The sequence below is a fragment of the Puma concolor genome, chromosome F2 (genome assembly GCF_028749965.1).
Source record: "Puma concolor isolate L17-30 chromosome F2, mPumCon1.1.hap2, whole genome shotgun sequence".
Classification (NCBI taxonomy): Eukaryota; Metazoa; Chordata; class Mammalia; order Carnivora; family Felidae; genus Puma; species Puma concolor.
In genome coordinates, this window is record NC_141684.1 from 28,251,689 (window position 1) to 28,323,777 (window position 72,089).

Here is a 72,089-nt window from a genome sequence, read left to right on the forward strand (position 1 = left end):
GCAGCCTCTCATACAACTGTACATTGGTTGTCTGTTGGATGGTCTCATATAGGTATCTTTGGTGACAGTGGCATCTGACCACGAATTACTTAGGGTTGTAAAGAAGAGAGGAAAGCACATAAAGACTCTTCACCTCAGAACTGGCACCCATCTCTCCTGGTGTGTTCTAGCAAAAGCAGTAAGTCAAGACACTAATGCTATTTAAAAGGTTGAAGATATAGATTTAAACTCTTTATGGAAAGAGATGAAAAGTGCCCCCTTACCTTTATTGAGGTATAAATGATATACAAAAGCTGAGCAGATTTAATGTATACAGTCTAATGAATTTGGACATATGCATGCATCCAATTTATCATCATCACAATCAAGACTATAAACATATTCATCACCTCCAGAGTTTTGTCTGCCTTTGCTTGTTATTGTTATAAGAACACTTAACATAACATCTGCACTTAACCAATTTTTAACTTGCACAACACCCTCTTAACCATAGGTATGTAACATGTATATATTGTACAGCAGTAATCTCGAATTTATTGATCTTGTATAACTAATTTTATACCCACTGAATATTAACTCACCACTTCCTCCCTCCCCACCTTCTGGCAACCACCATTCTATTTTCTGCTTCTATCACTTTTACTACTGTAGAAACCTCCTATAAGTGGAATTATGAGGTATTTGTCCTTCTGTGATTAACATTTCACTTAGCATAGGATCTTCCAGATCCATCCAAGTTATTGCAAATGGTAGAAGTTATTTTTAAGGCTGAATAATATTCCATTTTATGTATATACCACATTTTCTTTATCCATTTGCCTTTGACAGACATTTAAGTTGTTTCTATACCTCGGCTATTATAAATCATGTTGCAATAAGCATGAGATCTCTTTGAAACTCTGATCTCAATTCTTTTAGGTATATACCTAGACGTGGTGTTGCTGGATCATATGGTGATTCTGTTTTTAATCAAGCATAGATACAGAAAAAAGAAAAAAACTGGTTATAACTTTGTACTGTAACGATTTTTTTCTTTCCCAGTGTATTCAATGATGGCACATAAAATGGGAAATTATTATAGTGAGATTTGGCCTTAAAATTGTCTTGTATTAATATAATTGTAATTACCTATATTTTTAAGCCTGATTTTAAAGTCACATATGTTAATCTAGATGGGAGAAATTGTTACTGGTACCAGGGCAGTTTCAGTATTTTATAAGCAGTTTTAATACTTTTGTGCTTATATTTCTGTGTGTGTGTGTGCATGTGTGTGCATGTGTGTGTGTGTTGGCAGGGGTAGAGGGGAAAATGAAATGTAGGGGAGAAAAGGAATATCACACCCTTGGCACTAAGTATATACTTAAAAACTTATATTTAATTGGTATTATAGGGGGAAGCTTGCACCAAGGCATCCTAGTGGCCTCACATATGTTTCCATAGGCCACATAAGCAGTGGTTTGACCTGCAGCCTCTCAGGCCCTTAGTGGAACACCTTGTCATCCTCCTGGAACATCATTCGGGATAGAATGCTTGTGAGAAGCTCAGAGGACAATTTCTACTCACCTCCTTATATTCCCTGGGAGGCTGTCATGACTCCCTTTCTGACCATCTCCCAGGTTCTAATGAGCTCTAAGACTTTCTGCTCAGACCCTTAGGGTGTATCTGCAGACTACAAATACTTGCTAGAATTGGCTCCTTAGAAGCAGGGTTTCTAACCTTGCACTGCATTACCACTGAGGCCTTTGTGTAGTATCAGTTTCACCCTTTAGGATGTGGGGGGTGTGGAACAGAGAGCACTGTGAGTTGTCTCCTTTTGCTACTCTTCCTTTTGTTGAGTATGTAAATAAACTGAGTCTAAAAGTGGCCTGCTGTGTTTTACTGGCTAAATCTGCTTTTCAGAAGGTGGCCAGGCCTGCTGCTGTGTGCTTGACAGGGATGGCTACAGCCCTACTCACTTTGGCTTGCCTCCTCCTACTTTTGCTGTTCTTTCTCCATCACAAAACCTGAAAACTGCAGGTAGTGTTTCTCCCTGACAACATTAGATAGCACACTATATTGAACTTCCAAGAAAGTAATTGGCTCGGTTTCCAGGGCCCTGCATGTTGACAGGGATGAATCCCACAGGGATCCTTTGAAACCACAGGAGCAACACTGTCCTATTCAGCTTTTCAGAAAGATTCTTCCTGTCAAGGATGAATCAATATCATAATAAGAAACTTAAACCTCGATGTTATCCCTCTGTATGTGGTATGATCTCTGGACTCTTCCCACTGGCAAGGAGAAATCTTTCTTTTCTTTTGTGATAATAGGAGTCATCTGAGTGGAAGACTGCTGAGTGTTAGCTAGAAAACTTAGTTACCATTCTTGAAGTCTTGGGTGTAAACAGTGCCTAGTTTGAAATCTAAGAGCCTCTAAGGTGTGGACACAGATCATTCCCCATCTGCCTCTCACTATGAATGTAACAAATAGCCTCTGTTAGTTGTGCAGTGATAAACTTTTGTTTTCCAAGCATTTTGAGACTGAGTGTTGCTTTAAAAATGTTCCAATTTTATGGGGCGCCTGGGTGGCGCAGTCGGTTAAGCGTCTGACTTCAGCCAGGTCACGATCTCGCAATCCGTGAGTTCGAGCCCTGCGTCGGGCTCTGGGCTGATGGCTCAGAGCCTGGAGCCTGTTTCCGATTCTGTGTCTCCCTCTCTCTCTGCCCCTCCCCCGTTCATGCTCTGTCTCTCTCTGTCCCAAAAATAAATAAACGTTGAAAAAAAAAAATTAAAAAAAAAAATAAAATAAAAAAATAAATAAAAATGTTCCAATTTTAAAATGAGATTTTGATGGGAATAAATGCATTTCCATGAAATGCTGTTGATTTACACAGCTTCCATGGAATTTTTTTCATGATTCTTAATGGCAAAGTCTAAATTAAGGATATGTATTCTTAGTAACCCTTTCAAAATACATCCATTCTCTAAACACCAATTGGTTTGGGTTTTTTGGGTTTTTTTCATTTTTCTTTTTTGTATCTTTTGTATTTAAAAAATTGTCACGGGTTTACAGTGTGCTTTGACCAAAGCTGGATTATATTGACAAAAAATTGTTATTGAGAAGTTTCACATACATTTTTGAAGTTCTTAATATTCTACCTTACTACATCTAGCATATGGAGTTTTGAAAATATACAGACTTTTCACTGTATCAAAAACCAAGTAATTGGTAGAACATTAATATTATTTTTTGAACATTAATCTTCTTTACTAATGTAAGAACTGAGTGTGTAACATAGATTGACTTATTTTTCAAATTACTTGCAAGAATCAATTATGTGTACTTTCTTTTTTTTTTTTTTTAATTTTTTTTTTCAATGTTTATTTATTTTTGGGACAGAGAGAGACAGAGCATGAACGGGGGAGGGGCAGAGAGAGAGAGGGAGACACAGAATCGGAAACAGGCTCCAGGCTCTGAGCCATCAGCCCAGAGCCTGACGCGGGGCTGGAACTCACAGACCGCGAGATCGTGACCTGGCTGAAGTCGGACGCTTAACCGACTGCGCCACCCAGGCGCCCCAATGTGCACTTTCTAAGAATTGTGAAGAATATCATGTTTCTTGTGTATTTATAGTTAACATATTGTGCCTAAAGATCACAATCTGATGTATTAAAATATTTTAAATGACAAATTAAGATATGATTAACCACAGTGAGCAGAAAGATGCAGTTGAATATTCATATACAGAAATTGTCTTCAAATCTGTCAGCTTTGTTTTCCTTTCAGAGAAACCAGTGATTTTTGACAGGTGTGAATTGTAGCAGGATACAGTTTCCCCCAGATCATTTAAATTGATTTTTAAACAAAAGTGATCCATCTTTATTTTTAAACGAATGCATTTTTGTATTCTAGGGTAACACTGAGATTTTCATCCCAGAAAATGGCTTTGTGAGAAGAAAATGTGTAATTTGGAAATTTAAATGCATATAGTCAAATTCTAATGAATAAATGCAATGCTATGCATATCAAGACATTTCTCAAGAATTTATGAGCACTTACCCATTATACCTAAAGTATGTAGGCATTTCTAGAATTTTGTGATTGTAGATGGTTTTTAATCTTAAAAGAAAGTATGAACCCTTCTAAATATAAACAGTTTTTATAAATGTTTACATATATGCTCTTTTATTATTTTAAGTGTATTTTCCTCCTTCTATATTTCCATTTTAAATGCCAAATCTCGGGGCGCCTGGGTGGCGCAGTCGGTTAAGCGTCCGACTTCAGCCAGGTCACGATCTCGCGGTCCGTGAGTTCGAGCCCCGCGTCAGGCTCTGGGCTGATGGCTCAGAGCCTGGAGCCTGTTTCCGATTCTGTGTCTCCCTCTCTCTGTGCCCCTCCCCCGTTCATGCTCTGTCTCTCTCTGTCCCAAAAATAAATAAACGTTGAAAAAAAAAAATTAAAAAAAAAAAATAAATGCCAAATCTCTCCATCGAATTTATACTAAAGAAATATGAAGGGGTTCAAATTCCCAGTTGCCTATTGAATTGTCTCAAGGCTAATTAAGTACTTCAAAAAATATGCAAAGAAAATAAAAAGACTACAGTTTGGATATTTTTAAGATTTATGTTTAACTTTATATTTTTTACATTGTTAAGAGTGAGTACTCAGCAAACTCTTAGGACATAATGTGATATGCTACTGTCACGTCATTTTTCATTTCCATATGTGGTTATTGCAGTAACACAATTTTATAGTGTTAGTTTTTTGACAATAGGCATATCTAAAATCTAGTATTTATCCCTCTTTCAAAAAAAACTATGAGCATTTTTCTGAGGGGATTCTACATGATTCAATAAGCCTAGCAAGTAACACAAGAAGTAAATATTATTTATTAAAGGTACAAAACTAATGGAAAAACATGCTCGAAAGATAGAAATTGAGTATGTCTTTACAAGCTATTGAAATATGGCATGACAAAGAATCTTATGAATGATTTTGGAAGTCACACATGTCCTCAACTATTCTATCAAGGATAAGGGAATGCCCTCATGACTAAACTATTTAACTTCTTAGCATACTTCTTAAAAGTTAACAGATAAATACTAGAACTGGGAGGAAAAAATTACTTAAATCAGAAGTATAATTGATATCTGGAGCAAATTATTAATCTGGGGTATCAATCATGAGTTAGAGTCTGTTCTTTCCACAAATCTGAGAAAAAAGTAACCAAGATACAAGTAAACTCATTAGGTCTCAAACTGAGCACTGCACAGACCTGGGGCATTACACCTTATGCTATGACTTATTGTATTTATTTATTTAAAAATTTTCAAGTTTCTTTCTTTATTTCGAGAGAGAGACCACAAGTGGGGAAAGGTCAGAAAGAGAGAGAGAGAGAGAGAGAGAGAGAGAGAGAGAGAGAGAGAATCTCAAGCAGGCTCTGCACCACCAGCACAGAGCCCCATGTGGGGTTTGCACTCACAAACCACGAGATCATGACCAGAGCTAAAGTCCCACACTTACCTGACCAAGCCACCCAGGCACCCCATGCTATGACTTTTCAAATAATTTTTTATTAAAACACATTAGGAATTTCAGAAAATAGAGTAAAGTGAAAGACGATGAGGAATCTAAGACCTCTCATTTCCATTTTGCCTCATGCTCAGTCACAGGCCAACAAATCTGAAGCCAACTTTCCTTTCAGCATTAAGATTCTAACAGCGTCTTAGATTCCATTTTGTTAGTTGTGTTTAAAGTCTCACTTGAAACCCAAGTCAGATAATAAGTGGAATCCAATGTCATATTCTGTAACTATCATAACCTAGACAAAATTCGAACATCCAGAAAGACCTTTTTAAAAATAATTCAATCTAAGAACATGCACAACAGAAACTTATGGAATGGCAAAATATTTAACTATTTAGAGATATAATTATTTGAAACTCAGACAATATTCTGTACATTAAAATGTATAGAAGCATGAACTGATTAAATACTTAGACATGAAAGAGTAAAGTCTGGAACAGATGGCATGACATAGTTGAGTACTTTAATAAGTACAGACAGCCCTCTGGAATAGAAAGAATTTCCTCAGCTTAAATTTAACTAAAGAAATAGTAATAGCTAATATGTAAATATTACTTTATATGTGATAATAACTACAGCTTTTACATAATATATTAATGCATTTTATCCTCAAATGAACCTTACAAATCAAGTATTACTATCATCTGTATGAAGATGGAGAAATTGAAGCATAGGAAGATTAAATAAATTACTTAAGTGACACAGTTAATGGCAGAACCAGGATTTGGATGAAAGTCTGCATCATAATACAAGTGATGGAAAGAATGGGCCGTATTAAATCAATATTATTTACACACACACACACACACACACACACACACACACACACGTAAGCTGTGCAAATGTAAAATCAAATTATTAGCATATGCGTTGTGTAATGATTCAGACATTCCATTGGCAACAGTATAATTGACTTGTTACTTGGATAATCTTTCCTATTGAAAAAATTGATTCAGGACATCATATTTCAAATAAAAATTAAATTAAAAGTTAAAAGTAATACACTAAAACCTAAGTAAATCACAGCAACTAGGATGATAAATGGAGCCTGAAATGAGCTTTCAATGTTACAACATTTGCTAAAGTAAATGAATGTTAGCAAAAATTGTATGGCCTTATAGACTTAGGGTACAGAGGACAAGGTCTGGCACATTTCTCAAATGAGACTAAGAGATGGACTACAAAGCACTACACACTTGGTGAAAATATGAACCACAAAGAGAAAGAAAATGAAATTTTACTTGGCTGAAAATACACAGGCAGTTGACAAAAATAAGTGACATATCATTTAAGAGCCCACTTTTTAAGACCCAAAAGATTATGGTGGTTAAAGTGCTACAGAAAATAAGTTCAGTCAAAGATGGCAAACCATATAAGGAAACAAGCTATCATAAATTAAAGATAGCAGAAACAACTGAAAATATAATAAATCCCCAAATTTTTTAAATATTAGAATTATAAAACATAAAGTAAAAATAAGTGTACTCCAAAAAAATGTAGATTTGAAAAGATGGGTAAAGATAAGCAGATTATTAAAAACTATCAAAGGATGCTTCTAGGAGATAGAATGTAACACATTAAAATAAATACTTCATTTAAGTTTTAACAGTATATTGGTCACCACTAGAGAGAGAATTAGTGAAGTGGAAAATAAAACTAAAGAAATGATAAAATATACTGTGGAGATACAAAGAAACAGGAGAGAAGTTAAGAGGAAAGGGGGAGAAACAGTTTGCATGTGAAATGGTGGCTGACTTGGTCATAAGAGAGTAGAAGTCAGAAGACAGAAAACTGATACATCTATTCCATTAAGAGAAAGTGGCTGCTGAGTTAGAATCTTAGACCTAGTAAATGTGGTGATCAAAAAAGAGGTCATGATAAAGACATTTTCAAACCAAGTAACAGAAACAATTTACCACCAGCAGATTGTCACTAAAGGAAATTTTAACAAATGTATTTCAGGCAGTAAAAGAATGAAGATCAGAAGTGGTTAAAATTTGGATATATCTATACAAACTAGGTAGTATGAAAAAATAAGGTATTTTAGGGTTTAAAAAGTGTGTAAAATACATAAAATGATGACAAGAGTATAATGTATGGAATTAAATTGCTCTAAGGTGTTAATATTGTTCATGAATAGTTGGGGTAATATATTATATTTTGCTAAGTTTGTGACTAGAGCTTTAAGGTTGGTATATGGGAGGGCCAGAAAGAGAAGCAGACCTGAGAGAGGATTTGTGGCATTGTGAAAAATGCTGTGTTTTGGGGTTTTACTTTTAAACTAGTAAGAAGCCACTTAGTAAGCTTCAGTGTGGAAAATAAGTTAGGGAGAATGACAGAAAATGCAGAAAGAATGGAAGTCAATCCCTGATCTAGGAGAAATGATAAAGGGAAAAAAATAAATAATGACTAGGTAAAAATGACAAGACTCACTGATTGGTTGCATAGCAAAGTGAGAACAAGAATGACTTAAGTTTTATCATGTTAAATGTAAATACATAACTTTCTATTTCAGCTCCAGTATGGTTAGAGCTGTGAAGTCATCATTTTCATGCTACAAGAAAACAGCTAAACAAACTGAAAATCAATGACTTTTCTTGGACCTTTCAGGGAATTGAGGTCACTGGGCAAACCACCATGCAGAAATTTAGAAAGAGCAGCAAATATAGCAAATCACAGTCATGATATACATACCAGGAGGGGAGGCCATGAGAACTATAAACTTTTCATAACTCTTAAACAATACTTACAGAGGAACAAGGATAAGATGTACATTGGCTTCGCTTCAGAAACCATGTACGCAGGAAGCAAATTAAGTAAAATATTTAAAATGTTGAAGACAAAAAAAGTAGCAGACTAAAATTCTATATCTATTAGAATTGTCCTTCAAAATTGAAGTAAAAATAAAATAATTTTTCAGACAAACAAAAAATGAGTATATTTATTACCAGAACTATACCATAAGAACTGTTAAAAACCAAAAAATTAATGGAGAAGAAAAATGATATAGTTTGGAAACAGACCTACATAAAGAAAGGAAAGATTATCAAAGAAGGAATAAATGAAGATATTTTATTTACTCACTTATATTATCCTAATCAAAAAGTGCTCAAAATAACAGAAAATGTATTTGATGATTATACTATATTGATTAATGAAACAAAAGACAGCAATGTTATAGAGGAATAGATGGAGGAATTGGAAATTATACTCTCTTATAAGATACCTACACTACCCATGAAGTTTCCAGTGAGATTTAAAAATAATTTTAGGGGCGCCTGGATGGCTTAGTCGGTTGGGTGTCTGACTTCGGCTCAGGTTGTGATCTCACGGTCTGTGAGTTCAAGCCCCACATTGGGCTCTGTGCTCATAGCTTGGAGCCTGGAGCCTGCTTCAGATTCTGTGTCTCCCCCTCTCTATGCCCCTCCCCTGCTTGTACTCTCTCTCTCTCAAAAATAAATAAACATTAAAAAATATTTTTAATGAATATGAAAATGCAACTTATCAAAAATCTGTGTGATGCAGCAAAAGCAGTACTTAGTGGAACACTTATTGCAGTTAATTAATTTATTATAAAATCTTTTTTTAATGTTTATTGTTTAGAGAGAGAGACAGAGTGCAAGTGGAGGAGGGTCAGAGAGAAAGGGAGACAGAATCTGAAGCAGGCTCCAGGCTCTGAGCTGTCAGCACAGAGCCCAACATGGGGCTGGAACCCACCAGCCGTGAGGTCATGACCTGAGCCGAAGTCGGATGCCCAATGGACTAGCCACCCAGGTGCCGCATGAATATACCATAATGAAGAAAAGATCTAAAATAAATAATCCAAACTTCCAACTTAGGAACCTAGTAAAACAATAACAACGTGAGCCTAAAGTGAGCAGGAAAGAAAGAAAGAAAGAAAGAAAGAAAGAAAGAAAGAAAGAAAGAAAGAAAGAAAGAAAGAAAGAAAGAGAAAGAAAAAGAGAAAGGATCACCGATTCTTTAAAAATGTAAATAAAATTGGGGCGCGTGGGTGGCTCAGTCAGTTGAGTGTCTGGCTTTGGCTCAGGTCATGATATCACAGTTTGTGGCTTCGAGCCCCGCATCGGGCTCTGTGCTGACAGCTTAGAGCCTGGAGCCTGCTTCGGATTCTGTGTTTTCCTCTCTCTCTGCTCCTCCTCCGCTCATGCTCTGTCTCTCTCTCTCTCTCTCTCCTTCAAAAATAAATAAGAACATTAAAAAATATTTTTTAAATATGAATAAAATTGACAATACTTTAGCCAGATTAACCAAGAAAAGAGACAGAGAAGACACAATTACCAATATTATCCTTGAAAGAGTTGTCATCACCTCTGATCTCATGTACATCAAAATGAAAAAAAAGGGTAATCATAAACAACTCTGTGCCCATAAATGTGATAACTAAGATGAAAGGGCTGAATTCCTTTAAAGACTACCAAAATTCACAAAAATAGAAATAGATCTTCCAAATAAGTCCATCATATATTTAAGAAATTGAATCAATAATTAATAGTCTTCTTAAAATGAAAGGACTAAGATGAAATGGTTTCACTCGTAAATTCTACCAAACATTCAGGGAAGAAATAATAATACTTTACACTCTGTTACATGAAATAGAAGTAGAAATAAATCTCCCTAATTCACTCTATACTACCAAAAGTATCCTAATACTAAAACCAGGTAAGACATTACAAGAAAACTGGAGACTAATATCTTTTATGAATTTAGATGCAAATATCTTCTACAATATATTAACAAATTAAATCAGGCTAGGCATAAAAATAGCTATACACGGGGTGCTTTGTGGCTTAGTTAGTTAAGCGTCAGACTCCAGCTCAGGTTATGATCTCAAGGTTCCTGAGTTCGAGCCCCACATCGGGTTCTGCGCTGACAACTCAGAGCCTGGAACCTTCGGATTCTGTGTCTCCCTCTCTCTCTACCTGCCCCTCCCCAGCTCTACACTCACTCTCTCTCTCAAAAATAAATAAAAACATTAAAGAAATTGAAAAATAGTTACACACTATGACCAGGTGGTATTTACTCTAGGTATGCAATAACATTTTGACATTTGAAAATCAAAATGATCTACTAAACCAATTGCTTAAAGAAGGCAAAATTAAAAAAAAAAAAATCATAACAATAGATTGAAAAAAAGCATTGCGAAAAAAATCCACCCCCATTCACAGTTAAAACTCAGCTAGGAATAAGGAGAACTTCTTTAATTTGGTGAAGAATATCTATAAAAATCCTATAGCTAGCATCATACTTAATGGTTAGAAATTGGATGCTTTTTCCCTAAGATCAGAAACAACAAACACCAGGGTGTTCCCTGTCAATACTCTTACTCAACACTGGATTGGAAGCTCTAACTAGTGCAGTAAGATAAAAGGTATACATTGCACAAAGGAAGAAAAAAGTCTACCTGGAAAAATCTGAAGGACTCAACAAAAACAAAAAACAAAAGCAAAAGACACCCCCAAAACAAAATCAAAACTCCTGTAATAAATATGTAATTATAGCACCAGGTTGCAGGATACAAGATTAATAAATGAAAGTTCATTTTTTTTCCTATATACCAGCCGTGAACAATTGGAATTTGAAATTAAAAATACAGCACCATGTAGATAGAATACTGCCAAACATCTAGAACACTTATAAATGTATAAATATATAATAAATGTACATATGGATATTATAAAATTCATACAAGATTTATACATAGAAAAATATAAAACTCTAGTGAGGGGTCAAAGAGGAACTGAACAAATGGAGAGATATTATATTCATGAACTGGCAGACAATATTGATAATGTGTCAATTCTTCCCAACTTGATCACAACACAACAAAAATAAAAATTCCAACAAGCTATTTTATGGATATCAGTAAGTTGATTCAAAGGCTTATATAGAAAGACCTGAAATAGCACAATTATGAGGAAGAACAAAATCGGATAACTTCAAGACTTATAAAGCTACAGTAATCAAGACAGTATAGATTCTGAAGGAATAGACATATAAATCAATGTAGCAGAACAGAGAGCTGAGAAATAGACTCATAGATATAATCAATTAATCTTTGACAAAGGAGCAAAGGTGAATCAATGGGGAAGTGACAAACTTTTTAATAAATGGTCCTGGAACAATTGGATTCAGACAAATGAATCTAGACACAGACATTACACCCTCCACAAAAATATTAATTCAAATGACTCATGGGCCTAAATTTAAAATACAAAACTTCTAGAAGAAAACAGAGGAGAAAATCTATTGGAAATTGGATTTGTTGTTGAGTGTCTAGATATATCAAATATACGATTTATGAAAGAAAAAATAAATTAGACTTTATTAAAATAAAATCTTCTGTTCTATAAAAGACAATGATAGGGGAATCAAAAGACAAGCCATGGACTGGGAAAAAGTATTTGCAAAACATGTATCTGATAAAAGACTTATACCCAAAATAAACAAAGAATCCTTGAAACTCAACATTAAGAAAACAACCTAAATTAAAAAAACGAAAGACCTGAACAAACATCTCACCAATGATGACATACAGATGACAAATAAATAAATGAAAATATGATCAGCATATTTTGTCAACAGGAAATAGAAAATTAAAACCATGAGATACTACTACACACCTATTAGAGTAGCTGAAATCCAAAAATCTGATTCTGCCAAATGCTGGTGAGGATGTGAGGCAACAGGGGCAATAAATGATTCATTGCTTGTGGGAATGCAAAATGGCACAGTCACTTTGAAAAAACACTTGGCAGCCTTTTTCAAAGCCAAGCTTAGTATTACTGTGTGATCCAATGATTATGCTCATATTTACCCATTTAATTTGAAAACATGTTCACACAAAAATCAAAATACAAATATTTGCAGCACCTTTATCCGTAATTTACAAAAGCTGGAAACAACAAAGAGGTCCTTCAGTTACTAAATTAATCAGCAAACTGTGGTACATGCATATAATAGAATGTTATTGGGCAATAAAAGGTATCTATCAAAGTATGAAAAAACATAGAGGAAACTTAAATGCATATTAGTAAGTGAAAGAATCCAGTATTGAAAAGCTACATATCATATGGTTGTAATTTATGACATTCTGAGAAACACAAAAATATAAAGACAGTAAAATGATCAGTGGTGAGCAATGTGAATTCATATTTTAGTTGAAATAGACACAAATGGCTCCATATAGAAATATTTATAGATGGGCACCTGGGTGGCTCAGTCCATTAGGCATCCAACTCTTGATCTCTGCTCAGGTAATGATCTCATGGTTTGTGAGATTGAGCCTCTAATGAGGCTTTGTGCTGTCAGTGCCAGGCCTGCTTGGGATTCTCTTTTTCTCTCTGTCTCTGCCCCACCCCCACTAAATCTCTTTCCCACTCTGTCTCTCAAAATAAGTAAACAAACATAAAAAATAAAGACATATTTATAAATGTATGTATAAACACATTAGTATTAGCATATATACTTTTTTCTAAGAAGGTCTAAAACAAATGATGTCCCACTAGCCATTAGTGTGCCTACCCTTATCTTGTTTTTTTTTTAATTTAATGTTTATTTTTTATTTTTGAGAGAGAGATAGTATGAGTGGCTGAGGTGCAGAGATAGAGGGGGACAGAGGATCCAAAGCAGGCTCATGCTGACGTCAGAGAGCCTGATGTGGGGTTTGAATTCATGAACTCACGAACCACAAGATCATGACCTAAGCCAAAGTCGGTCACTCAACTGACTAAGCCACCGAGGTACCCTGGTTTTTAATATCACTCTCTAATCAAAGGAAGCCAGCATCAGTGAAGAAATAGTTGGTTTAGGACTGGGACACTTATACAAGGGGAAATATACAAAATGGGTTTGGAGCATCTTGTAGTGATGGAAAGTAAAGTATTCCAATTTTTTTTTAATTTTCTAATTTTTTTTTTTTTTTGAGAAAGAGAGAGAGACAGAGTGTGAGTGGGGGAGGGTCAGAGAGAAAGGGAGACACAGACTCTGAAGCAGGCTTCAGGCTCTGAGCTGTCAGGACAGAGCCTGCTGTGGGGCTCAAATTCACGAACTGCGAGATCATGACCTGAGCTAAAGTCGGACACTTAACTGACTAAACCACCCAGGTTCCCCCCTCCAAATTTTTAAGTACATTCATTGGGCTATTTCAAAACAGCATAAGTGCTAACTGAAAGAGCCCCCAATGGTGGAAAGGTAGAGAGGTGGAAATTTTGAGGAACAAGATAAAAAAAAATTTTTAAGTGGTAGTGGATTATAACCTAAAGTAGAAAATAAACATCTGTAAGTTCAATCTGATGTAAATGAATAATTAGATAAATTAATATGTGAAGAAAACAGACATTTCACATGCATAATAATTCCACATAATATATGTATATATTGAACCCTCAAGGAGGGGAACATAAGTTTCTATTCTTTCAGTGTGGGGTGTGCATAGGGACTTGCTTCCAAGGTGCACAGTAATGAAAGAGGGGAAAAATGCTAACTTAACGTGGAGAGACCTGCTGAACACTGCCTTGTATAGATGACCAGGGCTAACTTCAGCATTCCTAATTCACGTTGATAGTATACACACTTGATATGATGTGGTGACAATGACATTTTTACCTTTGCGTTCTTCTCCCAATAAGTAAAAACCCTAGCTTTAGCATGAGAAAAACATGCCAATAGGAGGACGTTCTACAAATACCTGAATAGTATTTCTCAAAACTTCCAAGGTCATCAAAAACAAGGGAAGTGCATGTAACTGCCACAGCCAAAGGAGCCTAAGGAGACATGACATCTAAATGTAATATGTTATCAAGGTTGGGATCCTGAAATTGAAGAAAAAAAAAAAAAGGACATTAGAGACAAACTAAGAAAATCTAAAGAAACCCTGGACTCAGTTCATAATAATATAGTGATTTTGATCACTAATTGTAACAAATGTGTTATACTAATGTAAGATGTCAATAGCAGCAGAAACTGTGGGTCCAGGATATGTGTAAGTGTCTGTATTATCCTCTCAGATTTTCTGCACATCAAGAAAAAGCCCATGAAGTACAGTTTAATAAAATAATAAAAGCAGGTATAATAGTGTCTGTGAGGATCAGATGGGATTAAGTATGAAAAAGAGCTTGAAATTACACAAAGCACCATATAAAGTCCTTGTGAAGTAATTTTTACTTTGCTTCTGGTTTAACGTGTTAAAATGGGGATTCTTAAATTCTGCTTTCTGGATTAGTGCACTTACAACTAAATTAGATTTAATTTTTTAAAGACGGGAGAATATATATCCTAGAATTCTCTCACAGTACCCATTTGGTCCAAAATGATTTTGACCATTATAATTGCATAACATAATGATTTGAAACTTGGGAAAAGGAGGTTTATCTTTAAAATTGAGCTAATTAGCTGAAAAACTGCTTTCATAATTTCTTGTGCCCACGAGCAAAATGTTAGTTTAATAAAGCTGAAATAAACCTGGCACGTACTTTTGCTAATTTTCCTTTCCAACAGTGCTTTAATCAATAATATAATGCCCGGAATTCAGAGCTACCTTTTTTTATTTTTATTTTTAAGAATAAGGAAAGCTTAATTTTGATGTATTTGAAAAGTTTGGATTCATGCATAGTAAAAAATATGAAATATGAAAAGTAGAAGGCTGTCTCCTTCCTAAATCAGGTGCATTATTTGAATCTTACACTACTTTCAGTGAAAATCAGCTACTCATCAACAAATCAAGCAATTATTTTTAGCTGGCTCTCTAGATTTCTCTAAAACAATAAACTGATGAAAGTTTATACTGAAAGAGGCAATATTCTTTTTTTTTAATTTCTGACCCAGATAGTATGAATGAGCATGTAACAAATTATTGAAGTGTTTAATATTCCTAACTCTTGACACTCATTGCATGTGGTATATTTGATTGAAGTGCAATTGTTATATTTTCCATCTCTACCAAAATCTTGCAAGGGCAATGATAGTTCCAATGGAAATATCATTGAATAAAATACCCCTTACTGACGTCTAAGGATAGAAAAATATGTTTCAAGAGTTTGATTACTTTGCATAGTGACCTAGAATATTGTTTGAGCTCAGATATTATTAAGACTAATATACTTACTAAAGAGAGAAAGGGAGGGGCGCCTGGGTGGCTCCGTCAGTTAAGTGTAGGACTTCAGCTCAGGTTATGATCTCGCAATTTGTGGGTTCGAGCCCTGTGTCTGGCTCTGTGCTGACAGCTCGGAGCCTGGAGCCTGCTTCAGATTCTGTATCTCCTCTCTTTGCCCTTCCCCCACTTGTGCTCTGTCTTTCTCTATCAAAAATAAATAAATGTGAAAAAAAAAAAAAAAAGAAAAAGGGAAAGGAAAACAATCATTATCTGACTCACCTGCTTTGTATCAGTAAAGAGTCTTGGAACTGTTTCACATGGTACCCTACTGTATAATATCATAGGAAGGAAGTATTACTATTGTCATTTTATTGATGTTTATTTATTTTTGAGAGAGACAGAGACAGAATGAGAATGGATTGGGGCAGAGAGAGAGGGAGGCACAGAATCCGAAGAAGGCTGAAGGCTTTTAGCTGTCAACACAGAGCCTGATGCGGGGTTCGTGTCATTTTAAACATGAGAGAACTGAGATTCAGAATGTGTGAGTGACTTAGTGTGGAAAATTATGCAGTCAGTAGCATGCAGTGGAGGCAACTAGGTATTCTGGAATACCTGAATCCAAAATCCATCTACTTCCCACTATACAGCAAATCATTATAATCATTGGTTCTATTTCTACCATGTGACCAATCCCACAGTCCCCCAAAAGAAAAAAATAAGTGTGGGCCAACTTCCTATAAAAAAGAAAGAAAATAAAAAGGAGATCATGTGAAGATAGAGGTAGGCATACATCAGAATTGTACTGCCACAAGCCAGGGAACACCAAGGGCCACCAGAAGCTGGACGATGGAGAAACTGAGGTCCATAAAGTTTGGCAACTTCTTGTTCTGGACTCACTTGAAAGAAAACTGTATGAACAATTAAAGTCCATTCACAGGGTTCACAGACATACCTTGAAGCCCTAGCCTAAGAACTATTTAAAAAATATATAAATGCGGGGCGCCTGGGTGGCGCAGTCGGTTAAGCGTCCGACTTCAGCCAGGTCACGATCTCACGGTCCGTGAGTTCGAGCCCCGCGTCGGGCTCTGGGCTGATGGCTCAGAGCCTGGAGCCTGTTTCCGATTCTGTGTCTCCCTCTCTCTCTGCCCCTCCCCCATTCATGCTCTGTCTCTCTCTGTCCCAAAAATAAATAAACGTTGAAAAAAAAATTTAAAAAAAAAAAAAAAAGAGAAAAAAAAAAGAAAAAAAAATATATAAATGGCATAGAGAACTGAGCCTTTTCATTGGACACTTAGCTGTTTATAAATCTACATGGAAGAATGGGAAAGTGAATAGTCCAGAATAGTTTTTCCTGCACCTGACGTGAAAGTAAGAATACTGTTAAAAAGATTGAATCCCTCTGTTATGTTCTGCTAATAAATAGTAGAAGGAGTCTGGTTATAAAAAGACTTTTAAAGCAGGAACTTTGAGGATGGTCATTTTGAAGTTTCTTTTTATCTGGGTGTGATGTAACAGTCATATTTTAGAACCATCATGGTCAATCACTTAAAATAAGTTCTTACTACTTAAAAAAAAAAAAGGAAAGAAAAAAAAAGGAGAGAGGAAATTAAAGAAAACATTTTGTCAGGGTAGTGAGTAATAGCATCTTAAATAAAAACTATGCATATTTCTCAAAATAAGGCAAACTTGGGGACAATAATAAATGTAGTAACAAATTACCAGAATGATAATAACAGTGTACAAAACATGAATCAGAAAGAGTTGCAGGAAGTACTTTGAGTCATCGGGGAAACTGTATCACTTTTTTTCCTACAGATTATTGAGGTAAAGTCTTTAGGGAGTATTTGAAAACAAACATGAATTCAATATTCTTTTTCTGAAGAAAAAAGTCTGGGGGGATTTCTCCAAACATCAGCCATTAGTCAGTACTAGATCTGAAAAAGATAGCCAAGAGAGGTGTGTGTGTGTGTGTGTATGTGTGTGTGTGTGTGTGTGTGTGTGTGTGTGTGTGTGTGTGTGTGTTCCCTTGTTCTGATACTTCCTTCCAGAAACAAGTGACTGCACTGTGTACTGGATTGAAATCCAATTATCTGAACACTTCTATGTGCATAATAATTTTGTCCATCCTCTTTTTCCATTTATTCCCTGTTTTGACCCCATCATCCCACAATTGACCTTTCCCAATTAACAGGCCCACAGAACCAGTATATAAAGCAGTTATTTACCCACAGAACCAGTATATAAAGCAGTTATTAGTAAAGCTGTTATATACAGCAGCTTTACTAATACTTATTTTGGCATCACTCCCGGCAGATGTCAAAAGGTTAGAAACGTAAAAACTCACTGAACTGACCCTTCCCCTTGGTAGTAGAATTAAATTCGCAATTAACCTTAATTTTCCTACATGGGTGAACTTATGAATCATGCTTTAGAAATATGAATATTAAATTCAGTGATACCAGTATTTTATTTTGGGTAGTTTTCAACCTTTTCCTTGGGTAGTTTTCAACCCATGCCTAAGGCTCCTGGATCAAGTAAATCAAAAGGAAAATATTGTGAAGTGTAAACATATGTAATTGAATATCTGAATTTATTGCCAGTCTCTCATTGCTAGTTTCCCATCCTAGAAACTCTTCCAGTAGAGTCTTTGCCTTATTTCTTCTCACATTCAAGTTTGGATCACATTAATTTAACCTACTAATTAATTCAACAATAAACTCTTTCACCACATTGTTTAAATAATAAATGTTTCCATTCTCATTCTAGTTTTCAATGAGACCACTATTCTGAGGGTGATAAGCATATGGTATGTCCAGGCCCTATTACGTTTCCTTCACTGATACTTAGTATCAGTAAAAGGTGCACCTTTATAGGACAAAATTGATCAAAGTGAAAAAAAATGATAAAAAATTTATTGTCCAAAACATTAATTGCATTTTCCAAAATGCTTTGGTAACTGATAAGGAGAGCCTGACATGCCACTGGTTAACACTGGTTAACATGCCACTGGCAAGATGCCAGTCTTTTCTTCAAGGGAAATGTACCCACAGCCATTTTCAAGCGATTCCTTTTGTATTGGATTCCGTTTACCAGGTGTCATTGCTGTTTCATCCCACTGGTACGTGGCCTGAATACCTCATATTCAGGCATGCTAATATCAGGAATCCAGCTATCTTCCTGTATGCATCTGCCTTAACATTTCAGTGTCCTTCTGGATCACCATTGGGATTTTTTGGTGAGCATTCACATGACCCACTTTAACTCTTCCTCTGATTTCCTACAGAAATTTCTATAAGTTAGTGCCAATATAAGAGATTTTTGTTTCATTTTTTTGTAACTGGTCCTCATCCAGAGTGTCATGCCTATTACATAGCAAGACTGTTGGTTACACACCAAGATTTCATGAGTATATAAATACTCCCTGGAAAGCAGGAGCCTAACTTCATTTACATATAAGTGAACATCTCTCAACTCTGCCAGGTTTTCACCTTGCCTTTACTGAGACCTTATCATTTGCCAGGAATATTGCTGCTAATTTCCATATAGCAATGTAACCCTCAATTCAGAATAGCTTGCTTTATCTAAGAAGATGTCATAGGCTCAGACTACAGAGTCATAGGGCCAGAGAGTTCTCCGATCTCTCACTGGCCTGATAACTGGAGAAACAACTTGCTTATGTGTACAGTAGACTATGAAGTTCTCACTTTAGTGTTTGTTTGATTATGCCATTTCTGTTTTATGAATGAGCTTTGCTGTGCTGCCCTTTCACAAATATCTTTGGAATTAAAAAAATTTTTTTTAAATGTTTTATTTATTTTTGAGACAGAGAGAGACAGAGCACGAACAGGGTAGGGGCAGAGAGAGAGGGAGACACTGAATCCAAAGCAGGCTCCAGGCTCTGAGCTGTCAGCACAGAGCCCGACGCAGGGCTCAAACCCACGAACCACCCATGAACTGCGAGTTCATGACCTGAGTCGAAGTCGGACGCCCAACCGACTGAGCTATCCAGGAGCCCCCACAAATATGTTTGGAATTAACTAAGACAAGATGTCATGAGAATTCTCAAGACATCTTGAGAATTATGTCCTTCAATGGTGGAAGTAGCTGAGAAATTATCAATTGCCTTCAGATGGGCTATCTGAACAGAAGTCTCAGAAAGACTTCAAGTCCAAAATCAAGTAGCTTTTCCTAAGATGTCTTATTAATTTTTTTTTTGCCAAATTCTTCAGTCTTTATTCTTATTGCATATGTGATGAATTTTATCTTCGTAGTTGATTCATAAGGTCCAAATGAGATGATTGTGCTACTTTACTTTCTCTTTTTTGTTGTTGTTTTCAAATTATTTCTTCTTAGAATCCCCTCAAATTCAGATGTATTTTTTATGACATTGTAAATGGGGCCTACAATAATTCCTAAATAAGTAATATGATTTGCCAAAATTCAAATAGTTCTGCTATTCTCTGAACTTTTTATATATTATGAGGGTCTGTTAGAGGTAATTTATTTTTCATGATTTCATTCCGTCTCTTTTTGCTCCATCTATATAATTCCCCAGAATGCACATACTGCTCTGAGATTTGGATGTTAGCTACATTTATGAATCAGGCTCTATCTTTCATATGTGTTTCTATAGTCCTTTATTCCTCCAGAACTTCTCCTTCTGATGACTTAATATCATATCAGTAGGGCACCAATATGCTTTTGATAGTTATTAATGTCTTCAGATTTGCTTTATCCAATCTGAAAACTACCTGCCACAAGTGGCTATTCAAATTTAAATTCACAAACATTAAAGAAAAAGCCAGATACTCAGTCCTATTAGCCAGATTTCAAATACTAAATAGCTACATGTTGTTAGTGGCCACCATGATGAACAGTGTAGATATAGAATATTCCATCATCATAAAAATTTCTATTAGACAGCAGTACAGTGAGTCATGAAAATATGTTAATAATTTTAAATATTCCTGTGGCAGTTTGCAAATACATATGAAGATTCCTTTCCATGTAGATGCAAATTGCTCCTAACTAGACTCTGAAATTGAAATGGAAAAAATGTCATTGGCCAGGTGTATAATGTTATACTAGTACCCTTGGCCTTTTGTACCTTCTTTGTTTTTATTTGTTTAATCACTTCAAGAATAGCTGACACAAATAGAAGAACTGCCTAGCTTCATACTATATAGTCTCATTTTAACCTCCAAGAACCATCTGCCTTATGCACTGGCCAGACTGTACTGTTCAACAGGACACCATCTGGAATCAACATTCTCACAATTTCTTTGATCAGATCAGTGAACTCTTAATGACCTCCTAGAGTTCTGTATTGTTAGTTACTACTGAGGAAGGCCAGGACAATTCCAGTGGCTCCCACTCAGCATGACCAATTCAAACTCTGTGAAAGTTGGTATTAGGTAATATCTGCATGAAAGGGCAAAAGCCACATGCCCCATTTGCAAACAATATCCATCCTAATTTTGCATTCAGGTCTATGTCACACAACCACTAAATAAAATCTCCAGCCACAGATTCCAGTTTTTCTGTCCACCCCTACATTTTTTCTTTCATCAACAGAGCATCCAACCCTCACTGTTTTAGAGCCAGGTGTTTCAGGTCACCATCCCTGTGCCCCTTAAGGTTTCCTGTACTTTGACACCTATATCTCACAATCCTAAGACTGCACACCACTCCTAAGTCATTCACCCAAATTATAGCAGTTAGGCTAAGAATACCCAGGATTGAATGAGCAGCCGTTCAGATTTTATTTTTCAGATGGGATGGCTTTATCTGAGGGGTGATTTCAGCCAACTGTTCAAATATTTTCTTTGTCCAAATCACAGCCATCATACTTGAATTCCTCCGGACCATAACAGAGAATGATAGAGAGTAAATTTGCCATTTTTCTTTAACAGGTGGGACTGGGATAGGAAAAACACTCCTATTCCTCAAACATTAATCATGTCTTATATAACTCCTTAATGGAAATACCATAAATTTCCTCTTTCTTCCCCAAAGCATTTCTCACAAGTCATGTAAAGAGTTTTACCCTGTTTCCCACTTCCGTCTTTTCATTTCTTGTGATTGTGTACCCTTGCTTTCATAAGATGCTGCTCTTTTGACAATCATGCAGCCGTATGCACTCTAACAAAGCAACTAGGTAAGTAACTATTGCTAAATATATTCCTATCTCCACAAAAGCAAAATTATGTAAGATGACCAAGATTATATTACCCACACCCCCTTTCCCATCACATCTATCATTATCACTGTCATTGTCATTAAGTCATCATCATCATAAGCCAGACTAATGCCTCCTGTATTCGTAGACTTCCAACTGCTTAGAAAAAAGCATTTCATTTTTGGTAGGGGTTGGGTTAAGACAAGTTTTCCTCCCAGGTTAGGTTTGTTTTACTCTCCAATTAAGGTAATATAGCTGAGTAGCTGTCATATCATCTTTAAGAACCTAATCACAAATGTTCAAAGACACTTGGAGATGAGTTATCCTCAGCAGTAATGATTGACATTGAGGGATACAAAAAGATGACTAGTTACTTCTCTGATGGGGCCAATTTGGAAAGGCTGTCCCAGCTACAGAGCTCCTCAGGCCTCAGTTATAGCTGCATTAGAGACCAACTTCTTATGTCCAATTTTGCCTCATTTCTTTATTGTTATGTACTTACCAAAGGTAACACCCTCAAAATTAATTCTAAGTGCAACATTTCATCAATGTTTTTCCAAAGAACCCCATCTATGCCTCTTAATGAGTTGGTGATATGTGTTGAATTCGAGCATCACTGAGGATACTTTAGTTGAACTATTTTTTGAAAAACTTCTGATGTCAATAATTTTTGGTTCTTCTTTTGGTTCTTTCTGTGACCTACTTGGGTTTCTTAGTGAAGACCCTCTCAGTATGCTTCCTGGATAGTAAAGAACTCACTTTAAGGTTCTTAGAGAGACATGGAGGGAACTAAGTACTTTCAGGATTCAGCATGCAGTATCTTACACTTATTGAACCCTCTTGATTTGGGTACTGTAATCATATTTCCAACTCTGGCTGTGGTCATCTAGTGGTATCTGCTTTTTCACTTCAAAGTGTGAACCTCTAACTTTCTGGTAGGGTGAGGAAGAGCAATTAACCAATAAAATAGGTCTGGAAGGGAACCTAAGGTTCAAACTGCTTCTTAAACAGGTTTCAGTCAGTCCTTATCTAGCACCATTCTGGTCCTAGCATTTTCTGAGTTTTTTGATGTTCCGTCTTAGAGGCTAGGTTATTTTTCATCTTCCCCATATTCTACTTAGGAGTTGGCATTGTCTGGGCCTGTTAACCCTGTTACTACTCATTCATAAGATTGCAAAAAAGTATTTCCATCATAGCTGAACTTTGTTTCCTGTTTTTCTTTCTCCTCTTTTTTTTCTCTTTGTTAGATGATTATTGAAATGGAGAATTTTGAAAATCTGCATTCAAACAGAACAATTTATAAAAATATGAGTAGAGCATTGATACAAAGAAACTTGTAGGGTTGAGGAACTAATTTATCTATTACATTAACTTATTGCCCAAAAAATCTAGGAAAATTAGTCCAAGATTGGGAATCTCCCTCAGTAATTTGTTTTGAAACCTCAGGTCTATGGAAGTCCTAATGCCTTCATTTGAAAGATAAGACTATATCTATACGTTGACACTTTATGCTTTTTACAAAAATAAAAATTATACATCTATGTCATGTTTTAAACATGTAAATTAGTGTGTCAAACAATGTTTTTGCACATATTAGACATTTCTAAAGTATTGTTTTTGTGGCATGTCTTTTTTTAAAGATGTGACATACTTGAAATAAATATATTCCTATTCACATGTGAGCAAATTTGGAAAGCATTATGGAAAATATATGATAATATTATTAAATTATTAAGCAATTAAGGCTAATAAATGCTTTGAATGTATATACTCTCTCTGCACCAAAATCAAAACCTAAGAACACTCTAAATTCATGTAGAATTCTGTTTATTTATGTGGAAAAAATATTATTTAGTGGATATTGGATATAATATTGGATAATATTAATTATCCAAGTTGAACTAAATAGAATTTATATAATTCCATTTTTTAAAAAAAATGTTTTTTTATAATTTTTTATACTCCACTTAATATTAAAAGTGAGAGGTGATCAATGTCATTTCAAGGTATCTAACCAAATCTTTTCTTTCAATAATTATCTTTTTGCACCATAACTCAAGGTCATATTAAACATGTTCTGATAATGTTTAATTGCATTCCCTTTTCTTTTATTATCCCCAACAGGTTGAAAGCAAAACCCATTTTAAAATTCATAAAGCAAAGTTTTACTCGGTCTTTTAAAGGTATTTAACTTATTGTATTAGATAACTCTAAAATCAATGAGTTATCTCTTAGTTTTTGCTAAGAAACTTTCACAATTAACATCAATGCCTTTAATTTTGGAATGCTTATTACAAACTATAATACCCATAATTAATTTTCCTTCAAACTCTCTCTATAGAAATAGAGTATAATATATATATATATATATATATATATATATATATACACATTTTTATCCATTAATCTTTAATGTAGAGCTAGTTTATTTGTTGGGAAAAATAATTATCTCCCCCTTCCTTACCAATCTACCCATATTGCTTTTATAGCAAGTATCAGTTTTGATACTTCATTTTGAAACATGCATTCTATTTTGCTATGTTTTCTTCTGCATTCTCAGGGTAGCATTTACTTCTATAACATTTCCTTTCTTAAGTAATGCCAACTAGAGACCTCCTTAGCCCTATTTGGTTTTTTAAAAAATACATCAGGCTATTCCCTGCTTAAAAAGCATGAAATGTTGTCCATAGCGCTTATAATTAATGCCATACTCTTCACCAATGTCTCACACCTCACAGAATGTGTCCCTACCTCTCAGACACTCATTTCTAACCATGCCAAGATTCCTCCAGTTTTTTGAACACACTTAGCTCATTCCAAACTCTGCCTTCTATCTATAATACTCAATCTTCCTGGGAAGATTTCCTTCATTCCACAAAGTGATCAGCTCCTTCTCATGCTTCAGGACTGAGCACAGAAGTCACTTTTATCAGTGAGGTCTTAAAGGACAACATGATATAAAGTAGATCCTCTGTGTTGCTTTGTTGCATAGCTTCCTTTTTGTAGCCTTTATTATATTTACCACAATTTCAAACTTATTTCTGGTTTGAATTTATGACACTCTTCAGTTAGATTATAAGTTTCATGAAAGAAACTTAGGTAGGGCTGTCTGTAAGGGGCTGGGTGTTTTGTTGTTTCAACAAACAATTTCATTGATTCACGCTGAGAAATAAATCTCTGTCTAATATGCCAGGTATTATCAGAGTCAAAGTATAACAAGTAAGGCAGCTCATGAATCTAATAACAGCAAAGTTATCTCATCCTTCCTTTAAATATGGAGATTCTAAGTGGAAAAGATTTACAGTTAAAATTAATGGAGCTTTTGGGAAAGATATTCTCAAATCAATAGAAATAGGTGGAAAAGTAATGTGAGAAACATGTTTAGCATATAATGACTATGGCATCACAAACTATGAATACAGTGTTTTTCTTTCTAAATAATAATATACTTCGGTGTAAATTTATTCATATATTGGCTAAAATTTTGAAACAACTGTTCTGATGTTTTTAGATTTCATTTTAATTGTCCAGAATATTTAAGCAGCTGGGGCAAAGGTGAGTCTTATTTTTTGCTTGATTTATCTAAATAATTATCTCAATTTTCCACCTCATTTTCTGCATGTCAATATAACCTTGGGCTATTTCTTTAAGGAGTTATTTGACATAGTGTGACTTTTCCTTCTGCCTTTTAAAATAGAATGTGCCACATTCAGGCTTTCACAATAATAAGTGAAGTGAAGCTTTAGGAATTAGGCAGTTAATATAACTAAGTTTGATAAATGTAATTGGCTAAGCTGGGTAACTGACAAATTTCCATTTTATTTTATACAATTCAGAGGAGTTGGCTTTAACAATCTGAGTTTCGCACATTAGGCTTTCTTGCAAACATTTTTTCCCTATGATTATTCTTAGAGGTTACTATTTAAATGAAAATATACTGGCAGATGTAATAATCAGTGCTTTTTATCCATTTATTCTATTTTAATTTGAAGATATAGATATATAATTTTACATTTGAAAGTTGCCTTATAGCTTCACAGTAGTCTCATGGCAGTAGTTTATCTAATACTATTATTTACCTATTATGGTGGAGCAGACAGGTACAGTGATGACTTTCCAGCTCAGAATTGCTTCCTTACTTCTAGGCGTGATGCTAATTGTAGTAAAGTGATTAATTTTCCCTAATATTTACTTTCTCAGTATTATGGAATTGTCTGTCTAGGCTCTTTACAATTTTACATAGGAGTGCTTTTGACTACAGTATGCAGAATATATTCCCTGTCCCATTCAGATTGCTCTTGGCCATATGATTTGATTTGGCCAGTAGAAGGTTAGTGATGTGATGAATGTGATGAAAATAGATGCCTTATGTGTGCTTGGGTGATTTGGCTTAGACTCTTATGGTTCCGCCATCTTGTATTTCTTCCATCTCTGTGAGAAGAGCATACTCTTGCCACTAGTCCCAGGAAGAGATATGTGGAATAGAACCCTAATGGACTCACAGCCTAGAGCTAATTAGCGAATTTTGTTTTACCCACTGATCAAAGAACAAGAAAAATAAATGTTTCCTGTTATAAACCACAAAGTTTGGGTGTTGTTTGCTATTCATCTTTAATGCAACAGAAAACTGACCAATATAAATATATAAGTTTGCAACTTTAGTGGCAATGTATGTATAATGAGACTATCTCTTTCTTGATGGTTTTTCTAGTTCTGGAAATCCCACTCCAAGTGAGTCTTAGCACAAAAAAAGAAAACAAGAAAGCTATCTGTGACTGTCATTTAAGTATCATCTATTATAAAAGTTAGCAACTTGACTGTTCACCACATAACCCTATATACATTCCATCCACCCAAAACCAAAAACACCACACCATGAAGGACACCCACGATATGAAGAAAAAATTACAAAAGAATTCATTAATTTAAAAAGTTGAGGACTTCTGCTTCTGAGAAAAATGAGTAAAGTACTTTTTTTTTCTTTTTCCTCCACTACATACAACTATAAATCCTGGATATTCTATGTGAAACTAACATAAGAAGATTCTGAGAGGTAAAGAGAAAAAGGTAGAGTGATGAGAGACAAAAAAACCCAAGTAATGCATGATTATTGGTTCCTGGCTTTTCTTTTTGTCTCATATTTTCCAAACTTGGAACTGAAGAAGCTGCCACTTGAGAATACCATCACATAGAGGCAAACAAAACACTCCTCGAAAAGTCTGCATCTTTAGCCAAAGATCCAGAAAAGGGACAAATTGATAAAACAGAAACTTTTAGGAAAAAATAAAGCTTTACTCTAGTTAAGTAGCACATGTCAGCAAAGTTCAAGTGGGATCTTAGATTTCCAGCATCACCACACCGTGACAAAGCTTCCCAACTCCCCCAGTGGGGTGGGGTGAGGGAAGACCTAATTGGGAGCCATGTCTTTCAATCCTACCAGGCAATAATAAGGCCACTCTTGATTTTATGGGGCTTATAAGAGAAGCTTGGATTTCTAAACCAATATCAATAATGAGGCACTCCTCCTCCCTGCTGTTAATGTCACAAAAAGCCAGGAGAGAAAGACAAATACCATATGATTTCACTCATATGTGGGATTGAAGAAATAAAACAAATGAGCAAAGGAAAAAGAGAGACAGAGGGAGGTCAAACCAAGAAACAGATTTTTAACTACAGAGAACAAATTGATGGTTACCAGAGGGGAACTGGCAGAGGATAGGGGGGATGAGTTCAATAGGTGATGGAGATTAAGGACTGCACTTGCAACAAGCACTGGGTGTTATATGGAAGTATTGAAACACTGAATTGTACACTTCAAACTGATAATAAACTGTGTGTTAACTAAGTGGAATTTAAATTAAAAACTTACAAAAAGAGAGAAAAGGCCAAGGAAGTGTCAAAAATTTTAATTCTACCCATGAGTTATGAGACCACTTTCCCTGAAGGGTATCCATGAGATATAAGAATGATGGACTACTGGGGTGCCTGGGTGGTTCAGTCGGTTAAGTGCCCAACTTCAGCTAGGTTCATGATCTCCTGGTTCGTGAGTTCAAGCCCTAAGTCAGGCTCACTGCTGTCAGCACAGAGCCCACTTTAGATTCTCTGTCTCCCTCTCTCTCTGCCCCTCTCCTGTTCATACTCTCTCTCTCAAAAATAAATAAAACCTTAAAAAAAAAGAATGATAGATTACTAATTTTTCCAGTCAAAAGATTATCATTGGAGGCCTAATGAGGAGCCAGAGACCTCCATAACAAAGAGTATCCTTCTTTGTGCATTGACAGAGGCTGGGCAGACTCTGGTTTCTAATCTTCCTGGTGGTAATGAGTCAACACATTCCCTTTATCTGGGAGGAGCATCATCAAAGGAAATCAACTAAAACAGAAGCCTTAAATAAGGCCCAAAGTCTCATAATACATCAAGTATGTCCAGACTTTAATAAACAATTCCTTGTCATACAAAGAACCATAAATATCTCAAACTGAATGAAACAATGAAATCAATAAAGGCCAACACTAGGATCATGAAAATGTTAGAATTGTCTGACAAAGAGTTTAAAGCAGCAATCATAATAATGTCATGATGAGAAGGTACAGAAAAGTTCTCAAAGTAATTGAAAAATAATTGTCTTAGCAAAAACATAGCCTCTCAACAAAATATAATAGCAGATAAAAACAATAAAACTCAATGGATAGACCCAACACTAGAATAGACGAGGCACAGCAAAAAAATCTGTGAACTTGAAAATAGAAAACAGAAAGACGGAAAATAATGTGAACAGTGCCGTAAGGACCACTGGAACCACAATAAAAGTTCTAAGACTTGTGTAATTAAAGTATTAGAAGAAGAAGAGAAAGAGAATATGGCTGCACAAATTACTCAAAGACTAATGGCCAGAAATTTACCAAATTTGGCACAATACTTAAACCTTATAGATTCAAGAAGCTGAACAAATGTTAAGAATAAATTCAAAGGAATCCACACCAAGATACATCATAGTCAAACTTTTGAAAACTCAAGACAAAGAAAAGAGTCTGGAAAGCAGTGAGAGAGAAATGACACCTTACCTATAAGGGGAATATAGTTCAAGTGACAGGGGATTTCTCATTAAAACCCAAAAAGGCCAGAGGAAGTGGCACAATATTTTTTAAGTGTCAACTCAGAATCCTATAGCAAGAAAAAATATCCTTCAGGATTAAGAGGAAATCAAGACATTCTCACAAGGTAAGAGATTTTTTTTCCCCAATGGACCTACCCTAGAAAATGGTTAAATAAAACTCTCTAAACACAAAGGAAACAATGAAATAAGGAAAGTTGAAATCTAAGGAAGGATAAAAAAAATATGGCAAACAAACTTAGAGTTAAATACAACAGCTTTTCCTTCTCTTCTGGAGTTAAGTTTTCTTTGACTGTTGAAGCAAAAGTAATAACATTTCTTGGTATGGATGCTAAAGTATATGGAAGAATATTAAAGATATTTATATTATAAATGGAAAGGGTAAACTGACATAAAGCAATTAAAGTTTCTACACTTACTCGAACTGGCAAAATGGCACCAGTAGACTGTGTATGTATGTACATAGTACAGCATATGATGCAATCACTATAAAAGCTGTACAAAGTGTCAAAGAGAAATTTCCCTGGATTCTGGTTAAAAATGACAAGGAAGGCTTTCTTTCAGGACTGTTGCAATAGGGAGAGAGACTAATGTAGTAAGGGAGAGAAATTGATTTCATTTATGTTGAAACAAAAAATTAAGGAGATTTTAAGCAATTGTGTAAGCTATTAGGAAAGTACTGCAGGCTGTTAGGAAGAGATACAGAAGGGAATAGAACACACAACCAAGAAACATTCCCATACAAATATTCCTAACAGATTTTTGCCAAAAGTGTAAAAAAAAACCCTCAGTGGAAGCCAGGTAGATTTTTCAACCAGTGGTGTTGGAGGAGTTAGACATTTGTAGATAAAAGAGTGAACTTAGACCTTAATCTCAAATGTTATACAAAAATTGGATAATAGGCTTAAAATAAATTTAAAATATGATATGAAAAATTATAAAACTTTTAGGAAGAAAGCACAAAAGTGAAACACCTATATTTAAATTTTTTTTACATTTATTTATTTTTGATAGAGAGACACAGAGCAAAAATGGGGAAGGGGCAGAGAGAGAAGGGGACACAGAATCTGAAGCAGTCTCCAGGCTCCAAGCTGTCAGCACAGAGCCCCAACGTGGGGCTCGAACTCACAAACCATGAGATCATGACCTGAGCCGAAGTCAGACGCTTAACTGACTGAGCCACCCAGGAGTCCTGAAACACCTATATTTAGGACTAAATTCTTTGACTTTATCACAAAAATATAATCCACAAAAAGAAAAAAGTGCATGCAGTGGGACACCATAAAAATTAATAATTTAGCTGTGTAAGACTCTTTTAAAAGGATGAAAAAACAAGCACTGCATTAAAATATTGATGGTCAAGTATTTGACAAAAGACTGGTATCTAAAATGTGTAATGAAATCTCAAAATCAATAGTGAAAGCAGAGGAAAAAACTACAGTGATAACAATATTTTTTGTTAACAACAGTTCACCTAGTGAGTATTGATATTTTGGGTCTGAGTGAAGAAATAAGAGGGGGGAAAAGGAGGTTAAGGAAAGGGAAAAAACCCCACAAACAAACCAGTTAGAAGATGAACATAGCCATGAAGAGAATTTTCACCAAAAAGAATATACTGATGTTAAACAAGTACATGAAAAAAATGTTTAACAGCATTAGGAAATAGGGAAATACAAATTAAAGCCACAGTTGGATACCACTATACACTTATCAAAATGGATAAATGTCATCCTTGAGACAACATCAAATGTTGGCAAGGATGTGGAGAAACTGGATCATTCATATATTGCTGGCGGGAATGTAAAATTGTACAGCCACTGTGGAAGATAATTTGAGAGTATACATTTTATAAATTAATAATAATAATAATAATAATAACAATAATAACATGTAACTACCATATGACTCAACAATTATACTCCTGGACATTTATCCCAGAGAGATTATGTTTACATTAGAATATGCACACAGGGTGGGGCGCCTGGGTGGCTCAGTCGGTTAAGCGTCAGACTTCAGCTCAGGTCATGATCTCACAGTTCCTGGGTTGGAGCTCTGCACGGGGGCTCTGTGCTGTCAGCTCAGAGCCTGGAGCCTGCTTCGGATTCTGTGTCTCCCCCTCTCTCCACCCCTCCCCTGCTTGCACTCTGTCTGCCTTTGTCTCTCAAAAATAAATAAATGTCAAAAAAATTTTTTTTTAAAATTGGACACAGGGGTGCCTAGGTGGCTCAGTCGGCTAAGTTTCTGACTTCTGATTTTGGCTCAGGTCCTGATTTCATGGTTTGTGAGATGGAGCTCCACATCAGGCTCTGGGCTGACAGTGCAGAGCCTGCTTGGGATTCTCTCTCTCCCTCTTTCTCTGCCCCTCCCTGCTCATGCTTTCTTTTTCTAAAAATACATAAACTTTTTAAAAGATTTGCACACAAACATTTATCGCAGCTTTATTTGTAATAGCCAAAAACTGGAAACAAGCTAGATGTCCTTTGATAGGTGAATAGTAAACCCACTATGGTACATTCATACCATGAAATACTGTTTAGCAGTTGTTATGGGCTCAGCTGTATCTCTCCCACATTCATATGTTGAAGCCCTAAACCCCAATACCTCAGAATGCACCCGTATTTGGAGATAGTGCCTTTAAAGAAATGAGTAAATTAAGTTAGGCTATTAGGGGGCCCTAATCCATTCCTCCTTATAAAGGAGGAAATTTGGACAATTAAAGAGACATCAGACAAAAGACCACGTGAAGACATGGAAAATGTAGCCATCCGCAAGCAAAGGGAAGAGACCTTAGAAGAAACCAGATCTGTTGACAATATGTTTGGTAGAAAAATAATTTTAAAATTGGAATTATTTATGGAACTATACTATTAGTCCTGTATGCTGCCAGAAGTCATTAAGTGACTTGGTTGGGAAGATTTATCTACCATGGATTGTTTCTGAGAAGTGCTGGATTTCAGCAATACCAAAGAGTAAACAGAGAAGAGAAGCTCAGTCCAGGAAACTGTTTCCAAGCCAGTAGAGAAGTGAAGGGAGTTCCAGGAATCAGACGTACGATGTACTTAGAGTGGTTACAGTCCTGACAAGAGCAGGAATAGACAGGTCTTAGAGTTTAAAAAAGAAAAAAAAAAAAAAAAAAGGCCTGTGAAGAAAATGAAACTCAGTAGATCAAATCATGTAATAAAAAGCTTGAGAAAAAGTTTTGACACAGGTAAAAAATATAATATAAGCCAATTTGAAATTTTAGGGAGAAAAGAGCAGCCATATTGAACAGTGGTTAAAAGTATGGGATATTGAGCTAGACTGCTGACTTCAAGTACTGGTTCTGTACCTAGTAGCCACAGGAAATTAAGTAGGCAAGCTTCCTAAATTCCCTGTGCATCAGTTTCCTCACACGTTAAAAAAAAAAAAAGTAGTACTGATAAAAATAGTGCTAATTCACAGTTTCTTTGGAAGATGAAATGAGTTAATCAGTTTATAGCATATTGAAAAATGGCTGGCATAAAGCAACCACTAAATAAATGTAGCATTATCATTTTAGCAACTGTTGATATCAGAAAGAAATGTAAAGTATATGATACTCCTTGACTCTGCAATATATTATGAATTATATTTTAAATTTGAACCTTAGAATATTAAACTTGAATTTTAAACTTTATTATTCTAGGGATAAGGCATGCAAGACTGTTCACTGGCTTCCATGTTTTATCTGCAAATAAATGTAGTAGACATAGTGAAGTTCGTGACCATTGTAGATAGTTTTCATTCATATAATAGTTTAAAATAGATTAAGCTCTAAAAAATGTCAAATTTGAAGATGACTTTTGAGTTTTATTTTACCTCTTCATCCACGGTTCCCACATTATTTAAATTTCCCTGTTAATAATCTATGCCTTTCCTCTTATGCAAATAAAGCAAACAGGCCTAAATTTGAAGAAAATACTGTCATAAATATCAATAATATAAAAGTAAAAAGAAATAAAAGAGTGAAGTATTGTAATACATTGAAGGATAAAGATTACAATTAGAATTAATGAAAAGTAAAGGCCTTAGCATATCATTACATTGTTCGCATTCTATTTGAGAAAAAAAAATTATTTGAAAATATAAGAGACATCTAAAGCAACTTGAGAGAAAAAAAGTGGAAGAAAAATAAAGCACATAGAGGGGAGAAAAGGTATATTTGTTGGGGTAAATAATATAAAATTTTCTTATAGAAATTTCTCTAATATGATGGGTGAGTGATGTTATCCCTGATTGAAATGGTAATATTGAAATAATATCAAAATTTGCAAGTGGAAACAATAGAATGATTAGAAATTTGATGAATCTAGAAAACATACAGAGAAAATGTAACAGTAAGTTAATTAATCACTCAAAATAAAGATTAAAAGAATAAAGAGAGATATGTCGATTATTACTCAAAAGGTGAATAAACTAAACCTTTCTTTAAAAATATCTGACTTTCTAGTCAAATTGGGTTAAGAGATAGAAAGAACTTTATTCAATTTATAAACAACAATACCAATAACAACAAAAACAATAACAATGACTGTACAAGCCACACTTTACAAATAGCATAAATCAACAAACTATGTATAAGCAATATAGGAACTTAATATACAATGAAAAAACTGCTAGAAATGCAAGGGGATCCTAATAGAAACAGATGTAATAAAACAAAAAAAATGTGAAAGCATGAAGGATTATATTTAAAAATTGTTCCAGGAACTAATTAATACGATAGCATACAAAGTTTTACCTTGCAAGAAGAGATATGTGTATGCATGTGTGAATATATGAGTATCTTTGAAATATTTTCAAAATTCAGTCATGCATCAACTCTTGTAATCCAGTTCAATTAGAGATAGCTTTTAAATACAATTGTGGTTGCATGAAATGTATTCAGCATTTCAGTAATTGTTACATTACACATTTATTTTATTGGCATTATATCATTAAATTTTTTTTAAAGCAGTAGAGAAATCTTTGTACCCTGATCCAGGAAGGAGTAAAATAATATCTGGGGCAACAAGTATGCAGATATTAATTTGCTTAGTATTTTTTTTCAAAAAAAAAGTATTCAATTATTCTGAAACTTTTGAACGGTAATGGGATTTTTAAGTAAAGTCTAATTTATCAATACACTAATAGTGACAATCTTAATTGTATTAATTAGATAGAAAGAATTGAAATTCCTACCACTACAATCTAGGGTATTATATAGAGTGTAGGCAGAAGCCTAATTCACTGAAAGATTTATTTATTTTGAAAAGAAAAAGAAAGAATGGCAGGGGGGGAATAACACTTTGGGGATATAGTGTCCAATTGAGAGAAAAAGCCAATATTGCCAAGATTCCTACGTGAGGCTTAACTGTTCAAGGCATGGTTAGTAAAAGCAAAAGTTGAACTGAGGGGATAAAGGTGAGTTCAGAAAAGTGAAAGAAAATCCCTAGAGACTGTGCTGCAAACAATTGCTCAGAAATAGAAAGGAAAGCAACAAATAAATGGTAATGAGATTATAGGTTCAACAAATAAAGAAAAAAGATAAACTAGGAAGAGTTGAAAGAATTTGGAACAAAGAAGCTTTATTCTCAGAGATAAACTTGAGAAATGTGTCACCTTTTTATTCATTATTAAAATGCCAATGATTTGTAGAATCTTTACTGAAATTTGAGATTCTCTGCATTATTTTTAGAAATGTCTTGTTTTCCACAAATGATTCTAAATAAAAAGGCAGCTTACATTAACATCTAAGGATATTTTTCTTATTTCGTATATAAAAGAGGCCAATATAATTGCTTCCACAACATTGATTAAATTAACCATGAAAATGTAACTATTCATCTGTATTTAATTAACAATGAACTCTCCATATCCTCCCATAAAGTTGATTGTGTTAAGTAAGAATGACAATTTAAAGGATGAAATAATGTAAGAAACAATTTAACTGTAAGTTATAAGTCAGTAACACCCCACAGAGACAACCAGACAGCTGTACCAAGTACAGACATTGGATAGTATGAAGCTGGAAATAAATGAACATCTGATTAACCATAGTGACTTCAGTTTACTGTCATACCGGAGGATCTCCAATTTCCCAAAATTTATCAGTATTTTACCTTTTCTAAAAAATGATTTAGAGTTAAATGAAATGCAGTGCAACCATGCTTTAGTCTTTAACCCTTAATCTCCTATGTGTTAAACTGCCCACTGAACTTTTTTATTTCTATTTAAAGTGGGTAAGGTTGACAAAGGAGGAAAAGGAGATCGATAAAGGTATCATTCTTTAGTTGATCAGTGTCTATTGTGAATCAGTGTGTCCCTGCATTGTTAATCAATTAGTCATCAAATTTTGGATGAAAAGATCTATAGAGGTGGTATTTTCATGCATCTATTACTTAGATCCATTGTTTAAATCAAGTGTTACTAAGGTATTTGATCATCATATGGGTAACTGGAAGTAATTTTAAGGTTCACTCCATAACTAAGTGTTCAGACATGCTGCTTGAGATCCTAGGCGTATCAGAGGCACAACTACATTCCACACAAAATCAGCATGGAGAAGAATGCTAATTATCTGTTATATTATTGCTTATCGTTACTCCTTTTTACTCATTTTCTCTAATAGATTTACATAACCATATCATTTGCAAGATAACTCCTCTCTTACTGATATTAAATTGTTTTCAAAAATAGAGTGCTAAAGGATATGACATAGGCAGAGGCTGTAATGTTTCACATAGTTTGGCTTGGCTTCTTGTGCTTCTTTGAGCTCTGAAAAGAGCATGCTAATTTTTAGTCCCAGAATGTTTGATTTGTTAACCAATGCCTGAAATAATGTCCCCCGTCCCCAACCAGTCTGTACGTATGTAAGAAAAAAAATACATGATTTTAGCCCCTGAGATATGAGTGTTAAGTTATGCAGCAGCAATGTGACTAATATTCTAGATATGTCTGTGAGGCTGTTTTTAGATGAGACTTAACATTTGATTCAGCAGACTGAGTAAAGAAGATTGCCCTCCTTCATGTGAGTGGCCCTCATCCAATCAGTTGAAGTGTTGGATAGACAAAAAGGTTGACCCTCCTGAGAATAAGAAAAGACTCTTCCTACCTGAGTACTTTGAGCTAGGACATTGGTCTTACTTGGCCTTTGAACCTGAACTGAAAGAAACATCAGCTCTTCTTGGGTCGTGAGCCTGCTTGCTTTTAGACTGCAATTCTCATGGTTCTCAAGCCTTTGGACTTGGACTGGAACTATTCACATCGACTCTCCAAGGTCTCCAGCTGGCCAGTTACAGATTTGGGGATTTCTCAGCCTCCAAAATCATGTGAGCCAAATTCTTATAATAAAGCTCTTTCTATATGTAAATCTGTTTTAGTCAGGGTTCGCAGAGAAACAGAACCAATATGATATATCTGAAGAGATTTGTTATAGGAATTGGCTCATGCAATTATGAAGGCTGAGAAGTCCCACAATTTGCCATCTGCAAGCTGCAGAAACAGGAAAACTGGTAGTGTAAATTCAGTCTGAGTCAAGAGCCAGTGGTATAAGTCCCTTTTTTAGTCCAAAGTTCCAAAAATTGTGTGTGTGTTGGGGGGGCAATAATTCAATTCCTGGTTCAAGTCCAAATGTCCAAGAATTAGGAGTTTTGATGTCCAAGAGCATTGGATGATGCCCACTTGCATTGGTGAGGCTGTTCTTCTCTACTTGGTCTAATGATTCAAAAGCTTATCTTTTCCAGAAACACTCTCAGACACAAGAAAAAATGCCTTACCATCTATTTGGCCACCTGTAGCCCAATTAGATTGACATATAGAATTACCTGTCAATCATCTATCTATCTATCTATATCTATCTATCTATCTATCTATCTATCTATCTATCTATCTATCATCTATCTATCTATCATCCCATCCTGTTTCTGTTTCTCTGGAGAACCCTGACTAATATAGATTTATAAGCTGATATATAAGCTGTAACATACAGTTTAGCTGGCTGATCAGGAACTTGGAAGGAAAATAATTGGAAAATTGGTGATAAGGAATATAATAGGAAAATTGCTTACAAGGAAATTTAGGGAAGAATTTGTGTATAGACCTCTCTGAATGGGCAAAAACATAAAGATATTTGTGTTGTATATAAATGCTCACCAAAGAGGGGTGCCTGGGTGGCTCAGTTGGTTAAGCGTCCAACTTTGGCTCAGGTCATGATCTTACAGTTCGTGAGTTCAAGCCCTGTGTTGGGCTCTGTGCTGACAGCTCAGAGCCTGGAGCCTGCTTTGGATTCTGTGTCTCCCTCTCTCTCTGCCCCTCCCCACTCCTCTGTCTCTCTGTCTTAAAAATAAATAAAACATTAAAAAATTTTGTAAAAAAATAAATGCTCACCAAAGAGTGATCTCAGAAGAGGAATATTTTAGTAGTCAAGTTTATAGGATGACACATTCTGTGGATACCAGTCAGCCTCCTTCCCAAGCCATTCTTGTCATTGCTCAATGAGTTCATGACTAAAGTAGCCATAATGACAAGGATCAAGATTTTCCATGGGTTCAGCAACATTAATTTCCACTCACCAGGACTGACCTGGCTAGAGCAACTGCTGACTGCCCAGTCTGTCAACAGCAGAAATCAACAATGATTTCCTAACATGGCATTGTTCTCCAGGGTAATAAATCAGCTATCTGGTCGTAGGTCGATTATATTGGACTGCTTCCATCATAGAGGGGTCAGCCCTTTGTTCTTAATGGAATAGTCCAAGTATGGATTTGCTTTTGCTTTTTCAAAAATCCTTTTGTCAGAACTGCCATCTGTGAACTTAGAGAATTATTCATGGTTATGGTACTCCACATACTAGTTCCGATCAAGGAACTCACTTCACGACAAATCAAGTGTGGCAGTGGGCCCATGTTCTTGGAATTCACTGGTCATACCATGTTCCCTGTCTTCCTGGAAGAGCTGGCTTGGTAGAACAGCCTTTTGAAGACTCAGTTACAGTACTACCTAGGTTAGGTGGCAATATTTGCAGGGCAGGGACAGTGTTCTCCAGGAGGCTATATCCAATAAGTCAGTATCCAATACATGGCGGGATTTCTCCCATAGCCAGGATTTATGTTTCTAGGAATTAAGGAGTATAAAATGGAGTGGAACCGTGCTCTATTGCCCCAGTGATCCACTAGCAAAATTTTTGTTTCATTTCTCTATGACATTAAGCTCTACTTGTCTAGAGGTCCTAGTTCCAAAGGAAGGAATGCTTCCATAAGGACACACAACAACGATCCCATCATTCTAGAAGTTAAACCACCCAGCTGCTTTGGGTTCTTCATGCTTTTTACTTTCATAGGCAAAAAAAAAAAAAAATGGAGTTTTGAGATAGGTCTATACACACAGTGAAGGGCATGTGAAGGAAAGCAAATGTTGGAGTTATGCTACCACAAGCCAAATTATATTTGCAGCAGCCAGAAGTTACAAGAGATCGCGAACAGATTGTCCAATAGAACACTTGATTTTATGTCACCTTGTTTGTGGTAATTATTAAAGGATCTACAGGAAACAAATACATTTATCACAGATATTTGATTGCTCTAATTAACTCTTTGGTAAGTTTGTTGTATCAGAGGTTCAAAATGCTTAAAATGATACTCAAATGTATAAATCTAAAAATGTAGTTTAAATAATTAAAGGAGTGCTTTTATCTAAGTTATGAAACCATCCTTAATAGTGATTGTTAAAACTAACTTAACTAACTGAAATTTAAAATATCTGTATTTTGAATGTAAAAACTTAACGTAAAAACAAGAGTTGTGTTTGTTAAATCATTGATTAATTGAACACTCAATTTTTAAAATAACATCAAATTATCCTCTTTGTGCCCCTCCTAACAGCCTCAAGTAACAACAACAAAAAATCTAACATAGGACAGGCTACTGTTCTCTTTGCCCCAGAGGAAAGCACATGGTGCAAGATAAGCCAATTGAAGCCTATCCCTCTATATACAGTAATGTTGCAAACACTTAGGATCTGACACAAGCCAAATTAAGCCAGAGAAATCAGTTTTCTACTGAATTTTCCAAATTAACAAGAGGCATACACTCTTTTTTCTTGAATTAAGAGTTATGAGGATGAATCCATACTCATAATGGATGGGGGCAGTTATGTACAATTCATATAAAAGAACTAGGAGTAATAAGTCAACTCACAAACAGAAAAGAGAAACAGAGTGTCGGAGAAAACAAATACATATTTTATTTGAATCACTCAATTCAGGCAATCCTGGAACCTGTTCTAGATATTTTTTAAACAATTGTTAATTTTTTTACTAGTTAAATTTATTTGATTTCTTTGTGTTACTTCTAACAGCATTTCTTCATTAATACATCTGAGAAGAACACTGGATCGTGGTTAGGAGGAATTCTATGATTTTTTTTTTTATCCGAATGACCATGTTTTGCAGATGGCAAAACAGATTCTGCAAGTCCTATTTGCTCTGCAAAAGAAACAAAGCTGAAAGTTATTTCTTGAAACCATGAGAAAAAGATATTCCAATAAGAATAAACCTAGACACATACATTATATGTTCTTTTTCACTAATTTCATGAGTTCTAACAGGCTGAAACTATAATCTGTATAAAATGAGGAGTATATCTCCTTGGTAAGGTAAAAGGACAATTACCAGTAAAAATTTATCCTAATTTAACTCTATAATTATATTTAATTCAGCAATTTTAAGAAAAACTGTTATGTTTATATGATTTCAAATAACTGAAGCCTTCCCTCTTAAACATTGATTTTAGAAATTTAATTTTATCTTTGCTTTTGTACTGCGATTTAAGCCTTCTTTATAGCATGGCTACATGTGCTAATGTTTTCTTAAAACGTAAAATTAAGGGGTTGCCATTAGGAAGCATAGATAAGAGTTTAACAAGAATCATTGACTTTAATTTTTTTCTGACTAGATGCAAAAATCAATTATTACTTTGAGCCCTGAAATGCTGCCATTATCTAAATTATTTCTGAGGAAAATATCAGTTTGGGGATAATATATCTTGAAACTGTTTATGCTCATTAGTCACGGTACATAGAAGTAATTAGTCACATTTTAATTTTTCATCATCTTAATTGTGGAAATCTCTGGTTGGTTTGTATGCTGAACTTATGAATGAGATACTATTCCATTTGGATCCTCTTTAAAATTTTGGGTTAAGCTATTAAATTACATAGAATGGCTTAATTTCCTAATATATAATTAGATCACTTTAGCAAAGCTTCTCTTTGAAAAAAATATTTGATGCAATACTTTTAAATATAATCGATCAGACAAAAGCATATTCTGAAATCTTTTCTATTCCATTAAGATAATCAGACATAGATGTTAAGAAACCTAAAGTTTGAATGATCTGTGTGGTCATTAAATAATGAGATCAGCCATTGATGCTATTTTATGACTAATTAATATTTCTAAAGTTCTGTAGAAATGAAAAAATATATATATGTTTTTTTTTAACAGCTTCCTAGCTTTATACTTTGTGGAATCAAGTTATGCTAGGAAAAGTAAATTTTTAAAAAAGTTTTTAAAATGTTTACTTATTTTTGAGAGAGAGAAACAGAAAATGAGTGGGGGAGGGGCAGAGAGAGAGAGAGAATCTGAAGCAGGTTCCAGGCTCTGGGCTGTCAGCACAGAGCCTGATGCAGGGCCTGAACCCACAGACCAGGAGATCATGACCTGAGGCCAAAGCTGGACGCTTAACTGACTGAGCCACCCGGGTACCCTGAAAAGTGCATTATTTGAAGACTGAGGTCCAAGTGAAATTTTGGTGCCTGGCTAGGGTGTTTTCAAGAATTACCTAGGTCAGTGATTTTCAACTTACTTGGAACCAGTTTGAACCCACTGTGTATTGCTATTAAGATCAGTTAGACGAGATCAGAGTAACTTTTACTCTTAGGCTGATCATTACCTACTACCAAGACCTTTCTGAAAACTGTACTCAGTGCCCCTTGAATTATGAGATTTTTTTCAATCTGGCTGGTGAGAATGGGCACTGTTTTCAGCCTTGTGTGGATTCCAGGCACTCTTCCCTCTATTCCCTTCAGGAGATTCTGTCTTCAGTCTTGGGTAACTTGAGGACACTTGCCACAATTACTACTTTGTCAAGCACCTGAAGGGGACCTCTGCATATTTCTAGTTTTTCTCTGGATAGTCCTCTGGATAGTTTCTCTAGATAGTCTTCTACTGGATAGTTCAGTACCATGTCTCATAAATACTAGTCACATTGATCTTGCCAACTGTCTGCTCCATCTCAACTGCCACGCTGCACATAGTTTTCTCCTTCTACACCAGAACTCTATAAAGATACATAATGGACAGAATGTTTGTGTCTCTCCAAAATTTATAAGTTAAATCCCTAATCCCAAGTGTTATTATGTTTGGAGATAGAGCCTATCAGGGGTGATAAAGATTACATGAGGCCATAAAGGTGTGCTCTAATAAGGGTGTGCTGATAGAGCTAGTACCCTTATAAGAAGAGGTAGAAATACCAGAGCTCTCTCTCCCCGATGTGAGAACACAGTGAGCAGGTAGCCGGCTGTAAGCCAGGGAGAGCTCTCACCAAAAATCAAATTGGTCAGCACCTTGATCTTGAACTTTCCAGTCTCCATAACGGTGAGAAATAAATTTCTGTTGTTTCAACCACCCAGTCTGTGGTATTTAATAGCCAGAGAAGAGTAGGACAAGACACTAAGCTGGGGTAGTCATAGGGCTCAGTTCATGTGTTGCTTCATGTCTAAGAATACTATCCTTTATTGTTTGGTATCCTGTGTCTTGAAAACCGTTGTTTCATTTTTTTTCTATAATTTTTTTCAAGAAGGAGATTAAATTTGGTCACTGCTCTTGGCCAGAAGCGTTCATCTTTTCCAGCATTTATTTGATTTGTGTTTTGTGGTATACCTTTTCCCAACCTCTTACTTTACTTGTTGTCTTCATATCCTTAAGTGGTTTCTTACAGAGAGCATATGGTTAGGTCTTTTCCCCCCAGTTGCATATAATATGATTATTAATATAATTTTATATACTTCTGTCATTTTATAATTTATTTTTGGGTTGACCTATTTTTTCACTGTGTCTTTTGTATCATTTATATATATTCAGTATCTCTTTTTTGTTTCTCTATAGTTTTTATTTCATGGCTACATCTTTTTCACATTATCTTCTTAGTGTTGCTCCACAGAGATTATATATTGCCAAGACTTTAATATCTACTAGTGTTATATGTTACCACTTCTGAGTAAATGCAGAAATGTTACAATAATTAAGTCCCTTCCTCCAATTTCCCATTCACCCTTGAGTGATGTGTTATAATTACACAGTGTATTATATCCACTGATTTTAAAAACTCATCAGATATGCTGTAACTTTTATTTTCATCATTTTACTTAAAACTACCCTCCCACTTCAACTGAAATATTGAAGTCTTACAACCATATAGATCCTTTTATTCCGACCTTGCATAGTTGACATGTGTATTAATTCTACAAACACTAAAAAGCACCTCAGACAATATTTATGCTTTCAAAAGTGAAAGATTATTTTTTAAACTTACAAGGAGAAAGACTCTTTTATATTTACTCAGAGTGTTACATTTCTCTTGCTCTTCCTTCTGATTTTCAAACTCTGTTTATGGTGACATTCCCCTTCATACCAATATACATATATGTACATATGTGTGTGTATATATATATATGCAGGTCTGGTGGTGACACATTCTTTTAATTTTTCTTCATCTGGTAATTGGTTTTCTGGATATATTATTCTGGACTGGCGAGTTTTTTTTTCTTTTTCTTTCAGCGCTTTTAAAGATGCTGTTGTCCTCTCTTCTGGTCTCCATGGTTTCTCATGAAAAGTCCACAGTATTCAAGTAATCATTCCTTGTGCATAATATGTAATTTTTCTTTACTGTCTAGATTTTTAATTATCTTTGTTTCCAGAACTTTGATTATTATGTATTTGGGCATAGCTTTCTTTAAATATAGTCTGTTTTAGATTAACTGAACTTCTTAAATTCGTAAATGTGCATATTCACCGAATTTTGTGGCTATTAAACCATTATTTCTTTGTGTAGTTTTTTTGCATACATTTTTCAATTTATTTTTTTAATCTTTCTTCTTTTCTTCTGCAACTTCATAGACATGAATGGTTGATCCCCTTTTTTGTTTTATTGTACCACTGATCTCTGAGATTCTTTACTTCTTTAGTTTTTCCTTTTCTTTGCTCTTTTTATTCCATAGTTGATCATTTGACATAAACTCACTTCAGGTTCACTGACTTTTTCTTCCATCATCTTTATTTTTCTCTTCAGACCATGCTCTGAAGTTTTATTTCAGATCTTTTTCATTTCTAAAATTTCCATGTGATCCTTGTTTTTGCTTAATTTGTTGAAAACTTTAATCTTTTCATTTGTTTCAAGTGTAGTTACCTTTACATCACTGAGCATAGTTATAATAGGCACTTTAATGTCTTAATTTGATAAATCCAATATCTAGATCATTTTGGACTGGCAACTGTTGATTGCCTTCTCCCTTGAGAATGAGTGTCATTTTCCTGGTTGTTAGTAAATTGACTCATTCTGGCTTTTATACTGAAGAGTTTGAACATTAATGTGTAGAGTTTTGATCTTATTAAAATACTCTAGAGCAGAGGTAAACAAACATCTTTGTAAATGGAATTGATAGTAAATATTTTAAATTTTACATACAATGTGGTATCTATTGTGACAAGTCAACTCTGCCATTGTGCTTCAAAAATAGCCACAGATAATATATTAATGAAAATGTGTCATCATGGTTCAATAAACCTATTTGCCAGAATAGTCAGGAGCTGGACTTGGTCTACAAGCTTTAGTTTGTCAACAGTCTGAACTTGATAACACTGAAGTGTTTGTTTCAGCAGGTATTCACCACAGTTAGGTTCAGACCACAAATTCCCATGGTCAGTAGTCCCAACATCAGTTCAGCTGTCAAAAATCTTGTTCTATGTTTGGGCCTTTCCTTCATATATTAACATTTAGGAGTTAGTCTGAATCTGAAGTGATTCCTTAAATTTTAGTCCATTTCCCAAAGCTTTTGCTATACTTCTTTGTGTCTTCCCAATGCATGTATAAAATTTTGACAGTTTGGTGGAAATGTAAACTCAGACTCAGTTCTCTCCAACTTTGCTTTGTTGTTTCTGGTGTGTCCTTTTCACCTGCAGCACAGAGGTAACCCAGGGATTTGTGCAGGTCTCTACACCCGTTTACAGAAAAAGGAGATATCCCCTAGCTCTTCTCTCTCTAAGGTTTCCATAATTTCTGGCTGAAAACTGTTTTCCTGGTCCTTTGGCCCTAAAACAGGTTTCTGGGGGGTTTTTGTTTGTTTGTTTATTTTGTTTGCTTTAAGCTTTAGCTGCCTGTGCCAAGACCACCATGGCGAAACTTTTTAACTGAGGTCTATCTAACTTTGGGTCCAATCTTCAAGAGAAAAGAGGAGGAAATTAGGAAACTCATCCCCCTTCCCTGTTGCGTATCCAGGTTTAACTTCCCTCTGCAACCCTTCCTTCCTTTTTGCTTTTTGGATGCCTTACATAGTTGCTTTCTTTGTTTTCTACAGAGTTTTTAGACAGGATAAGCAGGAGAGATAGATTGTAGCATGCTTCCTACATCTTTGCTTATGCAAACAAACAAATTGAATTTTAAAAATTTAAGCTTGGACTCCTAATTAGCACTTCCACTGTTGGTAACAAAATGTGTGAGCCCAAAACTTTTAGATTCAGGTTTTCTGTTATGTTTCAAGTCCTTCTTATTTCCAACTGTGGAGAATTTGATAAAACCGAGGAGACAGCTTGAGCACTGCTGCAATGGCAGGAACCATTTAGTGGAACAATCATTTTAGGGAAGCTATGGGATAATACAGGGAACTCTACTTGCACCAAAATTATTCAAAGAATGAAAACAGCCCTAAGAAAGAATCCTCTAACTTTGGAATTACATATACACTGTTACTTTTTAGTTGCATAATTGTACGCATCACACAAGCACACAGAGCACTATGCAGTTAGTTAATAAAAGCTAGTGTTAAAAACAGATGATTGGATTAGACTGGAAGGGCTCTTTAATCCTAAAAGAGAACTGGAAGAAAATTCTCTCAATAAAATATGATTCCTCTAGGAAAGGGGAAAGATAATTCATAACAAAATTTGTCCTAAATCAATCTGGATATTCATAATTAAGAGTTTCTTTTTAATAGGTATCAAGTACCTCGATACAATTAAAGCCAAGTGAGAGCTGTGCATATTTTCTTCTAATACTGTGTTACCAGGTAGCATGTTATAACAATAAAACTTCCTTACTTCCTTAACAGACTTGAAAAAGAAGTAAAATTGTCTTTATTGGGAGAGGATATAATAATCTAGGGAGAAAATCATAAAGACTCTACTTAAAATAAGTAATACTAATGCACAAAGTTAGCAAGTTTGGGAAATAAAAATCAATAGAAAATTCATTTTCTTTCTTATATCACCAACAAACATGGGGATTTGAAATTATAAAACAATATAATTTATAATCATCCACAAATATAGCATCCAAAATAAAACATGCATACACAAAATACTTAGAAAAAAAGAAAAAAATATGTATCAGACCTGTATACTGAATATTTCTGAACATTTCTAAGCATTTCTGAGCAGGATTAAAGAAAAACTAAATAAGTTGAGAGATTTACTATATTCATTGACCAAAAGACTCAATATTATTAATCTGTAATTGTCTCTAAATTACTGTGTAAAGATTTAATGCAATCCAAGTCAAAACTTCTGAAGTGTTTTTTTTTTTTTTTTTCCCAGAAATTTAGAAGCATGGTCTAAAATTCGTATGTAAATGCATAGGAGAACCTAGATTATCCAAAACAATTTAGAAAAAGAACAGAGTGAGAAGACTTACCGATTTCAAGGTAATTATAATCTGCAGTAATAAAGAGAGGGTGATATTAGTGTAAAGATAAACAGAGATGATGGAATGTGAGATATATAATACATATGTTTTAATTAAGCACCTAAAATGCTTTCTTCAAGCATGTTTGTGTGTGTGTGGGGGGGGGGGTGTGTGGGTGTCTTGGAAATTCAAAATGTTGCAACATCAAAGAGAACTACTGACATAATTTACCACCTTCATAAACTACAGGAAAAAAATGTCATTATGCTTGCAGGTAGATAAAAAATATTTCAGATAGTTCAAAACACAAATGCAATATAAAAACTCTTTTAAAAAAATCTAAAAATAAATGGAAAGTTCTTTAGTTATGTAAATGCTATCTACCAAAAATACAAAATATCATATTTGATGTTCAAATGTTTCATCTAAATTCTGGCATATGACATGGATACCTGCTTTAAATTATAACATAATGTCAAGTAAGGACCAAAACAACCAGGCATGCATCACACTTCAGTTTCAGTCTTAATGTTTGGCCCAAATCTTCTATTAACTTTCAACTCTAGCACATAAAAAGTCAACTAGCCAAATGCATATTTCAACATTGCTTACGGCCTCCTTAAAGTGTTATAGAAATTTACCTATCATTCTATCATAGTGATGATTCTGAAATTAGTATTCATGTCTTAAAATGTGAGCTATAGATTCAAACTCAGAAAGAAATTTGTTGTTCTGAAGGCTATTAAAATGGCTCCCAACAATCCCACCTCTTGGTATTCCCTGTAGTATTCCATCTCCTTATATGTGGGCTGAAACCAGTTCTTTGCTTCCAATAAGCAGAATATGGCAAAAGTGATGGATATCAGTCCCAAAATTAGTTTATAAAGACTGTGACATCCATCTTGCTTACACTGTCTCCTGCCATCTCACTTGAAAGAAGCCATCATGTTGTGAACTTCCCTATGGAGGGGCATGCATGGCAGGAAACTGAGGGTTTATCTTCAGCTAACAGCTAGCAAGAAATTGAAACTCTTTGTTAAAGTACTTGTAAGGAACATAATCCAACCAACCAGAATGAGTATCCACCACGAGTATGGGAGTGATTCTTCCCCAGATAAGCCTCCAGGTGACTGACTGCAGCATAGTGGCCACCTTGACTGCAGTCCCTGAGAAACACTGAGGCAGAATCCCCAGGTAAGCCAGATACAGGTTCCTGAGCTTTAAAACTGGGAGATAATACGTGTTGCTTGAAGCCAGTAACTTGTGATATAATTTATTATGCAACAATAGAAAGCTACGGCACTTTCCTTCTCTCTCTCTCAGCATGCTGTAATGGAAGAAACTATCCCTGTGTCGTGATCACAGTTCTGGGATGGGGATTGGCTTTATCTCACTCATTATTTTGTGGGGAAAAGGTGAAAATGTAACTCCTTTGGACAAAAGCATGTGTTGTGTTTTTTTGTCTTTTCATTTCTTTTAAAATATTAAGGTTGTAACTAAACTATGAAAAGAGCAGTTATGCTGATTATGTAATACTGCTTTAGAAGTTTCTTTTTTTAATTTTTTTTCTACCAAATTATCAACATTTTCCATGACTGTAGGCTGTTTAGCAGTTTTCAGAACTTGCTCTGTGGGTCTCACATGTTCTGTATTTATGCTTCATGTGTTTATAAAAGGCGATATTCCTTTGATATTTAAACATTAGCATATTAAATATATATACTTTTACTTAATAACATGTAAGAGAGAAGAACCATCCTGATATAGAAACCTCATTGTTTTCTTGTCAGTAACAATGTAACACAGTCTTTAGGTGACAGCCTGCTATGAAAACAGAATCAGTAGCATTTTATATCTAATGCAGTTGATAATTTAATAAATGCTGAGAATATGTGAACTGTTTTCAAGTAATGAATTTCATTCATAATGAAGTACGAATATTATGAAGTTCTCATTTCTGCTTATTTGATGTAACGTTTTATTTTTTTTTTATTATTTTTTTTTCTTTTTTATATTTTTTTTTATTTATATATGAAATTTATTGTCAAATTGGTTTCCATACAACACCCAGTGCTCATCCCAAAACGTGCCCTCCTCAGTACCCATTACACACCCTCTCCTCCCTCCCACCCCCCTTCAACCCTTCGTTTGTTCTCAGTTCTCAACAGTCTCTTATGCTTTGGCTCTCTCCCACTCTAACCTCTTTTTTTTTTTTTTTTTTTTTTGTTCCCCTCCCCCATGGGTTTCTCTTAAGTTTCTCAGGATCCACATAAGAGTGAAACCATATGGTATCTGTCTTTCTCTGTATGGCTTATTTCACTTAGCATCACACTCTCCAGTTCCATCCACGTTGCTACAAAAGGCCATATTTCATTTTTTCTCATTGCCACGTAGTACTCCATTGTGTATATAAACCACAATTTCTTTATCCATTCATCAGTTGATGGACATTTAGGCTCTTTCCATAATTTGGCTATTGTTGAGAGTGCTGCTATGAACATTGGGGTACAAGTGCCCCTATGCATCAGTACTCCTGTGTCCCTTGGATAAATTCCTAGCAGTGCTATTGCTGGGTCATAGGGTAGGTCTATTTTTAATTTTCTGAGGAACCTCCACACTGCTTTCCAGAGCGGCTGCACCAATTTGCATTCCCACCAACAGTGCAAGAGGGTTCCCGTTTCTCCACATCCTCTCCAGCATCTATAGTCTCCTGATTTGTTCATTTTGGCCACTCTGACTGGCGTGAGGTGATACCTGAGTGTGGTTTTGATTTGTATTTCCCTGATAAGGAGCGACGCTGAACATCTTTTCATGTGCCTGTTGGCCATCCGGATGTCTTCTTTAGAGAAGTGTCTATTCATGTTTTCTGCCCATTTCTTCACTGGGTTATTTGCTTTTCGGGTGTGGAGTTTGGTGAGCTCTTTATAGATTTTGGATACTAGCCCTTTGTCCGATATGTCATTGGCAAATATCTTTTCCCATTCCGTTGGTTGCCTTTTAGTTTTGTTGGTTGTTTCCTTTGCTGTGCAGAAGCTTTTTATCTTCATAAGGTCCCAGGAATTCACTTTTGCTTTTAATTCCCTTGCCTTTGGGGATGTGTCGAGTAAGAGATTGCTACGACTGAGGTCAGAGAGGTCTTTTCCTGCTTTCTCCTCTAAGGTTTTAATGGTTTCCTGTCTCACATTCAGGTCCTTTATCCATTTTGAGTTTATTTTTGTGAATGGTGTGAGAAAGTGGTCTAGTTTCAACCTTCTGCATGTTGCTGTCCAGTTCTCCCAGCACCATTTGTTAAAGAGACTGTCTTTTTTCCATTGGATGTTCTTTCCTGCTTTGTCAAAGATGAGTTGGCCATACGTTTGTGGGTCTAGTTCTGGGGTTTCTATTCTATTCCATTGGTCTATGTGTCTGTTTTTGTGCCAATACCATGCTGTCTTGATGATGACAGCTTTGTAGTAGAGGCTAAAGTCTGGGATTGTGATGCCTCCTGCTTTGGTCTTCTTCTTCAAAATTCCTTTGGCTATTCGGGGCCTTTTGTGGTTCCATATGAATTTTAGGATTGCTTGTTCTAGTTTCGAGAAGAATGCTGGTGCAATTTTGATTGGGATTGCATTGAATGTGTAGATAGCTTTGGGTAGTATTGACATTTTGATAATATTTATTCTTCCAATCCATGAGCAGGGAATGTCTTTCCATTTCTTTAAATCTTCTTCAATTACCTTCATAAGCTTTCTATAGTTTTCAGCATACAGATCCTTTACATCTTTGGTTAGATTGATTCCTAGGTATTTTATGCTTCTTGGTGCAATTGTGAATGGGATCAGTTTCTTTATTTGTCTTTCTGTTGCTTCATTGTTAGTGTATAAGAATGCAACTGATTTCTGTACATTGATTTTGTATCCTGCAACTTTGCTGAATTCATGGATCAGTTCTAGCAGACTTTTGGTGGAGTCTATCGGATTTTCCATGTATAATATCATGTCATCTGCAAAGAGCGAAAGCTTGACTTCATCTTTGCCAATTTTGACGCCTTTGATTTCCTTTTGTTGTCTGATTGCTGAGGCTAGAACTTCCAGCACTATGTTAAACAACAGCGGTGAGAGTGGGCATCCCTGTCGTGTTCCTGATCTCAGGGACAAAGCTCTCAGTTTTTCCCCGTTGAGGATGATGTTAGCTGTGGGCTTTTCATAAATGGCTTTTATGATCTTTAAGTATGTTCCTTCTATCCCGACTTTCTCAAGAGTTTTTATTAAGAAAGGGTGCTGGATTTTATCAAAGGCCTTTTCTGCATCGATTGACAGGATCATATGGTTTTTCTCTTTTTTTTTTGTTAATGTGATGTATCACGTTGATTGATTTGCGAATGTTGAACCAGCCCTGCATCCCAGGAATGAATCCCACTTGATCATGGTGAATAATTCTTTTTATATGCCGTTGAATTCGATTTGCTAGTATCTTATTGAGAATTTTTGCATCCATATTCATCAGGGATATTGGCCTGTAGTTCTCTTTTTTTACTGGGTCTCTGTCTGGTTTAGGAATCAAAGTAATACTGGCTTCATAGAATGAGTCTGGAAGTTTTCCTTCCCTTTCTATTTCTTGGAATAGCTTGAGAAGGATAGGTATTATCTCTGCTTTAAACATCTGGTAGAACTCCCCTGGGAAGCCATCTGGTCCTGGACTCTTATTTGTTGGGAGATTTTTGATAACCGATTCAATTTCTTCGCTGGTGATGGGTCTGTTCAAGCTTTCTATTTCCTCCTGATTGAGTTTTGGAAGAGTGTGGGTGTTCAGGAATTTGTCCATTTCTTCCAGGTTGTCCAATTTGTTGGCATATAATTTTTCATAGTATTCCCTGATAATTGTTTGTATCTCTGAGGGATTGGTTGTAATAATTCCATTTTCGTTCATGATTTTATCTATTTGGGTCATCTCCCTTTTCTTTTTGAGAAGCCTGGCTAGAGGTTTGTCAATTTTGTTTATTTTTTCAAAAAACCAACTCTTGGTTTCGTTGATCTGCTCTACAGTTTTTTTAGATTCTATATTGTTTATTTCTGCTCTGATCTTTATTATTTCTCTTCTTCTGCTGGGTTTAGGCTGCCTTTGCTGTTCTGCTTCTATTTCCTTTAGGTGTGCTGTTAGATTTTGTATTTGGGATTTTTCTTGTTTCTTGAGATAGGCCTGGATTGCAATGTATTTTCCTCTCAGGACTGCCTTTGCTGCGTCCCAAAGCATTTGGATTGTTGTATTTTCATTTTCGTTTGTTTCCATATATTTTTTAATTTCTTCTCTAATTGCCTGGTTGACCCACTCATTCGTTAGTAGGGTGTTCTTTAACCTCCATGCTTTTGGAGGTTTTCCAGACTTTTTTCTGTGGTTGATTTCAAGCTTCATAGCATTGTGGTCTGAAAGTATGCATGGTATGATTTCAATTCTTGTATACTTATGAAGGGCTGTTTTGTGACCCAGTATATGATCTATCTTGGAGAATGTTCCATGTGCACTCGAGAAGAAAGTATATTCTGTTGCTTTGGGATGCAGAGTTCTAAATATATCTGTCAAGTCCATCTGATCCAATGTCTCATTCAGGGCCCTTGTTTCTTTATTGACCGTGCGTCTAGATGATCTATCCATTTCTGTAAGTGGGGTGTTAAAGTCCCCTGCAATTACCACATTCTTATCAATAAGGTTGCTTATGTTTATGAGTAATTGTTTTATATATTTGGGTGCTCCGGTATTCGGCGCATAGACATTTATAATTGTTAGCTCTTCCTGATGGATAGACCCTGTCACTATTATATAATGTCCTTCTTCATCTCTTGTTACAGCCTTTAATTTAAAGTCTAGTTTGTCTGATATAAGGATGGCTACTCCAGCTTTCTTTTGGCTTCCAGTAGCATGATAAATAGATCTCCATCCCCTCACTCTCAATCTAAAGGTGTCCTCAGGTCTAAAATGAGTCTCTTGTAGACAGCAAATAGATGGGTCTTGTTTTTTTATCCATTCTGATACCCTATGTCTTTTGGTTGGCGCATTTAATCCATTTACATTCAGTGTTATTATAGAAAGATATGGGTTTAGAGTCATTGTGATGTCTGTATGTTTTATGCTTGTAGTGATGTCTCTGGTACTTTGTCTCACAGGGTCCCCCTTAGGATCTCTTGGAGGGCTGGTTTAGTGGTGACAAATTCCTTCAGTTTTTGTTTGTTTGGGAAGACCTTTATCTCTCCTTCTATTCTAAATGACAGACTTGCTGGATAAAGGATTCTCGGCTGCATATTTTTTCTGTCTAGCACACTGAAAATCTCGTGCCAATTCTTTCTGGCCTGCCAAGTTTCAAAAGAGAGATCAGTCACGAGTCTTATAGGTCTCCCTTTATATGTGAGGGCACGTTTCCCCCTTGCTGCTTTCAGAATTTTCTCTTTATCCTTGTATTTTGCCAGTTTCACTATGATATGTCGTGCCGAAGATCGATTCAAGTTACGTCTGAAGGGAGTTCTCTGTGCCTCTTGGATTTCAATGCCTTTTTCCTTCCCCACTTCAGGGAAGTTCTCAGCTATTATTTCTTCAAGTACCCCTTCAGCACCTTTCCCTCTCTCTTCCTCCTCTGGGATACCAATGATGCGTATATTATTTCTTTTTAGTGTATCACTTAGTTCTCTAATTTTCCCCTCATATTCCTGGATTTTTTTATCTCTCTTTTTCTCAGCTTCCTCTTTTTCCATAACTTTATCTTCTAGTTCACCTATTCTCTCCTCTGCCTCTTCAATCCGAGCCGTGGTGGTTTCCATTTTGTTATGCATTTCGTTTAAAGCATTTTTCAGCTCCTCGTGACTGTTCCTTAGTCCCTTGATCTCTGTAGCAAGAGATTCTCTGCTGTCAGCTATACTGTTTTCAAGCCCAGCGATTAATTTGATGACTATTATTCTAAATTCACTTTCTGTTATATTATTTAAATCCTTTTTGATCAGCTCATTAGCTGTTGTTATTTCCTGGAGATTCTTCTGAGGGGAATTCTTCCGCTTGGTCATTTTGGATAGTCCCTGGCGTGGTGAGGGCCTGCAGGGCACTTCCCCTGTGCTGTGGTGTATAACTGGAGTTGGTGGGCGGAGCCGCAGTCAGACCTGATGTCTGCCCCGAGCCCACCGCTGGGGCCACAGTCAGACTGGTGTGTGCCTTCTCTTCCCCTCTCCTAGGGGTGGGATTCACTGTGGGGTGGGGTGGTCTGTCTGGGCTACTTGCACATTGCCAGGCTTGTGATGCTGGGGATCTGGCGTCTTAGCTGGGGTGGGTAGGCAAGGTGCACAGGGGCAGGAGGGGCAGGCTTAGCTTGCTTCTCCTTAGGTGATCCACTTCAGGAGGGGCCCTGTGGCAGCAGGAGGGAGTCAGATCCGCTGCCGGAGGTTTGGCTCCGCAGAAGCGCAGAGTTGGGTGTTTGCGCGGAGCGAGCAAGTTCCCTGGCAGGAACTGGTTCTCTTTGGGATTTTGGCTGGGGGATGGGCGGGGAAGATGGCGCTGGCGAGCGCCTTTATTCCCCACCAAACTGAGCTCTGTCGTCCGGGGGCTCAGCAGCTCTCCTTCCCTTTGTCCTCCAGCCTTCCCGCTTTCTGAGCAGAGCTGTTAGCTTATGACCTCCCAGACGCTAAGTCGCGCTTGCTGTCCGAACACAGTCCGTCAGGCCCCTCCGCTTTTTGCAAGCCAGACTCGGGGGCTCTGCTTGGCTGGCGAGCCGCCCCTCCGCCCCGGCTCCCTCCCGCCAGTCCGTGGAGCGCGCACCGCCTCGCCGCCCTTCCTACCCTCTTCCGTGGGCCTCTCGTCTGCGCTTGGCTCCGGCGACTCCGTTCTGCTAATCCTCTGGCGGTTTTCTGGGTTATTTAGGCAGGTGTAGGTGGAATCTAAGTGATCAGGAGGACGCGCGGTGAGCCCAGCGTCCTCCTACGCCGCCATCTTCCCTCTACAATGTCTGATGTAACGTTTTAGATAGACAAATACAAAGAAGATTTATTACTTTGTAAAACTTTTGACAAGGGGAATTTTCAAGTGTTTGGGTTCATTTTTAACACAGCATTAAATAAACTGGCAAAAAAATATAGTGACATCTGTACTAATGGTACAAAAACAAAACTAAGAAAAAGGATTAGTTCCAAATCCAGTTAGAGGTTATTGTACATTCCCTGGAAGGGTTCTAGGTCATGAGAAGTTTCCCACATCTTTGTAAATTGTGGCTAGTAATGTTGTACAGATTCTCAAATTTATGAAACTATAGTTTATGAATATAAGCTTTTCAACATTTTCAATATATACTGTGATGTACAGAATTTGCCAAAATCCTTTGACTGACAATCAAGGGGAGTTCAATGACAAGGACAGAAAGAATTTGCTTTTTTCTTTTGTTTATTAAATAATTAAAAAACTACATTTCTGAAGTATTTATCAAATATAAAATAAGAAGACAATGTTTTTGACTTTAATAGCATTGATAAAATTAGACATAAAAATTTGAGTTAGACATTGCAAAGTAATGGATTTAGAATTTTGAGGATTATATTTGATAGAAAATATATTTTTAGATAACAATTTTGTATGGTGTATGCAATAATATACCCAAGGATATAAAAATTATGTATAAATCCTGGAAGCATACATTAAAAACACAGCTGTGTATTCTCACCAACTCACCCTTCAAACCACCCTAGAAATAATTCTGTTTTGAATTTAATGTTTATCCTTTCTTTTTTCTTTTTTAAGGCATTGCCATATATGAATGCATTTATGAAAATATTTACATTTATTTGGTTTTGAGTCTTATAAAAATGTTTTTTGTCCTTCTTAGATTATAGTTCTAAGTCTCATTTTTTTTTTAATTTTTTTTTCAACGTTTTTATTTATTTTTGGGACAGAGAGAGGCAGAGCATGAACAGGGGAGGGGCAGACAGAGAGGGAGACACAGAATCGGAAACAGGCTCCAGGCTCTGAGCCATCAGCCCAGAGCCTGACGCGGGGCTCGAACTCCCGGACTGCGAGATCCTGACCTGGCTGAAGTCGGACGCTTAACCGACTGCGCCACCCAGGCGCCCCCTAAGTCTCATTTTTTTGATAAAAGTAGTCTTGTCCCATCTTTCTTGTTATATTGTATTACATGTATATATCATACTATTTCAGTTTTTTTTTTTTTTGTTAATGTATGCTTTGAATGTTTCCAGTTTTTGCATTATAAATAATAACATTGCAAATATTGCTATGAACAGCTCGGCTGTGCTTGATGTATCTAAAAATATGTCTCTATCTTATGTAAGGAAATGGAAATTGCTGAGTCATAGGTTATTCATGTGTCCAATTTTATCAGACAAGTTCAGATTTTTTCCCAAGATGGGCATCCCAGTTATACCCTCACCATCCATGCTTGCCATTCCTGTTTATTCACTTCTTTGCCTTCACTTTGGTTTTGACCTAACTGGTGATTGTCAAATGTCATCTTACTGTAGTTTACTTTCCATTTTCTTAAGGCCTAATGAAGTGTAGTATATTTTCATAGGTTCGTTTGCCATTTTCATTTCTTCTGTGAAGTGCACATTTTTGTCTATTACTCTTTATTGTCTGTTCCTCTATATCTATTGTCGTTTAGTTTATCTTATACAGAATTAACAAAAATCATGAAATTAAATGTTTTATCAAATAATAAATATACACTCAGAAAGCAATTTGATGCTCCTTCAAAACTGAATATTTTAAATTGAAAGTGCTATAACTTTGAATAAAATGTTTTTTTTCAAAATTATTTTTAAGTTTATGTGAATAATGTAGTGATTTCCAGGAAGACTTAAAAGGTAACATTCTTCACATTTTTGTAAAGGATGATATTTTAAATATTGTATAACCAAACAAAATATAAAATATATGAAAGTATTTTGAGAAGTTTAAAGTCATAGTAAAATGTAAGTCTTATTATTCATTTACTCTAAAATTTGAAAGCATAGACTATCGTCAGTGGATAAGTGTACCTTGAAAGCAGAATGCCAGATTGTTGCATTACCAGCTGAAGGCTCACAATTAGAGAAAATCTATAAACTCCACTTCCAAGTTAGTTCTTTCAGTCCTGGCAGTCTATAGTCCACAGTGATAGCAGTGTCTCGTCCTGGAGGCACATTACTTGGCTGCCTTGACAAGAATTATACCCTGGAGTCAGCATCTGTTTCAGGGGCTTGGTGCAAAACCTCAAGTTTTAATACTAGATAAAGTACGGAATCAAAGTAATTGAGATTCCTACCAGGGAGAAACAGCATTGTAATGCACACTAAGCTAGTGTTTGTAATCCCATCATGAAGTCTTGTGGCTAAGTATGTGGAAGAAGGTCCATATCGCAGCAGTATTTGTGCAGGTATTTGTCTCCTTAACATGTGATTTACAGCCCCAAATACATTTTAAATTGGTAAGTCAGTCTCTAAAACAACCCAGGTAATAATTGGATTAAGCCATTAACAGGATGTGTAATGAGTCCTCCACACCTCCTGTGTGCTGTGTGTTTTGCAGAGCACTAATTGTGGTGCTGGGAATCCTGTCCGGCAGATAACACTGTGCAATATAATCTGATCAGAAGATCCACACCCACCGCCAGGCGTATTATCTAGTAGAAAACATCTATATTGATGCAACATATCAATTCCCCTCTGGAAACCCAACTCTTTCTGTATTTCCTCAATAAGAAACATGTTGTTAAGGAACCACTTTCTTCTTGGGAGACAGAGCTATTTGGTGTGAAGTTAGGAATTCTGTCCTGGACACAGCTATATATCAGGGATATGATGACAGAAAAAACTTAGTCTCTTGGATCTAAAATACCTTACTTGGAAGACAGTCTCACACCCATGGGTCACAGGGAATGCTGCCCTGCAGGTGATTTTATGTCATTGTAAATGGAAATTTTAGACTTGGAGATATGAATAGATCACAATGTCATTTTTGCTTGGAAAGCAGGTCTTCCCTAGTTTTTCCCCCATTGACCTGAGAGATGATATAAACGTATTTTCTTTTTCTGATATTAAGTAAATTTCAGCTCTCTGTGTCCTTACAGGAAAAATTTTATCAAGCATTTTGCTAATTATGTTGATAAATCACCCTCAGTAGTAAATAACATTTACTGTAAGTGCTAACTTTTTATTTTAACTAAATAAACTCATCTTTAAAATTAAATATTCATACTACCATCGCAGAGATGCTTGGGGGTCATTTTAAAGGGAAGTTATTGTATTTTTCATGCCACTTTACTGCTATCAAAAGAATTAGATTACTTATAAACTTGTAGCTAAAAACTATTTAGCTGTATTGTGCCAGAGAATAGGGGATTAAATGTGCTTCTAATCACTTGTGTTATCTACCAAATTGAGAAAATAAAGCAAAGAATAACAGAGAGAAAAACTGATTATGTGTGCTTAGAGTTAACTCTAAATTGAGAATTTTGAAGGCAAAAAAGAGTGACCCTGGTAGGGACTCTTAATGAGTTATTGAGGAGGTGATGAAAATGTTCAAAAATTGATTATAATGGTTGTGCAACTCCGTTAATGTACAAAAATTCATGTAATTTTATACTTTAAAAGAGCTAATTGCATGGTATGTAAATTATATTTCAATTACACACAAACACATTCTGTTCTACTTTAATACTCTTACTACTGGGAAATACAACAGTGGAAACTATAATAAGACAACAATAATAACAAGCAAACACACCGTCTCTTTACTTTCTTGGTACTGTATAATCTAGAGGAAAAGAAATACCATCAGAGTGGTATTCTTCGTTAGAGGAATAGGGATTATTTGGTGATTTGGGGGTATTTTTAAGTAAATGCATACCATAAGTCTTCAAATGATACATAAAGTTTAGATCATAATGATCTTTATTGCTAAATAGTCATTTTTCTTATCAAAACATCATTGATACTTTTATGACATAAATATTAAAGTCTTAAGTGCTAAATAATTTGCCCAAAGATATAAAGCTTATACATAGTAAAACATAGAATAAATGGAAAAGACATTATTTCTACAATTAATCTGTGGCCATTAAAATGAATTTTTTTTCTGGATAAAGCAAGTAGTATGGTGAAATACAGATTAAAATAGAACTGCATAGCTTAAAGTGATGATATAAACCCTCCCCCATATGCATAAATATAAGAAGACTTCAAATATGTAATTTCCCATCGTACCTATGAGGATATTTTCACAGGTATATCTGTCAAATTGAACATATTGCATTTAGAGTTGTACATTATATTGCTAAGGGCCTATTTATAATATTTAATATATGTTTTAGATATATAACATTAAAACAATACTTATTTGTTATATTTTCCCCCAATCGTAAAATATATGATATATCCAATGTTTTAACTGGACAATTTTCATTATAATATATAGTTATAAAAGGAATTATAAATAGAGATCGAGTGTATTTTAATTCTGTATGAAAAAAAGCGTGCTGTGGGATAAAGAAAAGTTGAATCTGTTTTGAGTTTTTTATACATTCTGATTACTTCATTTCTGATGGGCCCAGTCTTTCTTGTTTTCCCTCTTTCTTTCTTTCCACCTACTTTCAAGGGGAGTGATTTTCTTGCCTGAACCCGACACACTGCTTTCTCATCCTGTCTCTCTACTCTCAGCCAAAAGACCTCCCTCCACTCTGCGACACCTCAGCACCTTGACTCTTCTCTACCCCAGCTCACCCCTCGGCACTGCATACCTGCATGTTCTCTCCTTCAAATTATGCAGATTGCTCTCTTCATCCTCAGATCGATTTCCTAGTTGATCAAAATGGTTTGATATTGATTTGATGTTGATCTAGCTGTGTTCCAGGAACGAGACAAGCCCAGGGTCCTCCTACTACTCGATCCTCTTAACTCCCTCTCCCAGGGCCATTCATTTGTAAAAAATCAGTTATGCTGCCTCTGTACACTGATCACACTGTGCTTTCTGCAAGGAATGTTCTTCCACCTTCCATCCATCTGCCAAACTTCTACTTAGGACTGAATAAATATTCTTCAAAAAGCCAAGAAGTCAAGGGAGGATATGTGATGTGCAGTTAGTCAATGCTGACTAGTAACCTAGCAACTACTGCATGGTGGCATGGTGAATTCACAAAGTCCCTGGAAGCAGGGAAGCCTAGAAAATGATTTAATATTTCACTAAAGCCCAACCTCAAGGACTGTGGCTTCCTTAGATGGTTGCATGTGTGGCTGAAAGTGCAAGACCAGGAACGTTTATAAAAATAAGGAAGGGAGATGGTCTTTAATGAGCAAAAGCTCTGGACTAAGGGGGCCAAAATGTCTAAAAGATCTTAAAATAACATGTCAAAGTATAACAGTGTCTTCCATGGGCCACAAATGCCATTTGAAATACTCATATTGCTTTCAAATAACTTGTATACTACTTTCAATCTATCTTCTGTTTTGTTCAGTTTTCTTACACGTTTTACATTTTTTCTGGAGAATCCAACTCTTCTAATACCTAAGCTTACACCATTGATAAATGATAACTTTTTTTAAGTTGGTAATGTATAAGTTTGACTATTTCTTTAATATTTATACCTTGTCTACTTCCAAGATGCATTGTTATAGCTTTAGTTCATTTGCTTTATATTTTTAGTTCACTTGTAAGAAAAAAATACATGCCTGTGGCGCTAGAAAATAGTTGATCATTCTCTGGAATGAAGTACTAAGTCGTGAAAGATCATGCACATTAATAAATGACCAATTTAGGTGGTGATGATATGGTCTTGAAATTGCATAAGTATAGGCATAATCTTGGAAAAGAATTCATAGGTTATACAAATCTTTACCATTACTCCTACAAGTATTGTCCTTTGGAAAGTAATTATCTAGAAAGGAATGTGTCCAAATCAACTATAATTAAATACAACAGAAATTCCCCATAATATCTAAAGATATGATAAATGGGTGTATATGTGTTTTTAAAACTATTAATTATTTTTTAAACAATAAAGTTATTAATGACTGAAACAAAATTCCACGCATTAGAAAATAGAATAGTAAGTTTGTATAACCATAATTTTAAAATCTACTTTCTTATATAATATGCCAATTAAATAAAATTTGTTAACCTTTAACTGTGTAGACATAAGATATAGAAGTTAGGAAAAAAATTGATGGAGAAATTTAGAAAATTCAGAATTGTACCTAAACATTTAGTCAGTTTTTAGAATGAAAATTACAACTGACTAATGAAAATATAGTATATTTTATTTGGTTCTGTTATCATTGTAAAACATACTGTGAAGTTGAAACATATTATAATTTGGATTTTTTTTCCTATACAACCATTGAAGTTATAGCAATGGACATTTACATTTAAATAGAAATCTAGGGTTTATTTTTTATTTTATTCTTTGGTATCCCTAGGCTCTTGTGAAGAATGTGAGAATGCATTTTGTTTTTAGACACAGCTTGATGTATCCTGTAAAAATGAACAGAATTTCTAATTTTGGAAGAAAACGAGTGCATGCTTTATGAAAGCCATGAATCCTGTTTCACCCTTTCCCACCAATTTAGATTTGCAAACAGATACTATGGGTCAGAAGTATATATCAAATACAGCTTGACTTTTAATTATTGCCTCAAAAATAATTATTGTTTAAATAATAGCAATTTCAATTTTTAGGATCCTCAAGCACAAAAACACTAGGTGAGTGGAAGAGAAATTCCTCACCAAGTTGATGATTCATCTATCTCATCACAAAATAAAGCATTTCCTTTTAGATGCAGTAGACGTTTTCTCATGATTAAGGTTAATGACATAGCTCATTGCTATTCAAAATCCCACTGAGAGACAATTTCAGAACAAAATACCAGTAGGAAGCAGTTACCAATATTTAATAGAATACCACAATGGAAAATTGAAAACTGCAGTGTGGTGGTCTTACAGAAACCCTGGTTTGCATTAACAGAGACAAGGGCTTAAGCCTTTTACCTCATGTAAACATACATGACTTCAGAGAAAAGAAAATGGGTGGGTGGGGGGCTGAACAAATAAGAAGATATGCAGTGAAAAAAGAAGCTAGGTATTACTTTGTTTGCTACTCAAAAAACATTTGGCCCCCAGGAATATCTTAGGAAATTATTTGTGATGATTCATCTCTAAAGGAAAGGAACCATAGTGTAGCTATTGTTAAAAGCAATTGACATCCATTTTCAAGGCAAATTGAAAGACTGTGTGTTGTGTTGACAAAAAGGTATGGAACCTAATACTGCTACGTGCTGGCATATAATAAAAGGTATTGACATGGAAGTTTACTCAGGCTTCAATTTTCTTACTCCAGTCTATAGGAGGTTTAAAATAAAAATCAAACAGTAATCAAGAAGTGTAGAGACAAGCCAAACTACAATTTACTTAGTCCACAAAAGATTGTTCTGAATCTAAACAGTGGTAAAAGTCTGCTTACTTTACTCTCAGAAAAATAAATGTCCTCCATTAGATTGTTTTTTCCACTTGTCATATACAGGTGACTGTAACTATGGCAAGGGAAAGAGGGATATGGTTCTCATAGTGCTATAAAACCTAATGAGTTAACATTGGGGAAGGCACTGTGATCTACATTACATATGGACGCCAAAGTCAACTCTCTCTGGTATCATTCGTTTGGGGGATGCCATCTGCTGTTTTGTGAGTACAGTGAAGCAACCTTAAGGAGAGGTCCACATGGGGAACAGCTGAAGCTTCTTGTCAACGGTCATGTGAGTGACACACCAAAAAGGTGGATCCTCCAGTGCCAGTCAAGCCTTCATGTGACTACAGCCCAAGTTCTTATCTTCACTGCAAACTTTGAAATAATGGAGCCATAACTGTCTATCTAAACCGTTTCCAAATTCCTGATCCACACAAACTGTGAAATATTAAATGCTTGTGTTTACAAGCCTCTAAGTTTCAGACTATTTTTTGACACAGCTAATAAATACTATTAATATATAAATTAATAGTTTATATTAAAAATATATTAATATAAATAACTAATAAAACAAAAATAACGTTGAGGATGTAATGATTTACTGTGGAAGAAAAAAACTATAGAAGAAGAATCTCTTACAGAATTATCATATGAACTTGCTATTGAAGGAATATGAAACATTAATTAGGTGATTGGAGAACAGCATGTTATTTTCGGGATATTTTTCAAATACAAAACGTCATTTTTTTATGATCAGGTATCTGATGCCTTAGAAGTGTTGCATTAAAGACAAATTTGAAAGCCAGTTTGCTAATTAGTCTTTCAAAATATTTCCATCTTTCAAATAGTAAGAGAAATCTGTTGTTGGAGAGAGTTCTTTAGGTTAGAAAGTCAAAAGTGTCAAATTATACAGCTTTATGTCTCAACATGTGACTAAGATGTAAATACATTAAAAAGACTCATATAGTAGTCCAGAAATAGAATGAATTATCTCAAGGTAAAATGTAAATGGATATCATTCAGTAAAAAAAATACAAATCATAGACAAACAAAACAAAACAAAGATAATTTCCATAGCTACAATGTAAAGGTTAATCTTAGCTCCTTAGGAATGAGGGATGGAAACCTGTGTATCTTTTTATAATGATTTATATATGCATACATGTATTAAACTGTGCATGATCATGGTTCTGAATAGGGATCCTTTCCTTATTTCAGACCTTTCTTTTCTTCAAGATTTTTCAAGTTAGGTAACTTCTGTAGGGTGGGTCAGTCAGTTAAGTGATTCTTGGTTTCAGCTCAGGTCACAATCTTGCAATTTGTGAAATTGAGCCCAGTTTCATGCTCTACACTGATGGTGTGGAGCCTGCTTGGGATTCTCTCTCACCCCCTCTCTCTGTATCTCTGCTCTCTCTCTCTCAAAATAAATAAATAAACTTTAAAAACATTGAGGGGTGCCTGAGTGGTTCAGTTGGTTAAGTGTCCGACTTCAGCTCAGGTCATGATCTCGTGGTTCACAGGTTTGAGCCCTACTTTGGGCTCTGTGATGACAGCTCAGAGCCTGCTTCATGGATTCTGTCTCCCTCTCTCTCTGCCCCTTCCCCACTCTCATACTCTGTCTCTATCTCTCTCTCAAATGTAAATAAAACATTAAAAAATTTTTGAAAAGTTTTAAAAACACTGCTAAAATATATATTCTGATATTCATACAAGTAAGCTCATTTAAGAAATATTCTTCACAGAATTGAGCACTACATATTTTACTAGTCAAATATAAAATTGAAAGAGCCAATAAAGGAATGTATATATACTCAAATTAATTTCATTACTTAATATTTCCTTTATCTTTCTCTTTTTCAAAAATTTCAAGAAATTTTTACTGATTTTCTTTTTTTTTAATTTTTTAATGTTTATTTTTGAGAGAGAGAGAGACAGAGACAGAGCACAAGTAGGGGAGGGGCAGAGAGAGAGAGAGAGAGAGAGAGAGAGAGAGAGAATGACAGAATCTGAAGCAGGCTCCAGTCTCTGAGCTGTCAGCACAGAGCCTGATGCGGGGCTCGAACTCACAAACTGCGAGATCATGACCCGAGCTGAAATCGGATGCTCAAATGACTGAGCCACCCAGCCACCCCTGATTTTCTCTTTTTTGTAGGAGAAATGTGAAACAAGATCATGACATTTTTGCTACTAATTTCTCATTACTCTAAGCTAAAAAAAAAAAGTGTGTACTAGAGTTGTTTTGTTAGGTTGTTGATGTAATGTGTATGTGTGTCAGTGTGCGTGTGTCTGTCTGAGGGTGTGTTCATGTTTTACCCAGGAATTGTACTTTACACTCTTCCTAATTCTAATAATTTTCTTTAAAAAGTCTTCTTTGTTTGAAACAATTTTTAACATCTATTATGTCCCAGTTCCCAAGGATAAAATGATAAATTAAAAACTATGAAGCATATGGAAGAAGTCAGAGGACAAAACATACAAAAACACAAATAAAACAAGCAAATGTAGTAACCACCATGAAGGAAAATAACAAATGTTGAATTGGACCTACCTTCCATAGCATTCTTACAAAAACTATCTCTGAGGAGATGAGACTTGAACTAAGATTTGGGAGATAAGAATGAACAGACATTAAGAATAATGGAGAAGGGTGGAAGCTAAGACAATTCCATCAATGACAACTGATTATAGTAAAGATAGTGTGGGAGAGGAATAGGAAGACCAGCATGGCTGGATCATACTGATCAGGGGGCATGTTGACTAGAAATGAGGCCAGAGAGGGTGACATGGATGAGAGAGTAAGTAGTGAAGATCTCATTTTATATGTAATGCCAATTACTGAAGCATTTAGTAAAGGTGTGGTGTAAGTTATGTAATTTATGCCTTAGGTTTACAAAGTTAACTGGTTAATAAAGTGATAGAGAACACAGATAGGAAAGAACAGAGAATTGGATGTGTACAACTGAGGGATAATGGTTGCTTGGATGATGATAATTATGAAGAGTTTATTCATGATCGTTTACAGTGTGAGACTACTTGTTCTAGAACCTCCATCTGGTAAGAGAGCCATCACTTGACAGTTGGAGTATTTTATAATAGTTGATGTGAAACAGGTGGTAAGAAGCCACTCTATTTTTCAATAGCCATTCTTATTCCAGTCCGTTTTCCTACTTAATGTGCTTTCTTGGCACCCAGGGAGTCTCAGGTGTTACTAATGGATTTATGTGAAATTCTCACCTTTCTGCACACTTGAATATGACCATGCATGTAGCACAAGTCATCAGTTGCCCAATATGTTCAGTGAGATGCAAAATATGTAGAAAAACAGTTGGCAGTATGTGCTGTGTTCCTAATAAAATTTGGCTAACCCTTGTTAGCCATATGTACTGCATTTTGATTGTCTATTTTTGCAAATATTCTGGCTCTCTGTAATCTCTATTAGAAATTGTTTATATCTGTAATCTCTATTAGAAATTGTTTATATTTGTTATATGCTCCATTATCAGTATTAGTTACAGAGCTAATTAGTGAATTGAGTGGCAGGATATACATTTTAGAAAGAGGTTGCTAAGAATCTTTTATTATCAAACATTAGTTATATAATCATAGTTTAAAATAATGAAAAATAAAATTTGTTGCCAAATTAGTAACTGATAATGTCTACCTATTCCATGAGCTAGGCACAACTTGGTTTCTTGTGGGTTTGTTGTTGTTGTTGCTGTTGTTAGTATGCTTGTTTTTTTACTAAATTTTTTTGGTCTAGGTTATTTACTACTAGCATGTAATATCACATTTTGAACCTGATCCTTCTTAATCTTGTCTAGTTTCCAGCTGCCTTGAATTGGCTGTTGTTCTTCTCACCAGTGTCTGTTTAACTACAAGAACTTTCCCAGGCATCCCTCTAAGTAGTAAGACCATAAATCAATTATTATTTTCTCAGGATAATCTTTCTTGGCAAATCCTTAAATTACAGCATGAAGGTATGTCCTTCCTAATGCCTATCATAAGTTTACATTTCTTTATATGAACGCTTAGTCTTTGATTAAGGTCTCTTTTCTTCTCTAGACTAAGTCTCCCGAGGACAGAATCTACATCTTTATTGCCTGATATAAATTAAATTAAGCCATTGAAATACTTTATTAAAGAAGGAAGCTAAGAAAGAAGAGAAGAAATCCATTTAAATTTAAGTAGTTTGAGGGGGACACTGTGCATTTATTATTTCATTAAGACATCATGATCTTTTTATGTGAGGGCTATCATTATTTCTATTTTCCGGAGTAGATTAGAAAATTAATTTTTACAGATAGTTGAAACAGAATATTGACCTGGAACGGTCCAACTCATTTGCCTATGCTGTTGGTCACTATTCTATTTAAGCTCTTAAAAAATTAAGAGAACCTGCAAGACCTCTCATTTTAATCACCTCATTTCCCTGTCAAAAATATCCCAAACAAAATCACTTACTTATTTATTAGATGGAGAACATATATATATTTACATCTAACCACTTCATTATGTGTGTCAAAAGCTGTTGTTGACCAAAAACATTGTAAACTCTGTGTATTTGGGTAGATATTACAGCATTCTTCTAGCAGAAGAACCAGTGATGGGGCTGAGCCTTGATACCATCCCTTAGTTAGTAAGCAGTTAGTACTTTGAATATTAGTTCCCTTACAAAATGAGGATTATGATAATTTAAATGAAAATATATAAATTGTTTTTAGCTCTGTTATGAGCCACCCACTGTGCTAACACAGCATTGTGAAATATATGATAAATTGTATCAGCAAATGAACTTTAACTCTAATGTACTCTGTATTTTATGTATAACCTAAAAACCATCTTTTTACTTTCTTATTGATGTATCCTGCTTCTCAAACTTATTCAGATGAGGTTGCAGAATTCTATTAAGTCCTCTACTTAAGTGTGAAGAGTTTCAGGTTTGTAAGCAACATTTATCCCCCATTCCATAGGGAGATAACAACTAATAATGTAACATTGAAGGCCACTTTACATTCTATCACTTACTACTCACAGGAGAGAAAGAGGGAGTTTGCTGGTGAAGAAGTTTAAGTGAGGAAGCAACTTACTTTTGTTTCCTTACTTTTTACCTGCTGCCTCTTCTGAGATTATATTCAGGACTACCTTATTTGCTTCAATAGTATAAAAAGATAGGTCGTTCCCATTGGAGAGACTTGTAATCTTCATTTGTGCCAGTAACTGGGTGAACACAGATGTTTCATTCAGGGTTAAAGATGAGTAAGCCATAGCCTAAGAAATGTGTCCCAGGGTCACCCTTCATTACTAGCAAAGGTAATAGTTAGATCTTCATCTGTCTGACACTTACATCTATCTTTTCATTGGTTTTGAGTTCAGGTAAGGAAGAAAGTTGGTATTTATGTATTAGCCCCACAAATACCCCCAATAACATTGCTTTTATGTTTAATTCATTAGTATTAGACATTTAACAGATTGAGTGAAACTATCATAAAATCAATATAAAATAATTAATATTCTAATATTTTAAAAGTATTCATTTTAAATGTATGTTGACTCAGTCTAAATATGGATAAGCTTGTTTTTTAAAAAGTCAGCTTTCCCCTTGATTACGAGATAAACCAATTTGCAAGTACTTTGTAAACCATTAAATGCTATAATTAGTAAGTTGCCATTAATATTTTTAGAAGTTATATGTGTTAATATACAAATTATAGGAAAGATACAATCTTTCTATTTAGGGTGTTGGCCAGAAATGGACTAACTTATGGACAGGGAACACTATACTTTTCCAAAGTACCATAAGATAAGTATGTCATAGTTTTAGAATTGCCTGAAATGACTGGCTGTCAATAGCTTTGAAATAATACATGTATCGAGAGTTCAATGTAGATTCTTGCTGCTCAAAGTAGGTACCCTGGGCCAACAACATTATACTGTTACTAGTACTACTAGACTGTTTCTCATAAATGTGGACTCTTGAAACTTATTCCAAACCTACTGAATCAGAACATGCATTATTTTCAAAATTTCCATGTGATTATATTTTAAGAATGTTTGCTAAAGGTCTTGATAAGGTCATACACAGTGAAATAAAATCATAGAAGTAGAGCAACACTACCTCTGTGCCATAAAGTCAAGATATTTATTTGCTAAAGTATTTATGCACCCCAACTGATTTCTTACAAATCTAAAAATGAATAAATTAAAATATGCTCAGTTTCTCTAATTCTATTCCCTGTGTGGTATATGAGAAGAATCACAGTGTCATGAGGCTGTCTTTCAGAGTTTCCAGAAAACTCTAAACCATGGACTCATGTTCAAGATTGACTTTCATTCTACTCTATGCCTCCATGATTGAGTTTAAATATTATCACCTTCTGAAATTAAGGAGAGCTGATTTCTCTTTATCAGAGCATGTGACATGACAAGAAATATTCCATTGAAGACACATTTAGCCTGGAAACAATATTAAAAAATGTAGACAATATATGTTGGTTTGCAGAGTATAGTCTTCGATTATTCCTTTTGCTTTTGCATAATTAGTAATGGTGCCCCATTTCCTTTTAAAGTCTCCTGGTTTGAATGATAAGTTACATGGCCACTCTGTCTATAAATAAACCAAACAAGAATACCTAAATGACCTCCTAAGGATTGTCATCACATAACTTAGTATTCTCAAGCTTAATTTTACAATACAAATAGAATTTTAGGGCATGTTCTACTTTCAATATGTTTGAAACAGAGCTTTTTGAGGAAATTTCATACTGTTTCTGTAGTGGCTGTACATTTTATATTTTTTTTTATGTTCCATCAACAGTGTACAGGTGTTAGAATTTCTCCACATCCTCACTAATAATTGTCTTTTTTTAAGGGGAGAATTGGGTGGATGATAGGCATTATAACAGGTGTAAAATTATGTCTCTTTGTTTTTGATTTTCCTATCGCTGATACTGAATGCCTTTACTTATACCCGTTGGCCATTTGTATGTCTTCTTTGAAAAAAAATGGCTATTCAAGTCCTTTTTTTTCATTTGTTAATTGGGTTATTTATTACTATTTCTTTATTTAATTTACTTATATGTGTTAAGTTGTAGGAGTTCTTTATAGACTTTGGAAATTAACCCCTAATGAGATATATGGTTAGCAAATATTTTCTACCACTATGTGTTGCCGTTTAATTTTGTTGAGGCTTTCTTGTGCTCTGCAGAAGCTTTGTCATTTGATGCATTCCCACTTGCCTATTTTGCTTTTGTTGCCTGTGCTTTTGGTATCAGATCCATGAGATTATTGCCAAGACCAATGTACAAGGCTTTTTCCCTAGGAGTTTTACAGTTTCCAGTCTTCTGTTTGTCTTTAATCCCTTTTGAGTTGCTTTTTGTGTATGGTGTAAGATAGGAATCCAATTTCATCTTTTGGCATATTGCAGCTTTTTTGTGCATATGAATTATGCCTCAAAAAGTTGTAAAATACACAGAAAATAAAGTCTTGCTAACATAGAGATTTATAACTAAAATGCTTCTGAATGGTTTTCTTTCTCTGTTCCATACCCTTTCTTCCTAATTACACTAAAATAATCTGATTTTATTTACTTAACTGATATAAGGTAGAAGTTATGATTATTTCATGATGAAAGACTTTATTTTGGCATACTGGAGATATATTAAAATCCTACTGTGTGACAGATATTGTGCTATATCTTGTTTAGGACATGGAATGCTATACCTAATAATTCTCCATGTTCTCCAGCTAGAGAGGAGGAGAACTAGATTAGAACATGAGGCTCAAAGCCCATAGTTATTTTCACTATTCTTCACTGTAGATTTCTGGATTTTTTTTTTTATACTGCCACCTATATTCCCTGAAATTAAGGGAAAAGCTTGTAACATTTGTTTTCCAAATATGGAAGACAACCAAAAGACATAAGCCTAATGTTTCTTTCAGAAGCCTATTGTAGTTCCTAGAAACAGGCTCTGAGATGGAGACTAGAATGCAGGAGGCTTGTTAGGTGTGATCTTCAGATCATCCCCTGTATATAGGAAAGAAAGGAAACCATATTGGGAAGAGCAGAAAGCTGGACCAAAAAGCAGTCTCAAAAGACCTCACAGGGATTTCTACAGGTGGAATGAGCTATCAGAATTATCTCAGATTTCTGCAAGGTGGCTAGGCCCATGCATATTCCTCATCAAGCAGCTAAACCTCTCTGAACCTACAGTTTGTGACTCAAATTGTTGCGAGGGAGAAAAAAAGGAAAGCAGGCCAACCAGGATGAAAGCACCTCTTCATGTCGCCTTGCAGTGAGGCTTTTGTGTGGACTGAAATAAGACAGGAAAAGAATGGTTTTGCACGGCTCAATGTGTATTACTATTTCTAAATAGGAAGGAGTTCATACATGTAATGGAGTATGCCTATAAGCATTTTGGAAATTAACGTTCATGAAAGAGTATTATATCTTAAAGAAGCCCCAACTTGAATCAGTTATGCCCCTATAAATTACATTGTTAACAAATGGGTTTTAGGGATAAAAAAAAATGTTAAAATGGGGCAGTGAATCCCAGAGTATTCTTGACTCTCTGAAAATATTGATTCTTTTCTTGTAAGTAGCATAGACAGTAAACTCTCCAACTTTCATGAATTTTAGTTCTATACCAAATCATAATATTGGGAGAAATATCACAACTTGAGGAAATTGCAAAAGTAGAATAAGAATATAATTTCTTTCAACTCAAATAAAGAAAAATAATGTACCTCCTAGCTGACAGTCTAACTAGAAGATGCATGTTCGAAGAGAGTTAATGTAATAAATCACTTGCATAGAGATTTTCTCTTTTGGTAAATAAATAATTAGTAAATGCTTTAGATTTGCAACACATGTGGGACTTAGACTGCCATAGGCAGAGATTTAGGGCGCTTAAACCAGTTTTGTACTTTATGCCAGGTGCCACTGTTGGCAGGAAAAATCTGGAGAATTGCAAGGATATAGAGAATTACTTGGCCACACTGTTGTTTAGCATAGAAGAAATGTGTTATCCTGCATTGATGCCATGGAGAAGCAACTGCCAAAAACTCAGTTCTGTTACGAATGCTAAAACTACCCCCCTGCTAGAGAGCCTAGGGAAACATAAGTAAATCTCAGACCGAAAATATCGGTTTTATTTTTTCTGTGATTATCTGCCATCGCTACTTTTTTCCCCCAGGAGTATAACTTCCAGGGCATATGTGATCATGTACAATCACTGGGTTTAGAAGTCTCCTTCATCTGGTGCCAACACCACTGGTAGAAGAGCACTGTCTTTCCTCTCCATGCCTCGGAGATACATTCTGAAATCATCATGCAACATATTATTCTTTAAAAACTTCTATGTGTGGGCAATTTGCTTGTTAATAGCATTGAATAATTGAAGGAACACATCACTTAGAATCAGGAATTTTGGGTTCAGTGGCCATTCACTAGCTATGCCTTAAAATTATCTTTAATTCCCCACCTATATTTCCATCTTGAAAATGGGAAAATGTGTTTCTCAAAATTCATGCTGAGAATAAAGTGATCGCGGAAAAATAGGCAGCAGCACGGATCTCCTAGCACCCATCTTTGTAATTTCTCAGGTCATTTGTAATCATTTCCTTCAGATGGATAACTTGTAAGGGGAAAAAATCGACTTGATTTTAGGCAGAGAAAACAAGTCATGACTCAAAATGTTCCTTGAGTTTTGGCCTTAACTTCTGTGTGAAATGATGAATTTAATGGCAATTAGACAGAAACAAAGAAAAGCATTTCAGGCACAATTATCAAGCTGCTAATATCCTCAGTGAAGCACAGCATGATTGGTTTCTGTTGCCTTGTTCCGTTCCATTTGGCTAGAATCCCAGTTTATCCAGGCGTTCATGTATGGTTGAAATTAGTGAAAGTCTCTGCTTCCAGATTTTTTTCTTCCAGTTCTTTGTCTAATACAACACCTGCTTTCTTCGTGCTTTTCTTTTCAGATATCCAGGGCCTGAGAACAGAATATATAGGCTCATTTCTGTTCTGATCCTTGAAGATCATTTTCCTTCCTGTTTTTCTCAACTTTCAGATTTGTTCACTATTAAATTTACCTCTACATATCCTTTGTATTTTGTTTGTTTTGTTTTGTTCTACAATTCTACCGTGCTTCAAAATTAAAAAAAAAATTGTCTAGGCCCTAGCCATACCTATTTGAATTAACATTTCCTATATCAGAAATAACCGAATACAAATATTATCTAAATATATTTACACGGCTAGAGTTACAGCTACTGAAAGGAAACAAATACAGAAGGGTGCATGTTCATCTTCTCTATTTTCTGTTCTCATCTTATTCTCTCTACAGTCATTCTTTAAGGAGGAGATTTTTGCAAACCCAATAGCTTAATAGAATCCATTGCACATCATTGAAAGTTGGGAAAAGGCCACCTGAAGAGAAACAGTCAAATTCTAGTTACAATTTTTGTTATTTTCTAATATTTCTGAGAATTAAAAAATCTTGTTTAATTCTTTTGTTCTTATAGCAAATACAAACATAATGTTTAAATATGGTTGTATTCTAATACTAGCTTCAGAAAAATTCAGATCAAATATACATATAAATGATATTTGAAAATGAAATATATGGAAAGCCTTCAAAAACAATGAAAGAAAAAAGCGAAGAAAAAGTAACAAGCTAGAGTTTTAAATTTATATTATAAATTTGTTACCTACCAAA

General features: G+C 35.3%; 1 non-coding gene across 1 annotated transcript; it reads left to right on the forward strand.

Moving 5' to 3' along the window:
• Positions 1 to 30,403: 30,403 nt before the first annotated feature.
• On the forward strand, positions 30,404 to 30,474 carry LOC112859801 (small nucleolar RNA SNORD56). The gene has a single exon (XR_003223538.1). It is a non-coding gene; the product is annotated as a small nucleolar RNA SNORD56 (small nucleolar RNA).
• Positions 30,475 to 72,089: the final 41,615 nt, after the last annotated feature.